Source organism: Narcine bancroftii, chromosome 12 (genome assembly GCF_036971445.1).
Source record: "Narcine bancroftii isolate sNarBan1 chromosome 12, sNarBan1.hap1, whole genome shotgun sequence".
Lineage (NCBI taxonomy): Eukaryota > Metazoa > Chordata > Chondrichthyes > Torpediniformes > Narcinidae > Narcine > Narcine bancroftii.
Genome location: NC_091480.1, coordinates 13,032,974 through 13,105,062, shown reverse-complemented (window position 1 = coordinate 13,105,062; position 72,089 = coordinate 13,032,974).

Sequence of the window (72,089 nt, the reverse complement as noted above, 5' to 3'; positions counted from 1 at the left end):
TGGGTGGGGGGGAGTTGCGATCACTGCAAAATCAGTTGACACTTGCGAGTGAATTCGCAAACCCAAATGGAGAGGGGAGATGTGGTAGTCCGACAAGGGATAAAGGACAACTCAGGAGGGGAAGGGGAGATTGGGGCTAAAGAAGTTATAAATAGGAGAATAAGGAAAATGTTTGATGTTTTAGGAATGTTGTCTTATAAAGGGTTTAAAATAAGAAAACAGAAATGGAAAAGGAGGAAAGGTAATGATGGAAAAACGGAAAGGGAAGATGAACAAAGTATAAAATGGCTACGTTGAACTATATGACTTTAAATATTAATGGAATACATGACCAAATTAAAAGGAAGAAACTGCTAAATTTACTGAAAAAAGAAAAAATTGATATAGCATATGTCCAAGAAACACACTTAACTGAATTGGAGCACAAGAAATTAAAGAGAGATTGGGTAGGACATGTAACAGCAGCATCGTATAATTCAAAAGCAAGAGGAGTGGCTATATTAATTAGTAAAAATGTGCCATTTAAAATAGAAGAGGAAATATGTAATATGCAGGGAGATATGTAATGATAAAATGTCAGATATATTCGGAGTTTTGGAATCTACTCAATGTATGTTCACCTAACGAAGAAGATCAAAAGTTTATGCAAGATATCTTTTTGAAGGTAGCTAATACGCAAGGGAACATACTAATAGGAGGGGATTTCAACCTGAATTTGGATTCAAATATGGATAAAACTGGGAAAAAAATTAACAGAAAGAACAAAGTAACCAAATTTATAATTAAATCAATGCAAGAAATGCAACTTTTGGATATATGGAGGAAACAAAACCCAAAAGAAAAGGAATATTCATATTACTCGGCTAGACATAAAACATACTCAAGAATAGACCTATTTTTGTTATCAGCTAGTATGCAAGATAGAGTAAGAAAAACAGAATATAAAGCTAGAATACTATCGGACCATTCACCCTTAATATTGACAGTAAAGCTAGAGGACATCCCTCCAAGAATGTATAGATGGAGATTAAACCCCATGCTACTTAAAAGGCAGGATTTTAGAGAATTTATTGAAAAACAATTAAAAATGTATTTTGAAATAAATACGGAATCAGTGGAAGATAAGTTTATACTATGGGATGCAATGAAAGCATTCATTAGAGGGCAAATAATAAGTTATGTAACCAAGATGAAGGACTATAATCAGGAAACAGAGCAGTTGGAAAGGGAAATAGTAAATATAGAAAAAAAATTAGCAATGAAGGAAGATACAACTAAAAGAAGAGAATTGGCGGATAAAAAAATAAAATATGAAACATTACAAACATATAAGGTAGAGAAGAATATAATGAAGACAAAACAGAAATATTATGAACTGGGTGAAAAAACGCACAAAATCCTAGCATGGCAGAACAAGCTAAGAAAATGGTATTGGCATCAAGGAAAAAAGACAAACAAATTACATATAATCCAAAAGAAATTAAGGAAAACTTTAGAGAATTCTATGAACAATTATACCGAACTGAAAACGAAGGGAAAGAAGGGAAAATAGATGAATTTTTGACTAAAATTGAACTACCAAAACTGCAAATAGAGGAACAAAATAAATTAACAGAACCATTTGGAACAGTAGAAATACAAGAGATAATAAAAAAAATTACCAAATAATAAGACACCAGGAGAGGATGGATTTCCAATAGAATTCTACAAAACATTTAAAGACTTATTAATTCCGCCCCTCCTGGATGTAATCAACCAGATTGATGAAACACAAAGCTTACCAGATTCATGTAAAACAGCAATAATTACAGTAATACTAAAACAAGGGAAAGATCCACTCTCACCAGCGTCATATAGACCAATATCTTTACTAAACACAGATTATAAGATAATAGCTAAACTATTAGCAAACAGATTAGCAGAGCAGGTACCGAAAATGGTAAATTTAGACCAAACTGGATTTATCAAAAAAAGACGCACAACAGACAATATTTGTAAATTTATTAACTTAATTCATGCAGTAGAAGGAAATAAAGCACCTGCAGTAGCAGTTGCTTTAGACGCAGAGAAGGCCTTCGACAGAGTAGAATGGAATTATTTGTTCAAAGTATTGCAAAAATTCAGTTTACTGGAGAAGTATATTAATTGGATTAAAGCACTATATAAGGGACCGTTAGCGAAAGTGACAGTAAATGGACATGTAACAAAGCAATTTAACTTAAGCAGGTCAACGCGGCAGGGATGCCCACTATCACCTTTATTGTTTGCGTTAGCTTTAGAACCACTAGCAGAATTGATAAGAATAGATAATAATATAAAAGGAATAAAAATAAAAGACAGGGAATATAAAATCAGTCTATTTGCGAACCAGAACTATCAATAAAATAATTATATAAGAAATTGAAGCAATATGGAGAAGTGTCGGGTTACAAGATTAACGTAAATAAAAGTGAACCAATGCCTATGAATAATGCGGATTTCTCAAAATTTAAGAAGGAATCTTCATTTAGATGGCAAATGCAGGCAATAAGATACCTAGGTGTACAAATAAACAAAAATCTCGGCCAATTATATAAACTCAATTATTATCCACTAATGAAAAAATTACAGGACGATTTAGAGCATTGGAAAGATTTACCACTAACACTAATAGGAAGGATAAACTGTATTAAAATGAACATTTTTCCAAGGATATTATAATTATTTCAGGCATTGCCAATACAACTGACAGAAAAATTCTTCAAAGAGTTAAAGAAAATAATAAGGAAATTTTTATGGAGAGGGGGGGAAACCGAGGATAGCACTAGATAAATTAACAGAATGGTATAAACAAGGAGGCTTACAATTGCCAAACTTTAAAAATTATTATAGAGCCGCACAATTAAGATACCTATCAGATTTTTATCAAACAAGGGGAAAAACCAGACTGGACGAGATTAGAATGAGATAAAATAGGGGAAAAGATACCTGAACACATTATATAAATGGGATGAAAAATTGGTACAACATAGAACTTCTCCAGTATTACATCATCTCCTCAATATTTGGAAGAAGATTCATGTAGAAAGAAATAAAACAAATTATTAATTACCAAAACTAATATTGACGCAAAATAAGTTACTCCCTTTTACAATAGATAACCTTTCCTTTAGAGAATGGGGGAAAAAAAAGGGATTAAAAGAATAGAAAATTGTTTTTCAGGAAGTAGATTCTTATCCTTTGAACAAATGAGAGATAAGTTCAATATAACTGGAGATACAGCACTGGCATATTACCAATTGAGATCCTACTTGAAGGATAAATTAGGAAGCAGTTTGAGTTTGCCAGAGGGAAGTAACCTTGAATATGTGATTACAGATACAATGTTAATCAAAAGATTTATAACAAATATGTATATTAAACTGCAAGAAAAGGAGAATGAGGAAACAAATGGTAAAACTAAACAAAAATGGGAACAAGATTTAAATATAAAGATAAAAAAGGAAACATGGGAGAAGTTATGTTCTGGAACGATGAGAAATACAATAAATACGAGGCTACGTATGATACAATATAACTGGTTACACAGACTATACATTACACCTCAAAAGTTAAATAAATGGGACCCAACAGTATCTGATAGATGTTTTCGATGTAAAAAAGAAATGGGAACAACAATTCATGCAATCTGGACATGTGAGAAAGTAGAAAAATTTTGGGAAGATCTCAATCAGATATTAAATAAAATAACCGAAAACAATATACCAAAGAATCCAGAGATCTTTCTCCTAAGTAACATAAAAAACAAAGAATTTGGAATTGATTTGGAGGATGCACAAAAAAGATTTGTTAAGATAGCTCTAGCCGTAGCAAAAAAATGTATTATGTCAACCTGGAAATTGGAAGATAATCTGAAAATACAACAATGGTATATAGAAATGAATAAATGTATTCCATTAGAAAAAATTACATATAGTTTAAGAAATAATATTGAAATATTCGAACAAATATGGGAGCCTTACATTAAATACAATAGCGAAAACCTACCGGGGACAATCATTGCCTATGTTGATGGAAGGAGAAGGAAAGAAAAGAATGGACTCAGTTGAATTTCTGGTGTATTTTTGTTGAATGACAACATTGTCTGACTGGTTTAATGTAACCTAGATTGTATACCTAAAATGGATGGGAGGGGGGTGGCTTGGGAGGAGGGAGGGGGGGGAGAAAAAGTCACTGTATATGTGTGAAAAAGAAAAAGTGTGTATCATGGCTAATGTGATTTATGGTGTGAAAAATAAAAAATTTAAAAAATTTAAAAAAAAAATAGAGGATGAGCAAATGTAGGTTCTTGGGAGTCACTATCTCGGAAGATCTTTCCTGGAACCAACACACCAATGGCATCATGAAGAAAGCCTCTACTTCCTCGGGAGTTTGCGGAGGAGCTAGTGGAGTTGTTCAAGTGAACCGGTACGGACTTGAAGGGCCGACATGGCCTGTTTCCGTGCTGTAAATGGTTATATGTTTTGAGTAATCGGTAAACTGGCCACTAGGGGCTCAGATTGTAAACTTTTGTATTTTTACCTATTTATTTTCTGCGTTTTATTTTTGCCGGTTGCTTGGGGTGGCCAATTACTTGAATTCTGGATAACGGAGATTTTACTCAGTTGAAAGCATCTTTCTTTTCTTATTGAAATAGATGCCTGCACAAACAAATCAGAGATTGCTATCTGTCCTGATTGCCTTTGTGAGGAACTGGTCACTGCATTATGGGATGTCCTTGCTTGCCTGAGGAGAAATGGGTTGCCAGGTGGATGGGATGCCATCAACTGCTGATACTTGGGTCCTGGTTTCAGAGAAATGGCGAAATGTTTAGATGGAGGCACCAACAGTTGTCACATGCAATGGGACTCTGTTTGTACAGTCACTACTTCTAAATGCTGGAATTTGTCTCTGAAATGTGCATGTCCACTTCCTGAGAGCATTTCTGCCGGGCATCAATGGGTATCCACTTGATATGAAAAATGCCATGCTGTCAAGCATCCAGAATTATCATGGAACTTCAAGCAATGGAAAAAATAGTCTCCAGATATTATTGTAAGAAACCCAGGAGAACATCAGCTAGAACATTAAAATATTATACATTTGTAACAATTCCTGTTCTGTTGAATGTATTAAACAACTGAAATCCAGGAAGAGGGTTCAACATGTATGTTGCTATAATCATGTACTTAGAGCAAATTGCAGAAAAGGACTGCAATCCCAACTTATAATATTGTTTTTCTCTTTAAATCTTTGCAATTACTATGTGCAAAAGTGGAGAGCATGTTCCAGGATGGATCAGAATCAAGGAATGCCACAGTTCAATGGAGTGGTTTGATGTATGAGGTTACACAATGAAACCAGAGGCACTAACTCTATATGTATGTGATTCAAGTTTGCGAACCTGAATCTGACCAGAATAAGGATCTGAGCCAATTTATTTCGACTTTGAATTTTGTTAAATGGTAGAGAGAAGAGAGCCTACAAAAGTTAAGCTGAAGCAATGATGAGAAGCATGATCCTTTAAGAATAAATGAGGGCTTGCACTAAACCAGATCGAAAAAATGTGAGCTGAACATTTTGCAGTCAATATTTGGCCCATCCACAATGATTGTTCTTTAACTGTGGATCTGCGGTTCATATGTTCAAAGCTTGGGTATCAAAACAAAGCAAATTTCCTTCCTCTGCTGTTATTCGAATTGGTTAATTGATTATTTAAGTTATTAACTGCTCCACGTCACAAAGACAAATCAGCAATGTTGTAATTCTCGGAGATTACATCTGTGGTGTCTGAATGGAAAGTTTCACATATCCACAGTTCAACATGAAAAAAAAAATCCCTTCCCCTCCCATTTCCGTTTATGGGTTAATGACTCAATTCAAATAGTTATAAAATGAACATTTGAAGAGGTCTTGACCAAAAAAGGGTGTGGAATAATTGCATAAGGGACATTTTCCCAAACAAACTTGACTCTTTAAAATGAAATTTTTGACCCCTTGCTTGGCACTGAGTCAGCTTGCATTCCACAGAGGAACTTTAAAAGAATCCAGATTTCCTTGTTGTTGAACAGGCTATGTGCCAAAATAATTCTTGCAGCTATTACAATGTCAGTAATGCAGAAAACTGCTGAGGTATAATTGGACTGCTGCCTTCTTGGAGACATCTTGTTTTGTGTTCATGTGGCGTTTAGTGATGTTCTTAAATTTTCTGGCAATTGGGCATTACAAAACAAGTTGCAATTTTTGACGTCTCTTTATTTGTCTTTATATTCACTATAGAATCGCAAGTCATTTTAGTTTCTAAAATGCTGGATATATTTAAGATATATTTCAGCTTTGTATTGTTTTTCTATTATCAAGTCTCTTGTCGGAGTGCAACTGTACTCAGTACTATCTGTCATGTGGTTGAGAGGTCCGTGACTAAACTGACTCCCCCTCCAGGCTTGCCTGGTGAGGAGGGTGACTAGATACCCTGCGGGATGAAGAACAAGACCCATCAAAGAATGGATGAACCCTCTCGTTGGGTCAACAGCCATCTAGCAAACAAGTGCCGTGAAGCACGGAAAGGGCATCAAAGCTGGGTCTGGCCATTCACTGCAATAGAACTTCCCCCCCCCCCCCACCCCCCAGCCATTTGAACCTCACCGTGCCACTGGATCCAGGAGGAGATGTCAAGAGGGTGGGTTTGGACCTGTGCAACCCCGACTCACCTAAATCCATTTACACACTCGCTGTTCCTTTCTGAGGAATGGGGTATCCACCTATCAAGACCCCACAAACTGATTGGGATGAGTAGCTAGAAGAAGATTGCTTCTCTAAGAACAGCGAAGTGGAGTACAGGAGAGCGATTGGGAATTTGTGGCTTGGTGTCAGGACTCCTCCCTTGGTGTCAGCAAGATCAAAGAGTTGGTTATCTACTTCTGGAGGAGGGGAGAGGCCCACTCCACTTTGCTGAGGCAGGGATAGTAGACAGCTTTAAGTTCCTTTGAGTGTACATCTCCAGTAACCTGCCCTGCTCCACCCACGTCAATGCAATGGCTAAGAATTGGTGTTACCGAAGGGGTGCTCTTTTGGTTCACTTTCTCTTATTATTGACTTTCAACATCATTATTCCCTCAGAACTGGTCAACAAGCTTCAGTCCCTGGATCTCCGCACCCACCTCTGCAACTAGATCCTTGACTTACTCATTGGAAGACTAGTCGGTATGAATTGGAAACAACATCTCCTTCTCAATGACAAGCAATACAGGCACACCTCGAGGATGTGCGCTGAGCCCACTGTTCTACTCACTATTCACCCGTGACTGTGTGGTTTGACACCATTCCAATGCTATCTGCAAATATTCTGATGACACCGCAGCTGTAGGCAAAATCACAAAGAACGATGAGGGGAGAGTACAGGAGGGAGATGGATCAGCTTGTTGAGTTGTCGCACCAACAACCTTATACTCAATGTTAGCAAAAGAAAGGAGATGTTTATGCGCTTCAGGAGGAACGTAACCCAGTCCTCACTGAGGCCTCAGCAGTGGAGAGGATCAAGAACTTTAAATTCCTGGTTGTCAATATCTCCGAGGATTTGTCCTGGAGCCTTCGTGTCGATGCAGTCACAAAGAAGGTTTGCCTGCAACTATACTTTGTAAGGAGTTTGAGATTCAGTATGTTACCAAAGACTCTACAAATGTCCCACGGAGAGCATTCTGCCTGGTATGGAGGCGCCAACACTCAGGAGAAGAAAAATTTCCAGAGGATCGTTAACTCGGCCTGCAACATCACGGGCCTGCAACATCGAGGACATCAACAAGAGGCGATGTCTTAAACAAGCTTTCTCCATCCTCAAGGACCTCCTTACTTCCCTCCCCCCCACCGCCACCCAGGCTGTGCCCTCTTCACTCTGCTACCATTGGGGGAAAAAGGTACAGGACCCTGAAGATGAGCACCCAGCGGCACAAGGACAGCTTCTTCCCCACTGCCATCAGATTCCTGAATGATCAATGAGCCACACACACTGTCTTGGCTCGACTATTTCTTAACATTTATTTGGTTATGTGGTTTATATAAACAGTTGAACTGTGACGCTACTGCCAAACAATGAATTTTATGACAATAAATTCTGATTTTGGTGCCGTGCAATGTTTGTGGTACCTCTTTGTGTGCTTTTAAGGCAGGCAAAAGTTGTCAATTTTGTGTATTAGTACATGACAATAAAGGCGTCTTGAACGATGAAGAAAGCCACCAGTGCCTCTTTCCTCAGAAGGAAATTTGGCCTGACACCTGCATCCCTTAAAAACTTCTACAGGTACACATAATTGAAAGCATTCCTATCAGGGTGCATCACTGCGTGGGATGGGAACTGCTCCATCTAAGAGCGAAAGAAATTGCAGAGGCTTGTGAACGTGAGCATATTGATTGTGGCTCAAGCCATCGCATACGCCCTCCCTCCTCTCCATCGATCATCCCACCCGGGCTGTACGTTCTTCACTCCCCTCCCACCAAGATTCATGAGTGCGAGATCATACACCATCAGATTCAAGGTCAGTTTCAGACTCTTGAAGAAAAACCTCAAAATAGTAAAATTATGTTTCGTTTGCTGCATACCAAATGATCACTCTGTAGATCTGTGTCTTGTTATAGTATGCATCTTGGAGAATCTTTCCTAAGCCCAACACACTAAAGGCATCGTGAAGAAAGCCAGTCAGTGGCTTTACTTCCTAAGGAGTTTGCAGAGGTTTGGTATGACATCTGAAACCTTGGCAAATTTCTACAAATGTGTGGTGCTGACCGGCTGCATCATGGTCTGATATGGGGACACCAATACCCCCGAGCGTAAGGCCCTGCAAAATTTGGTGGGCACAGCCCAGGACATTACAGGCAAAACCTTCCCCAACATCGAGAACATCTACAGGGAACGCTGCCGTCAGAGAGCAGCAGCAATCGTGGAGAATCCACACCACTTAGCACAAGCCGTTCTCTCTGCCACCATCAGGAAAGAGGTATCTGTGCCACAAGACTCGCACCACCAGTTCAGAAACAGCTGCGACCCCCTCCACCATCAGACTCCTTAATGACAAACTCAATCAGGAGCTTATTTAAAGACTCTTAAATTTGCACTTTATTGAGTTTTTTTTCTCGCTGTATTACACAGTCAGTTTGTTTACATTTCTTCCTCACTCACCACAGTCCAGAGCCCCAACAGGCCTTTCAAGTGAATCAATACTGCACTTGTGCATCTGCAGGATTGATTTACTGCATCCCGTGCTCCCTTTGTGGCCTGCTCTACATCGGAGAGACTGGATGCAGATTGGGAGATTGCTTCGCTGAGCACTTTCACTCTGTCCGTATCAGTGATAGACCCCTCCTAGTAGCCAACCATTTCAGTCTTTGTCACATTCCCATCCTCACATGTCTGTCCATGCCTTAAGTACTATCCCACCAAGACCACCTGCAAATTGGAGGAACAACACCTGATTTCCTGTCTGGGCACTCTCCAACCAGATGGCATTCATGTTTAATTTTCTGCTAGCCTTCTCTCCTCTTTCCCCCACTTTCCCTTTCCCTCTCCAGTTCTCCTCCCTCCTTCCCCCTCTATTCGCTGAGCCATCCCTCCTCCCCTTGATCAGTTCTGTCTCCTCCCTCCCTCCCTTCTTCACCTATCACCTCCTGTCTTTGCAACCGCACACCTTTTACCCCCCCCACCACCCCACCGACTCTTTTGTTCGGACGCTTGCCAACATTTTTCCATACAGAGATGAAGGCTCCATCCCGAAACATCGGTTGTGTATCTTTACCTTTGCTATATAAAGAACACTGTTTGACCTGCTGAGTTCCTCCAGAATTGTGTTTTTACTGTTTATATTTCTTTATTTGTTTACATGTGCACGTTAAGTACAATTATTTTTTGCCCTGCCAATTTTGCCTAGCCCGCAGGAATAAAATTTCAGGGTTGTATGTGATGTCTTGACGATAAATCTGAAATCTACTGATTGGCTTGTGGAAAAAACCTCCATCACTGCACCTTGGTTCATGTGACAATAAACGTGAATTTGAAATGATAGGTTGGCCTTTGCATTGTTCTGTGAAACTTCACATGTGATGGGAGGAACAATAAACAAGTGTGGTGGTGCCTGCTGCATTTTCCCTAATTTCCGTGGCCTTAGTTTTAGCCATGGTGAGGTTGCCAGCAACAGTTTGTTCTGCAGGCCCGTCTTCCATAACCCATGAGTGAGCTTGTTGTTATTTCAACCTGCTTGTCATGGGTCCCTGACAAAATGCAAAGGATTTGAATGGATGTGGGCTGATGGTTCCTCCGCTCTGGGGCCCGGGCTGGGGCCAGCTTTCCAGTCTCTGAGACAGAAGGTTTGAGCAGGAAATCTAATGCAACACTGAGATGGTGCTGCACTACCAGAAGTTCCATAATTTGGCTGGAAGATTGAGGACGATGACCAGAGCAGCGATCCAGTGAGGGGGTGCCAGCAGCTGAGGGACCCACCGTCTGCAGCTGACTTGTGGGCTGCTGGAGACTGGCTTGTGGGAACCAGGCATCAGAACTGGGATTCAAGAAGGGCCTAGGCCATTGAAGGCTTCCTCATCATGTCGGAGGTTTGGACCTATAGCTCAGGATGCTGATGGATCAAATGGGTCAATGTGGTTGCAGAGGCTGCAAGAGAGCTGGAGGCAAATCCACAGACACTCAGTGCCTCTAAAGGGACTCTCTTACTTCATCCTATTATGAGGGGCGCCGGGCAATTCTCACGGTGATTCTTTGTTTGTCTTTTGGCAGACAAAAGTTCAAGCATATTACCTATGTCACATTTTTAATTTATTATTGCGAGACAATAAAAGGAACCTTGAATCTACGAGCCCCCATGCCAGACACACAGATTGTTGCTACATCGAGGGAGTGCAGGCCTGGGTGTGCCAACTTCTGGATGATGTCAGAAATGTTAAAATAAGGCCCTATCTGGACACAAAGTGGACATAAAGTTTGCACGGTTTGATTATTAACCTTCAATGGACATTACCAGTTAAAGATCATTTGGTGATTGTTTTAAAACAGTGGTTTTCATCCTTTCTCACATACCACTTTAAGTATTCCCTTTGCCACTGGTGCTCAGTGATCAGTAAGGGATTGCTCGAGGTGGTATGTGAGTGGAAAGAAAAAGGTTTGAACACCCCTGTTTTAATTGTCCCTAATTGGCTTGTTATGTGGCAAGGGAAATGGACCAATGACCATTTTTCTCAAGCAAAATATTTCAGTAACAATTGGGTCTAGAGCAGTGGTTATCAACCTTTTCTCCCCACTCACAAGCTTCTATGGAGTGAAGTCTGGTGCCTGTGATGTTGCAGGCCAAGCTAACAACCCTCTGGGGTTAATTTTTGTCCTGAGAGTTGGCATCTCCCTACCAGGGAGTGATGCAACCAGCCAGAATGCTGGTTCAGCTGTAGAAGCCTCTTCTAATGATCCAGTTACATTCATATTGTCCATGTTGTGACTTAGGTTGTTACTCTCCCTCATCCTGTCATGAGATTTTCCAACTCTTCTCTGTAAAGCAACTCATCATTGTTGCTGATGAGGCCGACTATTGTGTCATCTGAAATTTGATTCGGGAGGATCAGAGCCAGCACCACCAGGCTGAGGAACAGCTTCTTCCCCCGGGCAGTGCGAATGCTGAATCACCAAAGGAACTGCTCACACTGACCCCCTCCCAGACTCTGATAGTCGTTAAACAAAGTTCATTTATTTCTTTGTTTTGATGAATACTTGTCCTGCATATGTTTTGTTTGTTTGTATGTGTGTTATATCTGGTTGTGTGTCTGCATGTTTTGCACCGAGGAACAGAGAACATTGTTTCGTTGGGTTGTACTTGACTAAATACATAGATACAGATGATATCCTTATTTTCTTTGGTTAATTCCTTTTTAAGACCTTAACCGTTGTATTAAGTTAGTCGTTAGCACTCATTCGAAACAATCCTTCTAATGATAATATCCTGTGAATCACATGGATAAGCTCCTTAGAGGAGCTAATAAAATGTTAGGCTTAGACAATAAGGGCTTTCTGCAGTTTTGGACAGACCACACCGAGAACAGTGTTGAAACAACCAAATGAACCATAAGCGCTGTAGAACATCCAGGATGAAGCAACAAATCTGATTCCAAGAATGAGGGGCATGAACTAAGAGGAATATAAACTAGCAGACGTTAACTGTTTATTTCTTCTGAACAAATATTTGTTTACAATGTTTAAAAACTGTTTCCAGCAGAAACAGTCCTTTTGACTTAACTTTAATATATAAACATCATGTGATAGTACAGATTCTTATCACTACTGATTGTAGTGTAGGATGACTGTGATTGACTGAGAGTGTAGCCACGCCTACTGGCAGGCCTTAAAAGATTGCTCCTCGCCAGACCAGGTCATTCTGAACTGGTCGACTTGCATGTGATACGCTCCAGTCTTCTAGTCAATAAAAGCCTTGGTTTGGATCAACAAGTCTTTGGATCTTTCGACGCACTCTCCACATTGCAAAAGGAGAGGGCTTTTAGCTTCTTTGGAATGTCCATCATTCTTTGATACAGGCTTTTGCCGTAGCAACATAATACCATTGGTATCTCAGTGCGACAAATTCTCTTCAAACAATTTAAGGTTCCTTTTACTGTCTTGTAATAATACATTAAAAATGTCACTTTAACTTTTTTTTCTGCCGTAAACCAAACAAAAAGTCACCATGAGTATTGCCTGGCATCCCAGAAGCAAAACAGAGTTCCTTCTGAGTCAATTCAATGGTTTCTCATGGTTCTTGTGGTTCAGGCAGAGTATGTTGTCTAAATCCACATGTATTCTAAACAAAAATAACAATAATTGCCAAGGTTAAATAATGAAAAAATTCAGCCAGATTTTCTGGCTTCTGTCGTGTCCAGGAGCCTGATCTACTCATCCCTTCCACGAAAGTCTGAAACTTTCCCCTTTGAACTCACGTCACAGACTATGTACAATCATGAGATTTCTGGCCAGATCTCTCTGCTTCAATGTGATAGTTCCCAAGGTCTTTTAAAAGAAAGAGAAGATATCCTGGCCTACACAATGTGCTTTCTGATCTATTAGGTTTTGAGGGCCTACAGAGAGTCCCCAAGTAACTTGCCCCTAAAGAGAATTTCAATGTTAGGCTGTCATGTCGTTGTTTATGCTCATATAGTCATGGAGTTTTATAATCTCGAAACTGTGCTTTTTACATGGGAGGTGTTCAGGCTTCCCTTGTTCACATTTTGCTTTGTGAGACCTTCTTTTGTTCCCTTGAATTTATTAAATGAACAACAAGAAACCAACAATTTTTAAATGCTGCCCTTTATCCTTTTGAAATATGATATTCCCTAGGATTCCAGATACTGCCATTCAGATCCAATTGCACCAGACGTCCACAAAATTAAATACAACCTCACTGCCAAGCTGTTGTGTGAGGACCCCTCCCAGCCATGTGTTGGTATTTGTGAAGAGTCCTTGGGTCTGTGCAGTGAGATTTGAATGGCTGCATATTTGCCTTGTAGACAATGACATCCGTCGGCTTTGCTCCATTAAAGATCAGTAAGCCCAACTTGCGACTGGATTCTTTTCATTTTCTCTCTTTCCCTCCTTCTCACTAACCTGATTGCAGTTACCTATCCATAATCAGAATGGCTTAATTATGATTTCATCTAATTTACCCTGTGTAATTTCACTAATGAAACTCTGGGTAACAGGTGCATAAATTCAATCAGTAAAACTCAAAGGGAGAAGTGCATGATCATGAAGTAAGTATAACAAGAAATACTGCTTTATTAATTTGGGTTCCCTTTTACATTTAATGCAGTCTGAGTGTCTTCAGTTTGCAAACAGAAGTAGATGAACAAATCAGGGCAGAGGTGCTCTTCTAAATGATTTTATTTAGTATTCTTGTGGCAGCAGTCTGAGAGCTTGACCACTTGCAATTCACAAGATATAGGAGCAGAAGTAGGTCATTGGCCCATCGAGTCTGCATCGCCATTCTAATCATGAGCTGATCCATCCTCCCACTCAGCCCCACTCCTCGGCTTTCTCCCCATAACCCTTGATGCCCTGACTAATTAAATACCTTAAATACATCAATGACCTCACTTTCACAGCTGCCTGTGACAACAAGTTCCACAGAGTCATGACCCTCTGACTAAAGAAATGTTTCCATATCTCTCTTTTAAATTGACACCCTTTTACTCCCTCTTGTCCAAGAATCCCCTCCCATGGGAAACATCCTCGCCACATTTACTGTATCCAGGTCTTTCAGCATTTAAAATGCCTCTATGAGCCCCCCCCCAACCCACCACCCCCATCCTTCTGTACTCCAACGAGTATAGTCCAAGACCGATAATTGTTCCTTATATGCTCACCCTTTCATTTCTGGTATCATTCTCGTAAATCTTCTCTGAACTATCTCCAACACCAGCACGTCTTATCTCAAATTATTCCTTTGCATCATGAGTTGCGGGTGTAACTGGCTGGTATCAAATGCTTTCTCCTATGTTGTACTGAGACTGGCTGAATTGCCAGATTGTATCAGAAGGCAACTGCTTTGCTGTGAATCGAGAGTCATGCTGAAGGAACGGAAACAGCATTTTCTTCCCAAAAAGAAATGAATGAAACAGTTAAGTTTCCCAATTATTCCATTCAGTCACTATCGTGAATACCAGAGTTTTAATTCTTGATTTCAATTAAATTGTTCCCAGCTGTCCTGGTGGAATTTCAGCTTGTATTTCTGAATTATGCAGTTCATTATTTCAACCACCATATTAATGCAGCCAAATTATGATTGCCTGATGTGTTTTCAGAAATTTTAAAAAGGAAATGAGAGTCATGGAGTTTGGTTTTAAATTTATAAATGGCAGGGCTCTGAAAGAAGTGGATTTGACCCTTGTAAATAAGCCCCTGGATGGTTAGTAACTAAGCGCACAGACCAGAAGTGAACAGGCTCGACGTCAGGAACAAATGGCCAAAATCAGGTGGTGCCTTACCTCCCCTCAACCACCAGGAAAGGTCTAAAACCAGTAGTTCTCAACCCTTTTTTCTCCCACTCACAAATGACAAGGCATAGTAGTTAGCGCAATGCCTTTACAGCGCCAGAGATTGGGACCAGACAGGTGTTCGAATCCCGTGCTGTCTATAAGTTAGAGGTTAGGGGTGTACGGCAGGAAAGGTTGAGCTTGTTGAGTAGGTTTCTATCAGTCAGCAGAACATTGCAGAACCTGTAGGGTGCTGTCATGTTCTATGTTAATATTATGCGTTGGCCAAACATTCTTGTGGCAAGGGACTCGTAACAGGAATACCAAAGGTTTGTGAAACAACACTTCACCCTTTGACAAGTGGAACTGCAGCCTTCTGTCCTTAATTTTCCCTCTTGACCTCTGCACCACCTTTTTTCTGATAGAATTTGCTGCTGACAATTTCCCTCGACACTTCCTGCAGATCTTCATTGCTGCTTTTCTCTTTATTGTTCCATGTTTCATTCCTCCTGCCCTCCACGTGATTGCAGACTTCCTTTGTAGTTTTTCTCCTTGACTCCAGCTCCCCTAACTTGCCCAATCTTTACCCTTCCAGTCATGGTTAAAACCTCTTGCATCTCCTGTTTCCAATTCCGACGAGGGGCCGTGCACGTGAAGAATTAACCCCTGTCCCTCTCTTCAGAGGTGTTGCTGAACGCTTCTATCATTTTCTGCTCTTGTTTGACAATTGCTGGAGAAACTTTCTCCTGGAAGGAATCAATTGCTCAGTTACGTTTGTAATTTTGGCATCTATCACAGCCAGAAAATGCACAGTGATATTTCAGCCCCTGCTTATTGAAGTAAATTTGAACTTCGCAGCAATATGTTGAACTGGAGTAATATAGAAATGTAGTTCATAATCTGCTCGTTCGACATTGATTTCAAATCTGAATTCGAACCACATCTGATATGATTGAATAACAGGAGAATGTGCAAAAATCTATGTATTGCCCATGGAATTAATGAGGCTCTCATGGTTGCCACAGGAGTACTTACCGCGTGGTTTGACAGATTTTTGTCTCTGCCACCTTTTTGTTGTTGACTTTTAGCAATTTGCCAAACGTTTCTCCAGTGACTCAGACCATCTGCAAAGAACATATTAAGATGCCTCGGGGATTAATAAATAACTCTGATATTCCTGATGCAAACTGTTGTTCACAAGCAGTCTACGCATGACGTAGGGCCAGAGTTGAATGATTAGCTGCTACCTTTATGTGGTTGCAGTTCCTCTGGTTTATCTAAAATATTGTTGATGTGGTTGTTGGGTTCCTAGATTAGTGGTTTATGGTTTTGATATTTACATCATTGTTCTCAATGCCCTTTGTGATCTCGTCACCTCCACACGTCTCCACTACTCTTAAATACGTCAGTCTTTCACACATTCTGATTTCAAATGCATCCGCAGTTTTTATTAGTCCTGTTGATGAGGTCCAAAGCTCCAAAATGTCTTCCCTTAACTTATCCACCTTCTACCATTCCCCATTCCATGATCCTCCTTAAAGCCTACCTTTTGGATCAAGTTGCACAATGCAGCTCAGTGATGCCTCTCAATGATCTTCCTTTTACTTTTTACTTGTGTTGACTTGGGAGATCATTTGGCGCACTGATTACGCCACACTACCTTGGAAACAATCCCATTAGTCCCATTGCCATCTCCTTACTTCACTGAACCGTTGCATCATCTGCTCTCTCACGCCTGACCATCACCTTGCTTTTGATTTTTTTTTTTTTGCAGTGATTTGCACTTGGTGATCATTTCTAGTAGTCAATTTACCTACCAAAAGATCTTTGAGATATGGGCAGTAACCAGAGCACTTCCTCCTTCAACTCTCCCTCCTTCAATTATTAAGAAATCAAGCGAAAGGAAGATTATTTTTGTTCCCTGGCTGTTTAAGTGTGCAGTTTGACTACAAACCAAACAAAAACTACAATTATCTGGGTAAGTTACAAAAAAAACGAGTGCAATTATGCCCATTATGAGAGACTATCATAAAAGCACGCTCCAACTGGATCTCTTTTTCCTCAAGCATTGATGGAACGTGTGCTCTGTATTGCATCTGTTGATAAAAGGACTGAGTGTGAAGTGATAAAAGTATTCAATTTTAATAAGGGAGAGATGTTCTCCTAAAATGCCAGATTCTGGTGGAGAAATGAATAGGAACTGTCACTGAGCCTGTTCAACCTTGACGTATCCAAAAGTGGCTTGCAGTCTTGGCTTGTGGCGTCGTGGCAGACTAAATGCTGCTGGTGTTTAAGTTGATACACTGAGTGATCTATTTATTGACCGTGGAGGAGGCAAGTCTGATCCTGACATCTACATGCATTGATGGGTTTCTAAGCTTTCAGCCACGGTTCCTGAGTTTATTTGCCAATCCAAAGACTGCCACAAGCCTTCATTTCTCCTCTCACTTTGGTCCAACTAACCCAAGATAGGCTAAAGCTAAAGCCTTTCTGAAGAGGTTGTTGGTATTTGAAGACGACCAGAGTTGACCTGAACCATTCCACTCCTCATACAAGCATCTTGCATTTGTTTCTTTACTTGATTCCCACATTTCATCTTTTTATGCTGCCTTGATTTATTAAGTATGCACTGCTCAGTCTATTAATGTTGAAATACACCAATGCCTTATCTTTTATTGGCTTTAATAAATTCTCTCCAGACACATTTCAAAGTAGCTGTAAATCACTAATGAATAAATTAAGACAAGTTAATGAGTGGTGCGAGATCAAGACTGGACTTGTAAACATTATTCTTAAAGCAATGCTCTGAAAAACTCGAGCATTGTTCACAATACCTCACATGTTTAATCATATTATGCATGGTGATGTATTCCTTTTTTTAGTTACTGTATCAGTGTCTAATTTGCTAATTATTTTTGATGTTCGAAACTGCATGGTATTAATGTGGGGCATAACTGTCAGCTACCACCCAGCATGGGTTTCTAAAGGACTGCAATTGTTCAAAACAAGGAACTGTGTGGGGGGGGGGGGAGGGAAAGAAGTGTCTGGTGTGGATGGTCACTTTGCCTCCTCCTTTGTCCAGGTCCAGGGTGGTGCTCCGCCCTTCACCAAATGCACCATAAGGAATGGAGGGCTTGGACACTTTAGTATTCTGGTCCTCCTTTATTACACCCAAGCTTGGCAGGAGGTCCGTCACCCCTGTAGGGGATGCAGGAGCTCTCTGAACATATGCTTACATTGGTTTGCAAACCCCACCACAGTCTGACTTGACCAATCCAAAAAACAGTCTTCTCCCATGTGACAAGCATCAGCCTATCCGCATTAAAGCTACACACCCTTAACCTGCAAATTGCATCATTATGTGAACCAATCACGTCACCAGGTTCGCCTTTCTTCAGGTATCATTTTTGCATGTCACCTGAATGGGGAAACTCCAGGGTGGTGGAAAGTTACCAGCTGGGCAGGGGTTGTCCAGCAACAGACGTCAAACTATTATCACATTGCTCAGATTACATTACATCCTACACTGGATAGAGTAGAGGACACTCTATGGGAAAATAAGGACTCTTGCAGTATTGCTGACATTGTCCAAGTGTGGAAAGGTGATGGCAAACTTTTCAAAGTGTTCCTTCCAACAGTGTTGGTTGCCTCAGTGCCTGCACCTGGCTCTCAATAGGATGGTGCCGTGGCTCTTTGGACTTCACAGTGTTTCCTCCTGTGGTCTCTCCATTCACTTTCTGTCCTCTGGGGCTATGGCTTTCCCTTGGGCCTCTGCCTTCAGGAGCCTGGGGAAAAGTCACCCTTCCAATAAAGGAACACGTTACACCTGCAATTAATTATTGCCTCCCACCTTCTATCATTTTCAATGGGATGGTTCTGGCATTGCTTGGTGGAGAAAGGTTACTCCCCACAGATGCCAATTATATTGGTTGTCAGGGCAACCCCTAAGCTACTCAAACTTTCCCTCTCTTGTGGGCTGAGAGCTGCCAAGCTGTTGGTGAAGAAGTGTCTGAGAAGATCCAGCTTTGAAAGCTTGTCTTGACGCTGATGTGAGGTTGATGGAGATGAAGTCAGATTTTCAGATTTCAAATTTATTGTCAGTGTACATACATGACATCACATACAACCCTGAGATTTTATTTCCCGCCAGCGAGGCAGAATTACCACTTACTGGTTGTACACGTTAACAAATAATGGCACAAATCAGAGAGGAAATATCAGTAAAGTGCATAGGTAAGAGTCCTTAAATGAGTCCCTGATTGAGTTTATTGTTGAGAAGTCTGATGGTGGAGGGGGAGCAGCTGTTCCTGAACTTGGTGGTGCGGGACTTATGGCACCTCTACCTCTTTCCTGATCATAACAGCAAGAACAAGGCGTGCACTGGGTGCTGTGGATCCTTAATGATTGCATCCGGCCAACACACTTTCTACCACACTGTGGTGATACAACCACCAGACTGTTTGTGACGGCCTGCGCCTGTCTGCATTCCTACCTGCCTCCTGCAAGGGGAAACCCACTGTACCTGCAGGGATATAACCTGGGAAGCTGGCTGGACATGGAATGTATGCAGCCTTGAATGACCAAAAGTGAAGCATGATCTTTCAGCGAGCATGTTAATAATAATCTTCAGGAGAAAAAAATGCTGAGAATGTAACAATGAAGCAACATGTTTGAAAATGAAGGATTGCTTTACAGCTCTCAATAATTTCCATTTGCCACTCCCTGCCTTGGGCTACCAGAGAGACAACCTCAGATCTTGGAGAGGTTCTAAATCTTGGACTGATTTGAACTTTGTAAAATATTAGGACTTCAGAATCAGGATTTATTATCATGAACAAGTTACGAAATTTGGTGTTTGCTGCAGCGTCATAGAGCAAACATTGATATTATGAACCATCTTACAATAATAATATAAAAAATAAAAATAGTGCACAAGATGTAAGGCAGTGTCTTTGGTTCATTGATTATTCAGGAATCTGATGGCAGTGGGGAAGAAGCTGTCCTTGTGCTCTGAGTGCTTGTCTTTAGGCTCTTGTACTTTTGTCTGATGGTAGTAGAGTGAAGAGGGCCTGGGAGGCTGATCTTTCAAGATGTCCTTGATGAAGTGAAGTCTGGTGCCTGTGATGTTGCAGGCCGTCTTAACAACACTCTGGAGTTTATTCTTGTCCTGAGATTTGGCGCTTCTATACGAGACAGTGACGTAACCGGCCAGAATGCTCTCCTGTAGAAGTTTACGAGAGTCTTTGGTGACCTACCAAATCTCCTCAAGCACTCCACAAAGTGTAGCCACTGGCGAGCCTTCTTTGTGATTGCACCAATGTGGAGGCTCCAGAGCAGATCCTCGGAGATGTTGATACCCAGGAATTTGAAGTTCTTGACCCTCTCCACTACTGAGCCCTCGATGAGGATTGGGTTGTTTCCCTGACTCCCTCCTGAAGTCCACAATCATCTCCTTGGTTTTGCTAACGTTGAGCCCAAAGTTGATGTGTGACAGCACTCAAAGAGTTGCTCTATCTCCCTCCTGTACACTTCCACATTGCCGTTTGTGATTCTGCCGACAACTGTGGTGTCATCGGCAAAGTTGTAGATGGCATTGAAATTGTACCTGCACAATCTGTCATGGATGTATAATGAGTAGAGTAGCGGGCTATGTATGCATCCTGTCTCTGTGTTGATGATCATTGAGGAGACATTACTTCTAATTCGTACTGACTGTGGATTTCTGAGGAGAAAGTCGAGGATCCTGTTGCAGAATGGGGTATGGAGACCTAGAGTTTGTAGCTTCTTGACTAGCACTGAGGGATAATTGATATTGAAGAATGAACGAGCTGTAGTCAATGAAGAGTAGCCGTATGTATGAGTTGTTATTTTCGAGGTGTTTTAGAGCTGAGTGAAGTTCAATGGAAACTGAGATGGAAATAAACAGATTGGAAGTTAATTACCGTATATACTCATGTTATCGTTGAATTTTTTGGACCAATATTTTGGGTCATTCAAGGTGTTGGGAGCTCGGATGGCTGGGACTGGATGGTGAGTACGCATTTGGTGCTTAGATGGGTGGGCAGCCGGAGCGAAGGGCATCGAGAGCTCCAGTGGGTGGGCGGCCGGGGCAAGGATCTATGTATGCTCAGGGTGATGGGAGCTCAGATGAGTGGGTGGTTTGGGCATGGGGAGCACGGATGGACGATCAGTCAGAGCGTCAGCAGCTCTGGTGGGTGGGCGGCCGGGGAGAGGATCCACAGTCGGTGTGTCGGGATCTCGGATGGGCTTTCAGGTTTTCCTTCCTTATAATGATGAATCTGCTTCTGAAATAAAGGAGTCATTGGAAATATTCCTCCTCCTGCCCTTTTGTAATGCAAGATTTAAACTGTGTTTTTTACTTCTGCAGCTGCAAGGCTGAGAACCTGCTTGTTTTTTAGAATCAGCAGACATAATCTAATTTACTCCATGACACACCTAAATTCCACCATGGGGCCCAGGATGGTTGAATCAGAAGACATTATCTAATTTACACTATGGGGCCCAGGGATGCATATGAATCAGTAGACATTATCCAACTTCCACCATGAGGCCCAGAGATGCAGTTTTCTTTTGTTGGTCGCAGACTGTCAGGAGACCTTGAAGATAATTAAATCATTTGTTCAAAGAGATAAGATCTGAAGTAAACAACTTTTGGGTAATATAAGCCATGGTCCCACTGCTGAAGTTTGAGACTCTCCAAGAGGTGGCAACATCTCTCAGCAAGAAGAAGAACTTCATGAGTCCAGCTAACGTCCCGGTCGAGGGAGGTGGAGAAGCTGCTACCGGTGCCCCAACAACCTACTACAGATGTGCAGTCGTTGCCTTGCTTCGGCAATTGGGACCAGTCCAAGCGTTGATAAGTATAATTGGGAAGGGCTTGCATATTGTAGTGTGAATTCAGCTTTAGATTTAGTAATAAAGACTTGTATAAACTGAACTGCTCTCGGTGTGTGTGTGTGTCTATTTTCTTTCGGTAGTTCAAACACTGTGACCAATCTAAAACGAACAAAATGAGAGGTATAAGTTTACCCAAGACACCTTTGCTCTCTTCTTTCCTTCCCCCCACCTTTTTATTCAGGTACCTTTTTGCTTGTACCCTAATGAAGGGCTGTGGCCCGAAACGTTGGTGACCTATTACTTATAGATGTCGTGTGACCTGTTGAGTTTCTCCAGCACACTTGTGTATCGTGTATTACATTGAAAATGTATGTCTTCCAGAGAGTGACCGATCATTCCTGAGCTCTACCCTGGTACCTGTCTGCCTGAGTCTGGTGGACACTAGCTCGTTAAGAATACCGTATTTCCACTTAAAAGTGGAAATGCCCCGTTACCTTGCTGCGATGATAATGAAAGCAGTCGCTGTATAATGAAATGAGTGATTGTTTTACACCGTATGCTGGAGAAACTCAGCAGGTCTCGCAGCAGCCATAGGAAGTAGTTATGTAACCGACATTTTGGGCCTGAGCCCTTCTTCATGGTATGAGTAAAAAGCAGGCAAGAGCCTGAATTCAATACTGGGGAGAGCACCAACCCAAAACGTTGGTTATATATCTTTACCTCCTATGCGAGACGGGCTGAATTCCTCCAGCGTTCTGTGCTTCCACTACAATTGTAGCATTTGCAGACTTTTGTGTTTCACTCCATTGGTTTACATTGTGCCCAGCGATGTGAGTAATTAATCAAATCAGGCCCTAACAATCACAATTTATGTTAAAGGCATCAATGGAGCTTGGCAACTGTCAGGTTAAACATTGTGTGTGTGTGACCATTTATCCACCTTATTTTTGATCGGTTGGATAAGATTTTCTGCAGCGCACTGTCTGTATGGTTGTCATTTAACCCAGCAGTTTCTAAGGAAACGATGAAGTCATCATCCAAATCCATGCAAACCTTTCGATGTTTTTTTTAAAAAGTTTATACAAATGGGTAAAAGCTCTGATTCAGTGTAGGTCTGCAGTTGTGTGCTGTTACGATGGCAACAGCTGAGTCTAACTCTAGCCCCATGCCGTTCAACGTGAATTCCAAGCTAACTGGCTGAGAAAAGTGCTTTACACATTTCAGAGCCTGGTCAGATTTAGGATCTCAGACAACACATTAGTGGAAAGCACTCTCCATACAATTGGTGGTGAAGCATTCTGCCCAATTGTCAGAGGCGATCTCCAGACAGCAGTGAAGCATAAAAGTCTGCAGATGCTGCGATTGTCATTGGATTGTCCTCCACGTTGGAGAGACGGGATGCAGACTGGGAGATCGTCTGATGTAGAAAGACCACAATATTCTCCAATGAATCTGTTGAGAGGAGAAATAAATGCGGTGGCAGAATATTTTGCTCAAACGCAGCAGCACTGAAATAAGAAAGATTTTGCATCCTAAAGATGTTTTCTAGATTTATAGAATAGGTGATTTAATAAAGGTTTTTCAAGATATTCATTAGAACTGATGGTTTCTTTCTACACACCCTATTTCTGATGAAGGATCTTTGCCCTGAAACATTAACCTCTTCCACAGGTGCTGCTTGACTTTTTGAGTGCTTCCTGTATTTTATGTTCTTGACTTTTTTTTTTCAATTTGCTATTTTGCTGTCTTGTTATTACAACTAGGTCTTAACCAGGCCTTTCTGGAGTGAAAATGTCTCTGGGTAATATTTCTACTTTCGGAAGATGATATTCTTGCAGGTAAAAATGGTTCATTTTAAATCTCAAACCTTGTCTGCCCCCCCCCCCCCCCCCCCAGTTTATGAAAGGAAATGTATTATGGGTGAAATGAAGCATAGTAAAGTCCATTGTATCCGGAATTCAAGCAACTGGCAAAGAAAAATCAAGGAAATAAATATTTTTGAAATAGATAAGCATTTAAAATTGTAAAAGTAAATGTTCTCTGAAGCAACACACAATCCCTCGGTGAAGATGGGAGCAAATATTCAGCCAGCAGAGGGCCCCGGCTGTGCTCCGCCTGCAGCAGCTGTTTGAGTAAAGCTTCAATCAAGTTGTGTTTGAATAAAATGGAGGTGCCCAGGATAAAGAGCTGGCCAATGCCACATGCCACTGGGACGACCCTATTCCTGCCTAGTAAGAGTCTTTATCTTTCTTAGTATTAGGCTTTATCTGTAAACTTGGAGGGGGGAGTTAATTATGATGGTGGCTTAGTTAGTGTAGCAGTTCATGCAACACTATTACAGCACCAGCGATCAGAGTTTGAATTTAAATTTTGTAAATTACGGGAATTATATGATCAAAGTGAACTATACATAACTCAGGACCACAATACTGCTTTTTTTTCCAAATAGCAGGTACTTTTAAACCAGTGGTTCTCAAACCTTTTTCTTTCCACTCACATACCACTTTAAGTAATCCCTATGCCATAAGTGATCTGTGATTAGTAAGGGATTACTTAAGGTGGATGTGAGTGGAAAGAAAAGGTTTGAAAACCATTGTTTTAATCGTCCCTCATTGACTCGTTATGTGCACGGTTTCAGAACTCCAAAGGAAATGGGCCAATGACAATTTTTCTCAAGCAAAAGATTTCAGTAACAATTGGGTCTCGAGCAGTGGTTCTCAACCTTCTCTTCCCACTCACATCCACCTTAAGCAATCCCTTACTAATCACAGAGCACCGATGGCATAGGAATTACTTAAAGTGGTCTGCAAGTGGAAAGAAAAAGGTTGTGAACTATTTTAAACTATTTATTATTGATGCAGGTGTATGAGTTAGGCATTACAAGAGTGAGTCTCAAGCAACCAGAAAATACTCATATCCGGCATCCACAATCCCCTTAGATGCCGGATCCTGTAGATACAAGTAAAGAGATCCACCATGATCCCTCTGAATTAGCCACTCATATTGCTATATTTATTTTTTATGGTATTTAATATTAAAAATTTTGAAGAAGAATAGAATGTTGGCCAACTCTGCCACCTGTATAGGGAAACATTTTTCTTGATGAAGTTGGTGTGAGACGGCCTGATAGACTAAGTGGGTGGAAGAGTCAGTTTCTATTCTGTAAAACTGTGTGACCAAAAGCTATTAATACCTGAACTTTTATGTAAAGTAGTACAGTTTTAGATTATTCATTAGTTTGGTATTTCTGATGTAACACATACCCCCTGCCAATGTTGTGAAAACAGGCAGATAATTTTAAAGTGGGGAAACCTGTTTCACCATTGTCAAATTACAAAAATAATTCTGCTATCCTTCGACACACTCTCTTTTTGTCATTCTATAGATGAAAAGGGCGGCGGGGGTGGGGGGTGGTGTTGTGGTGGGATATGCAATAGGTCCTCAAATACAATTTGCTCAAGATTCTCTCAATCGGCCCCTGGGTTACAAAGTCTTCGGGCCATGTGGGGAAGTCATGGCCATGGAGGCTTGCAGCACTGAAACAAGCCCTTTGACCCACTTGAGTCCTTGCGGACCCACAAGCCCCCATTCACACCATTCCAGTTCTCCTGACATCCCCCGCCCCACCCCCCCCCCCCCCCCACTCACTCCAGCTTTGGAAACTTGTCTGTAGGCTTGGAGTCTGTTGGAGCAGCCAATCTACTTGCTAATCCGACCATTCTCAACGGGAGTCCAATGGGCCCCTGCATGGGGGCTGCTACGTGTTTAGGTAAAAGACAAATTTAAATTTAGACATACAGCACGGTAACAGGCTATTTCAGCCCACGAGCCTGTGCCACCCATTAACCTAAACCCCCCCCCCAGTACATTTTGAATGGTGGGAGGGAAGAAGACGAGGGGAAAGGAAAGGAAGGGATAACGGAGAGTAAGCTGGTGGAAACTTGAGAAATCGACGTTAATCCCTTCGGTTGGAAGATCAAGTGTTGTTCCTCCAATTTACGGGTGGCCTTGGTGGGATAGTACACAAGGCCATGGACAGATTTGTAAGCAAAGGAGTGGAGCACGGAATTGAAGTGGTTGGTGATTGGGAGATCCCTGTCACTGATGTGGACCGAGTGAAGATGCTCAGCGAAGCGATCTCCCAGTCTGCATCCAGTCTCTACAATGTAGAGAAGGCACAACAGGAGCAACAGATGCAGTAGATAACTCCAGCAGATACAAAGGTTAAAATGTTGTTTCACTCGAAAGGACTCTTTGGGGCCTGAATGTTGGTGAGGGAGAAGGTGTGGGCGCAGGGTCTACATTTTCTGCGGCCACAGGAGAAGGTACCGGGGGCGATTGATGGGGAGAGATGAGTGGACAAGGGAGTCACGAAGGGAGTGGTCCCTATAGAGTGGGGAGAGGGGAGGAGAGGGAAGATGTGTTCACTAGTGGAATCCTATTCTAGGTGGCGGAAATTACGGAAGATAATGTGTTGGATGTGGGGGCTAGTGAGGCGATAGTTAAGGACAAGAGGGATCCTGCGATTGCTGCATCTTGGGGTAGACTGTTCAATCACTGTGTCTGCATGATTTTGTGTTTTACATGTTTTCTGCTCACCTCGTGTAACATAATATTTTAGATGCCTTTTTATGTTGTCGGAATGAGAGAAGTACAGAAGAAACCAAAAGTTGACTGGTTCACAGGGAAGGGGGCCCATTAATTTTGAGCAGAATCTGGAGGGGGAGGACATAGATGACAAAGTTTGAGAATGGCTGCACTAATCCATGCAGCTCTGGAGTGTGACTGGAAATGGGCAGCTAGAGTAACCTGTACAGTAATGGAGAGGATATGAAAGCCCCAGACAGAGAACACTGGAGGTCAGGATTGGAACCAGTCGCTGGATTTGAGACTGCCACTCCACTCTCTATACTGCTATGCAACACAATATATTCAGTGTTCTTCTCAAAGGCCTCCATGCTTTTCCATCAAGCAGCTTTTGATTTGTGAATTACATTTTGACAACAGAATAATCACCTTCTGAGGCAGTCCTTTGGGATTGAGGATGATTTTTTTCCCTTCTCTGGTTTTGTGGGCCCTGAGGCTAACAAGGCCGATGTGGAAATCCCAGATATTTTCCACAAATGAGGTTGGTGGTAGGCAATGAGATGTGTGGGTTGTTTGTGAGGAGACATGGCCCTTCTGCAGGGCCCTGTGTGTTCCCTGGAGCACAGGACTTCCAATGTGGAAATGGGAGAGTCAGGCAAAGTGATCCACACCGGAATCCCGGTAATCCCCATCCTAGTCCCGGTGATCCATGCTAGAGTGGCGATGATCCAGCTGGAGTCACAATGATCCACGCTGGAGTCATGATGATCCACACTGGAGTCTACTTTCTGTTTCAGTTCCAGTGATTCTCACTGGAATATCCATAATCCGTACTGGACTCTCCTTCCCTTGTCAGTGCGCTCCCAGTCCTGGTCTTCACACTTTACCCCAAAAGCCCTTCTGTTCTTTTCTCTCTCGTGATTCTTTATGCTGATTTATTTTAAATTAATCTTTAATTTTTACCATAACTGTACTGTTAGCAGACACAATCCATGTTTATACCAGTATTTTCTATTATTTCTTAGATCTGAAAATATGGCTGCTTAAATCAAGGTACATTGGGTTTATGTGTAAATTTAGGAAAATATTATTATTTTCTTCATTAAATGAAGTTCCAGTGAATTCAAAACTACCTTCAGGGGAAACTGCTGCATTCCCATTCTTAATATAACAATTCCAATAAAAACCTACTGAGATCTGCAATACCAGGTCAGCTGGTACTAACCATGTGGATAATTGAGCATCTCAAACAAGACCCCAAGGCTGAGGATCAAAAGGGAGAATGACTATAATATCTCAAAATAATTGTTTTGCCTCTTGCAACTTCAGTTTCAATGCTTCAGTGAGAATGCCAGCAGAAATAGTCACTTAGCAAACCAATCTGTTTTTAAAGTAAAAACGAAGTCCGTTTCTCTTCTACCCCAGCATATTTAAGATAAAGACCCGACAAAGGTTCATTAGCAAACAAAATTTCTTGATGGGAGATGACCCACCAGTTTGGTCAAAGGGGTCAGTTTCAAGGAGCATCTCAAAGAGAAAGAGGGAAGTGCTTCAGGTCGGGATTTGAGGAGCTTTGGGATGGGACTGCTGAAGGCAATGCTACTTACTAATGATGAGGAGATAGATTTTGGGGAGAATCAGAAAGCCAAAATTAGAGGCATTGGTTTGCAAGGCCATGTGGGAGATTTTCAGATGGCAGAAATCCCTGTTTGAAGGAATTTGCAGAGAACGGTGGGAATGTTGAAACGAAGGCATTGCCAAAACAGGGCAACGAGCACATGCAGATGGGGATCAATGGGGATGTAACGCGTCAAATGACTCAAAGACTTGTTGACTCAAACCAAGGCTTTTATTAACAACAGACTGGAGCGTATTACATTGAGGTCGACCAGTCCAGACGGACCTGGTTAGGAGCACCCCTTTATGACGTCGGCAATCATTATTACAATATGTAAGTATATACAAATATATACATTGGTGATAGTATCCTGTACTATCACAGGTGTCGTCTTCAATCTTTCCAATATGAGCTTTGCAAGTCACGGTTGATCTTTACCTCTGCACAAATTCCCTATGCTTTGATTCACTTACGGTCCAAAAATCTATCCATATATTCATTGACTATGTTTAACAGCAGAGTCTCCACAGAACCCCAGGGTAGTGAATTCCAAAGATTCACAAGCCTCTGCGTGCATTAATTTCTTTTGATGTCAGACCTGAATGGCCAGCCCCTTTATCTTGAGAGGTACAAGGACTGCCTAAAGAAATCTCTTGGTGCCTGCCCCATTGACCACCGCCAGTGGGCTGATATCGCCTCAAAGTGTGCATCTTGGCGCCTCACAGTTCGGCGGGCAGCAACCTCCTTTGAAGAAGACCGCAGAGCCCACCTCACTGACAAAAGACAAAGGAGGAAAAACCCAACCCCAACCAACCAATTTTCCCCTGCAACCGCTGCAACCGTGTCTGCCTGACCCGCATCGGAGTTGTCAGCCACAACCGAGCCTGCAGCTGACGTGGACATTTACCCCCTCCATAAATCTTCGTCCGCGAAGCCAAGCCAAAGAAGACATCTGTCATATCTAGTCAGGGTTTTGTTGTTTCCATGAGATCCTCTCTCTTCCTCAAGAGTCCAGTTATATTCAAATTCACCTCTCCCCTTATTATAGACCCTCCCCCCACCCATCCTTGCCTCCCAATCCCTTCTTCATTCTTGTTCCAGAGCAAGTACATAATTCTTTTAGATAGAGAGATGAAATCTTAACAAAGTCTAATTAAGGCCCTTTATAATTTCACTAAATCAATATTACTTTTGTTCCCCAATAACTTTCCAATAAAGATCAACCTATCATTTGTCCTACTGATTGTTCGCTTGACCTGCGTATTAATTTTCAGTGATTTGTATATAAGGATACCAAGATCCAGTAAACATTTTGCATTTTTTACCATTTAAAATAAAATCAGCCAGATTGCTATTGGAGTAAATACTTCTCTTTTTATGTTCTCTCATCGTTTTCTATCTGGTGTGTTGTCCATGTTCCCTTGAAGCCTCTCTGTGTCCTCCCCGCAACTCTCATCACCATCCAACTTGTACCATCAGTGAACCTGGATATCTCGCCATGGTTCCCCTCAGAGGTGGTGACCGGCTGGACCCTGCCACTCTTCCTTGCATGTAATCACCACTCCATATTAAAATAAATCTCACACAGGTATCTTTCACTCTGACCTGGAGTGTAGATAAATCATCGCCTAAATAGACTGCCTCAAAGAAGAAATTATGCACTGGCCAAGATAGATCGAAGATGTACTGTGTCAGTTAGATGGCTAAAATTTCCTGAGCCAAGATTTGATTTTGCTGAAGTAATGACGTTACCAAATAATCATTGAGGCTGTTTTATGTCATTTGTTTTGTCATTATTTTGTAATTTTTCCTTGAATTTGTAATGAATATCATCTGTTTCATTAGCATTTTGTGAACAGAATACTGCGATGATGTCATGTCATGACTTGCACTTGATTTGGATTAAAGTGAGGGAGAGTTGCGCAGGTCGTCAGCCTCACTCTCTCGCCCCTGGCCTATCTGGACCCAGTGGCAAGACATAGTCGCGACAGCAGGAGACAGATCAGGATGCAGTGGATGGTCAGCTGTGTTCTGTGTGTGTCTGACTGTGCCCTCTTAGGGCTCCACGACACATTGCTGAGAATCGCCTTTCTGCCCGTTGAACCAGTGATGGTTTCTTCTGCAGTCGCTGAATCCAAGTTTCACACACCAGGTAGACAAACCCTACCTACAATGATGTAGAATTTCATTAGTTACATCAGACACATCTCCTGAAACCCTCTGGGATCAGCTGAAAACGGCCATACTGCAATCCACTGAAGAGGTACTGGCATTCTCCACCAGGAAAAACGAGGACTGGTTTGACGAAAACAACCAGGAAATCCAGGAGCTGCTGGCAAAGAAGCGAGCTGCCCACCAGGCTCACCTTGAAAAGCCTTCCTGGCCAGAGAAAAAACGAGCCTTCCGTCTTGCATGCAGCCATCTTCAGCGCAAACTCCAGGAGATCCAAAATGAGTGGTGGACTAGCCTCGCCAAACGAACCCAGCTTAGCGCCGACATTGGCGACTTCAGGGGTTTTTATGAGGCTCTAAAGGCTGTGTACGGCCCCTCACCCCAAGTCCAAAGCTCGCTGCGCAGCTCAGACGGCGAAGTCCTCCTCAGCGACAAGATCTCCATCCTCAATCAATGGTCAGAACACTTCCAATCTCTTTTCAGTGCCAACCGCTCAGTCCAAGAATCTGCCCTCAACAGCCCTTGAGTCTAGAGCTGGATGAGGTCCTTACCCGGGAAGAGATATATAAGGAAATTGAACAACTGAAAAGTGGCAAAGCAGCAGGTATGGATGGAATCCCCCCAGAGCTCTGGAAGGCTGGCGACAAAACTCTGCATACCAAACTGCATGAGTTTTTCATGCTCTGCTGGGACCAAGGAAAGCTGCCTCAGGACCTTTGTGATGCCATCATCATCACCCTGTACAAAAACAAAGGCGAGAAATCAGACTGCTCAAACTACAGGGGAATCACGCTGCTCTCCATTGCAGGCAAGATCTTTGCTAGGATTCTCCTTAATAGACTAATACCTAGTGTCGCCAAAAATGTCCTCCCAGAATCACAGTGTGGCATTCACGCTAACAGAGGAACTACTGACGTGGTCTTTGCCCTCAGACGGCTTCAAGAAAAGTGCAGAGAACAAAACAAAGGACTCTACATCACCTTTGTTGACCTCACCAAAGCCTTCGACAACGTGAGCAGGAAAGCGCTTTGGCAAATACTAGAGCGCCTCGGATGCCCCCCCAAGTTCCTCAACATGGTTATCCAACTGCACGAAAACCAACAAGGTAGGGTCAGATACAGCAATGAGCTCTCCGAACCCTTCTCCATTGACAACGGCGTGAAGCAAGGCTGCGTCCTCGCACCAACCCTCTTTTCCATCTTCTTCAGCATGATGCTGAAACAAGTCATGAAAGACCTCAACAATGAAGTCGCTGTTTACATACCGGATGGCAGTCTCTTCAATCTGAGGCGCCTGCAAGCTCACACCAAGACACAAGAGCAACTTGTCCGTGAACTACTCTTTGCAGACGATGCCGCTTTAGTTGCCCATTCAGAGCCAGCTCTCCAGCGTATGACGTCCTGTTTTGCGGAAACTGCCAAAATGTTTGGCCTGGAAGTCAGTCTGAAGAAAACTGAGGTCCTCCATCAGCCAGCTCCCCACCATGACTACCAGCCCCCCCACATCTCCATCGGGCACACAGAACTCAAAACAGTCAACCAGTTTACCTACCTCGGCTGCACCATTTCATCTGATGCAAGGATCGACAAAGAGACAGACAACAGACTCGCCAAAGGAAATAGTGCCTTTGGAAGACTACACAAAAGAGTCTGGAAAAACAACCACCTGAAGAAACACACAAAGATCAGCGTGTACAGAGCCGTTGTCATACCCACGGACCTGTTCGGCTCCGAATCATGGGTCCTCTACCGGCATCACCTACGGCTCCTAGAACGCTTCCATCAGCGCTGTCTCCGCTCCATCCTCAACATTCATTGAAGTGACTTTGTCACCAACGTCGAAGTACTCGAGCTGACAGAGTCCGCAAGCATCGAATCCACGCTGCTGAAGACCCAGCTGCGCTGGGTGGGTCACGTCTCCAGAATGGAGGACCATCGCCTTCCCAAGATCGTGTTCTATGGCGAGCTCTCCACTGGCCACCAAGACAGAGGTGCACCAAAGAAGAGGTACAAGGACTGCTTAAAGAAATCTCTTGGTGCCTGCTGCATTGACCACCGCCAGTGGGCTGATATCGCCTCCAACCGTGCATCTTAGCGCCTCACAGTTCGGCGGGCAGGAACCTCCTTTGAAGAAGACCGCAGAGCCCACCTCACTGACAAAAGACAAAGGAGGAAAAACCCAACCCCAAACAACCAATTTTCCCTTGCAACTGCTGCAACTGTGCCTGCCTGTCCCGCATCGGACTTGTCAGTCACCAATAAGCCTGCAGCAGACGTGGACATACCCCTCCATAAATCTTCGTCTGTGAAGCCAAGCCAAAGAAGAAGGGAGAGACCAGGCTGGTTAATTGTTTGATAACCATCGTTGTTCTGCAATAAAATCTTCCAGTGCAACGCAGCATTTGCTGCAGTTATTGGAGACGATTGGCTTTAAGTCTGCCAATCTGTGGGATTTAAATTTCATTCATTAAATGACCCAGACTTGAAAGCAAATACCATGAGACAATTAGATTTAAGGACATAAATCTATCTTATTTTATTAAATTTTATGCATTTTAGAAAACATTTTATTCATATAATTTGCAATTGTATATTTTGGAACAGTCCTCTGAGATTATTTACTTGGGCACATCATTAGCCAGGTGAACATGACCCAGTCCTCATTGGGGGCTCAGTAGTGGAGAGGGTCAAGAACTTCAAATTTCTGGGTGTCAACATCTCCGAGGATCTGTCCTGGAGCCTCCATGTTGACGCAACCACAAAGAAGGCCCGCCAGCTGTTACAGTTTGTGAAATGTTTGAGAAGATTTGGTGCGTACCGTGGAGAGCATGCTGGTTGGTTGCACCACTGTCTGGTATGGAAGTGTAAACGCTCATGACCAGAAAAAAAAGTCCAGAAGGTTATTAACTCGGCCTGCAACATCACGGGCACTGGACCTCACTCCATCAAGGATACCTACAAGTGGTGGTGTCTTAAGAAAGCAGCCACTATCCTCAAAGACCCCCGCCCACCCATTGGGAAAAAGGTAAAGAGCCTGAAGACAATAACTAAGCGGCAACAAGGACGGCTTCTTCCCCTCTGCCACCAGATTCTTGAATGAACAATGAACCACAGCCGCTGCCTCACTTTGACTTTTTTTGGCGCTATTTTTTATTTATTTTGAAAGGTGGTTTGCACAATGATGCTCCCGCAAAACATCGAATCTTGTGACACGTACTTGACAATAAATTCTGATGCTGATAGAATACAAAAGTAATCATACTTCATTTGACCTGCAAAAAATACTGGATTGACCAGAACCACAGCATCACATCTGCTTCTGATCTTCAAGCAATAGGAAAGATGCCAAATTGCAGGAACGGTTCCAGGGGCGAGTGATTTCTGTCGCAACACAGAAGCGAATCTGTGCAAACCCCAAGCAGGCATCAAAACACATCCGACTTATCAGCACTTGGTCCCTGGCTTTCTATGCCTTTTAATAATTCAAGTGCTCATCCAGATACATTTTAATATTTAGAATACGACTTGCTTCTGGTAGTAATTCAGTCTCTGAACTAAGCAAATATCCGGTCTATTGCTCCAGGGATGCAATCAAATCCTACTATGGCAACTGCAGAAATAAAGGTAAATTAACTCATTCTGAAATTAAAAATCTAGTAACAGTCACGCTCACTGGAAAACAATGGGGTGGTCTTAAAAATATATTTGGTCTGCTAATATACGTCAGGAAGGAAAATGGGTGCTCCTTCTCCACTCTGATCTAGATGTACATATGCTAAGGATGTCATTCCTTATCAATGAACTATCTTCTCCCGATCACAGAATGTTGTTGAAGCCAGTTTGTTAGCTATATTCAAATGGAGATTGAAGGTGGCCCTACTGGGAAAAGGAGCGAAGCAGCATGGAGGGAAACAGGAAGAGGATACTGAAGGCAAGCCATGATCGGACTGAATGACAGAACCGGCTCGAAGGGCAGAATGGCTTTCTTCTGCAGCTATATTCTATTAAAATATCACGATTCTCTTGAGGCAATTAGGAATTGTTAATTAAAAAAGAACATCATTACTGAATAAACTAGGCAGGTGTGCTAACTAGACATAGCATTTACGTTCAGGAATGAGAGTCATGGATTCAAATCTCAACCTGTGATTTGTGCGCACATTCCAAGTTGATGTTCCATTGAAAACTGAGAGCGTCTCATTGTCGGGTTTCACTGCTTTCAACTAAAACTTTAACCAAATTTCCTGTCCGCTCTCTTCGGTTAACATGAAAGGTCACATATGAACAAATTTCACTCCATTGTTCTTACCAATGTTTCCCTCACACACCATCACTCAAAACAATGTAGCATCTGCAGTCTTTGTGTTTCTCTATTATCTCTTGTTTTTTGGTGCACAAACGTTAATAACCTCTCTTTCTTATGAAGCAGCATAAAGCAAATGTTTAGCTTAGTGATTCTTAACCTTTTTCTTCCCACTCTCATACCACTTTAAGTATTCCCTATGCCATAGGTGCTCTGTGATTAGTAAGGGATTGTGGGTAGAAAGAAAAAGTTTGAAAACCACTGTTTTAATTGTACCTCATTGACTTGTTATGTGCACGGTTCATAACTCTAAAGGAAATGGCCCAATGACAATTTTTCTCAAGGAAAATATTTCAGTAACAATTGGGTCTACGGCAGTGGTTCTCAACCTTCCCATCCCACCTTAAGCCATCCCTTACTAATCAAAGAGCTCCTATGGCAGGGGCATGACTTAAAGCAGGATGCGGGTGGAAAGAGAAAGGTCAAGACCCCCTGGTTTAGCTGTTCTGGTTTATAATGCCAAGAGGTTTTGAAAGGTGCCTTTCAAGTTCCTTTGGTTGCGAGTTTGAGGTATTTAGATTAAAAACTCACTGTTCAAAGTTCAGATTTATTTTCAGACTACATACTGTACATCCCAGACAATCCTGAGGTTCTTTTTCCTGTGGGCCAGGCAGAATTTCTACTTATCTCTTGGGCAAAAATAAACTGTATTCAAGAAAAGAACCATATACAAAAAAGAGAAATGTAAATAAAGAAAGAAATGTAAACAAAATGTGTAAATATTCATCATAAATAATGTGCAAATTAAGAGTCCTTAAATGAGTCTCTGAATCTGTTGAGAAGTCTGATGGTGGAGGGGTAGCAGCTCTTCCTGAATCTGGTGGTGCGAGTCTTGTGGCACCGAGACCTCTTTCCTGATGGCAGCAGCGAGAACAGAGCAAAGTTGGTGTGGATCCTTGATGATTGCTGTTGCTCTCTGACAGCAGTGTTCCATCTAAATTTTCTCGATGGTGGGGAGTTTACCTGTGAAGTATTGGTGCCCCCACTGCAGGCCATGATGCTGCGTGTCGGGCACTACCAGTAACCACAGAGACAAGCTGAGGGAACGATAGGCTTTTATACACAGCAGAACTTTGTTGGCCCAGATTCCAGGATAGGAATGACAGCAAGGGAAAGGTGACTCAACCTTTATGGCCCAGGACCATGGCTTTGAAGTAGGGTATGAGTCATCTGTGGGTGGGCCAGTTCCATATATACAACCGACAGTGATAACTATATACAGTGGAGGAAACATATCTCCACAGCCGGTCAGTACACTTTCCACTACTCATCTATAGAAGTAGGCCAATATTTCGACATCACATTGAACCTTCCCTCAATGATCACTGGATCGTACACCTCTAGTTTTCCCCTCCTGAAGTCCACAATCAGCTCCTTTGCTTTGGTGACATTGAGTGCAAAGTTGTTGTTAGTCCACCTTTCAGACAAGTTTTCAATCTCTGTCATATATGCTGACTCGTTACCCCTTTTTATACAATCCGCTACAGTGGTAGCATCAGTGAATATATAGATGGTGTTATTGTCAAACTGAGCCACAAAGTCAAACTGTTGAGGAGGGGGCTATGGATGCTGCCCAGTGGTAAAGAATGTGGAGGAGATGCTCTTACTAATCTCACTGATTGTGGTCTGGAGGTGAGGAAATCCAGGAACAAATTACACAGTGGGTTATTGAGGTCAGATATGAGGAGGTGATAGTGTTCAATGCTGAACTATATTCACTGGAGAGGATCGTGATGTATGCGTCTTTACTGTCCAGGTGTTGCAGGGTTTGTGTAAAGCCAGTAAGATGGCATCTGCCGTGGACTTGTTGCTGCAGTAGGCGAATTGGAATGGATCTATGTCACCACTCAGACAGGAGCTAATATGCTTCAACACCAGCCTCTCAAAGCACTTCATCAGTGTTGATGTGAATGCCACTGGTCAATAGTCATTTCGGCAGGTTATCACACTCTTCTTGGGCACCGGTACGATTGAGGCCTGCTTGAAACAGGTGGGTCCCATGCCTTGCCAGAGTGAGATATCTGTGAATCTGCTGACAACTTTGTCAGCACAGGTTTTCAGTATTTGGCCGGGTACCCTGTCTGGACCAGAAGCTTTCCTTGGATTAAAAACCCATCAAAATGCTTGAGGAATTCAGCCAGTCTTTCAGCAGCCATAAGAGACGGGGATGTATTGGCAACATTTCGGGCTTAAGCGCTTCTTCAGGGAATAAGCAAAATGAGCAAAAAGCGGGAACTTTCAGTGTGCAGACAGTGCCGGCTGGGTGAGAAGCCCAGATCACCAAAAGGTTTTAATTGGATATTCTAAGGGGAGAGGTGAGAATTGATTAGGTCTGGGCGAAAGGAGACGGAAAAGAGGGGAGGAACAGTCAGAGCTGGAGGAAGGGGACGGGGGAGGAAGTGGTGGGGAGGGTGGGGGGGGAGGAGTGAACGAAAGCCAGAGAAGTCTGCATTAATGCCATTAACTTGGATTCACTCTTCTGAAGGCAGCCTGCACATCATCAGGGGGTATGAGGGTATGCAGTTCTTATTCAAGTTTTGTGCAACATGTTTGGGTTGTGAACATGGACTGTTCCAGGATTACAAACGGATTCCTTAGTCTTGTTTGAAAATGGAGAAAAATTATTTTGTTCGATAACTAAATCTGTACGGTAACTGCAATAAATGAAATCGGAAGCAGAAAAAGCCAGATAAGAAAGAACAATGACTGATAGGGAAAGAGAGCAAAATGCTTCTGTTGTTTGTAGGAACACTGGAGTTTTCAAGTTAATATTACAGTAGCCCATTTTTACATGGAGTGTCAATAAGTTGTGCATTTCTAACCCAAGGATCAAATTAAGAATTTCTCAGAAGCATCTAAATATCTGTCTGTAGCAATTGTCTACTTCAAAGAGTCCAGTGCTTTGGGAATTTGGAAAAGCATTGCGATGGTATCTGAGTAATTTAATTAAAATTGCTGTTGCAAATTTGGCAGTTCTATCCTGGCCATTAATTTGTACTTGAGCTGCTCAGGGTTGATTTAGCACTGCAAATATTTGAGGGATGCTGAATTTTTAGCAGGCAGAAACATATGGAACATGTAGAGTCAGCCAGCAGCAAATGAACATCAAGTCTTTCCCAATAGTGATGGTCAGGGTTGTGGTGAGATGTAATTCCACCACTAGGTCACCAGGGGTCACCCTGGTGACCTTGTCTATCAAGCAGTCCAGAGCTACAGTCAAGCCTTCCAGGTTTGTCTTGCAGAGAGACAAGACCTCTTAGTGGACATATTAGTTTATTAAAACTGTCTTATACTCGCACTGCTGGTGTGGTTATTGTCAGTACATAATTACACCATTGGGCCACTAGGGGTCATCCCGGTGACCTTGTCTATCAAGCAGTCCAGAGCTACAGTCAAGCCTTCCAGGTTCGTCTTGCAGAGACAAGACCTCTTAGTGAACATATTAGTTTATTAAAGCTGTCTTATACTCGCACTGCTGGTGTGGTTATTATCAGTACATAATTACACCATTGGGCCACCAGGGGTCATCCCGGTGACCTTATCTATCAAGCAGTCCAGAGCTACAAGTCTAGCCTTCCAGGTTTGTCTTGCAGAGAGACAAGACCTCTTAGTGTACATATTAGTTTATTAAAGCTATCTTATACTCGCACTGCTGGTGTGGTTATTATCAGTACATAATTACACCATTGGGCCACCAGGGGTCATCCCGGTGACCTTATCTATCAAGCAGTCCAGAGCTACAGTCTAGCCTTCCAGGTTCGTCTTGCAGAGACAAGACCTCTTAGTGTTCATATTAGTTTATTAAAGCTGTCTTATACTCGCACTGCTGGTGTGGTTATTATCAGTACATAATTACACCATTGGGCCACCAGGGGTCATCCCGGTGACCTTATCTATCAAGCAGTCCAGAGCTACAAGTCTAGCCTTCCAGGTTTGTCTTGCAGAGAGACAAGACCTCTTAGTGTACATATTAGTTTATTAAAGCTATCTTATACTCGCACTGCTGGTGTGGTTATTATCAGTACATAATTACACCATTGGGCCACCAGGGGTCATCCCGGTGACCTTATCTATCAAGCAGTCCAGAGCTACAGTCTAGCCTTCCAGGTTCGTCTTGCAGAGACAAGACCTCTTAGTGTACATATTAGTTTATTAAAGCTGTCTTATACTCGCACTGCTGGTGTGGTTATTGTCAGTACATAATTACACCATTGGGCCACCAGGGGTCATCCCGGTGACCTTATCTATCAAGCAGTCCAGAGCTACAGTCAAGCCTTCCAGGTTTGTCTTGCAGAGAGACAAGACCTCTTTGTGTACATATTAGTTTATTAAAGCTGTCCTAAACTCACACTGCTGGTGTGGTTATTGTCAGTACAAGGGTATTATAATTAAAGACTTCTGTCCTTCCATCTATCACTGCTCCCAGTTTCTCTCCATCCCCCGGTGTTAGCCTCAGGTTAATTGTTAATGCTCAGGCCTCTGATTCAGAGAGGCCTAGCTTGTGTTCTATAGCAGAGCACTGCCCCTGCATGACTGAGGGAGTGTGGCAGATGGACTCTTGATCTGCCCTTTTATATGGATGTAAAACTACTCTTTTAATCGTCCCTCATTGACTCGTTATGTGCACGGTTTCATAACTCCAAAGGAAATGGACCAATGATAACCATTTTCAAGCAAAATATTTCAGTAACAATTGGGTCCGGAGCAGTGATTCTCAACCTTCCCACCCACATCCCACCTTAAGCAATCCCTTACTCATCACAGACCACTGATGGTATAGGGATTGGAGGTGGAATGTGAGTTTAGGGGAGTAGTTTGAAGACCACTGTGTTAGACAAAAGGAACGCTGAAGGGAGATTTAATTGGAGAGGCTGATACGGGACAAAAAGAAAGGGCCTATTTCCTTTGATAAACAAAGTGATAACTAACAGTCATAGATTTAAGTTAACTGGACTCGTTGAGAAAGAGTTAGGTAAATTTCTTTCACCCAGACAGTGGTAAGGGGTTTAAATAATAGCTGTTACATTTAGGTTCTCTTCAGTTTCCCTATTCATACTTGCATAAAGGGCAGTTTCCATAGCAACTCTATGCGTAAAGTTGAACATGTATACAAATACGCCTGCTGTAAATGGGTGCAGCTTTTTACGAGATTATTTAAAGGCCTGGCCTTGTTGTCTACCCTTCACCTGAACTTCACTGCACTGCTCTCCATTGCTGAAATGTTTTTCTGCATAAAAGCCCCATCTGTTCAGAATGTTGCATTCTGCAGGACTCGATGGATCCTGAGGGACGTTCTCCTGAGCAGACTGTGAAAACCATTTGGAAGAATGCCTTATAGTCACAACTCACCAACTAGCACCCAGATCTCACTTGACATAGTGAGAGGCCATTCCTGATCGATTCTTCTTGCATGGATAGAGTCTCACTCCCACTGCAAACTGCCCTTGAAATGAGGATGACGTGATGGACCACTCACTTTTCTGAAATGTCCTTTTATCAGAAAGTCTGGAAGAGAATGCAAGGCTCCTTGTTGAGATTCATGCTGGGCTGTTGTGCAGCAGAAAGTTCCCTGATCAATGGGCTGTTGCTATCTGATGTAAATATCAAGTGGTGCTGGAAGACCATCAACTCAATGACAAATGCAGTTTGGTTTGCATTTGGTCTTCCCAGTGCAACGAGATGTTTATAATATTCCAAGCTGAAGGAATGCAATGAAACTCTGTTCTGCCAACGTGAAAACTTTGAGGGGAACTACTGCAATTTAATGTCCCTAATGGGTTGGGTCCTGCATAACATCCCCACAAACACTTGGGGGTGTATTATTCAAAAAGGCTACAGGAATGACACTGTAAGTACAATGTATTGATTTGATAATACAATGTATTGACCTGCTGACATTATGAATGCAAAGAAAGATACTTCCTCACTCTTTTTCTGGATGAAATGTAAAAAGAGTTTCCCATTAAATGTGTACAACAACATTGAGTACTGATGAACAGAATAAATTCCTCACCAAGAATCTGTCCACTGAATATATCATTGTTGAGAAAGACTGTTTCATTGTTTTGGATTTGTGTGAGTCCTGTAAAATCAAAAATAATATATTTTTAAAAAGGAATCTATCCATTGACACAATATATTATCCTTTCACTGTAATCAGGAATTCAAGCAACTGGCAAAAAAAAAATCACTGTAAATAAATGGGTAAAAAATACAGAAATTTAAAACTGGCGAGCCTTGCGTTAGTTCTCCAGTCACGCAGCACACAGTCTCAAACAACCGCAAAACTCAACCCCCGAGGATTTTACTGCTTTTCGACTTCATTTCTTTTATTTTAAAGAATATTCAACGTTGGAGAAACAAGAGAAATTAATTGAGCAAGCTCCCCTTAAAAACTGGAAAGGCTGAATCAAAGCAGGACTGACATATTTTAATGACAGACTTGCCCATAAAAGTTTTGCAGCCCTGGCTACTGTCGGCATTGGACTTTTTGACTGTCCACTGAGCTCCTTCCTGAAGGCTGCTATTCATTGCAAAGTATCCTACCCATTCAATCCTTAAACCATTTGTCAAATGAAGCAGAATGATTGATCACTTGAAATTCTTCCCAACCAAACCTGTGGGCTGTCAACGTGATGTTGTCAACTACTTTGCAAGCCATTTTTTGGCTCTGTCGGTTTATAAATTAAGTATCTTGTTTCAGTAAATGTAATCTTATGAGTGCAATAGATATGGCCACATATTTGCAAACTAGTTGAATGAAACCTCAGAGTAAGATATTTAATATCATCAACAAACTTTATTCATAGAAACATATACAGGAAGTACCAAATGGTACATTTCTTCCATTAAATTCATTTGTCATCAAGTCATTGGAAAGCACAACTGCTTTCCACTCATGTGGCCTCTTTTATCAATACATACTTCCAGTGTTTAGTGCCTTTTCTTCCGACCCCATTTCATCAGTGTCTTGTGGCTGGCAGACCGTAGAATATGGTCCTTCTTAAGCCTCATCAAGCCTCAAGTATTTCCTTATCACATACTCCCAGAACAGATTCCAATTCAACACGAACATCACCGACCACCCATGTTGTCCCTGAGATGACTGCAGTGGAGTGGAAACAGTCATCCACCTCTTTGCAGATTCGCTAAGAGTGTGTGGAGAAGGAGGCCAAGATCCTTGTCATGGTTTTATCCCCAGCAACAGCGTGACAGAAGACTCCATAATCTGCGGGCTGTTCCCAGGGATGCACACAGAGTCAGACAGAGTCAAGTGCTGGAAGACCACCGAATGGGTGAAAGGCGCAATTTGGTCTGCCTGAAACCTGTTGGTCTTTCAGCACATGAAGATGTCGGTCTGAGAACGCTGCCGACTGGCACATTCCAGGCTGCAGGAGAACATGCTGAGGGATGCATGGAGGGTGCAGCCAATGGGAAGGTCAACAGTCAAGAGTCCTCTCATTAGCGGGCTTTGAGGGGTTGAGACCAAGGGGAAGTCCCTCAGATAACAGAGAGGTGAGAAGCAGCACATCGCGGTAATAGTGTAAATGGAATTGAATGTAACATGGCAGAGTGAAAGGAATATATGGGACATGAAAGTAAGGGTGGGGGACAAACTCAGAATAATTTATTGTGATCAAAGTATATTTTTGGAAAAAAATTACTCCCAGAACCTGCAATATATTACTCCCCAATATTCCCTGAGGGACATCTCATTGCACTGGAAGACAACTGAGGTTGGGCAGACCTAAATGTAGTGTATTGGGGATTTTCCAGGAACACCTGATGTTTGTCTTGGTATGATCTTTGGCCAAGTGAAACTGAATGGGATCTGGCTTCTTCAGTCAAAGCCAGTCATAGGTCTCTCGGAACTTGCAATATTAATGTTTCATTCATTGGTGTTGCTTTGTTACATTTCCCAGTGAAAGTGATTATAGTAGGTGAAGTATAAACACATTGCTGGAGAAATTCAACAGGTCAAACTGCCTACTTTATACAGAAGAGAGAAAGATGCATAACCAACATTTTGGGCCTGAGCCCTTCATCAAGGTAGACTGAGTTTCTCCAGCATTATGTTTCATTTCAATCACACTGTCTGCAAACTTCGGTGTTTTACTTCTTAGTGGGTGAAGTCAGCCATTCGCAATCAAGAATGGCCACTTAAGAATAGATGCGGATACTGGAGTTTGTCTGCCTGACACAATGAGGCCAGGAAATCTGATGGGACAATCAATGAACAGATTGACTGCTGGCCATGGGCCAAGATGTGACTTTTCCTTTGTCGAGTCATCCACCTCGTCAGAGTTGGGATAATGAGTCAGAAGGAATTTTTCTTGGCACAATTTAACAAGGAAACATTAATTATGTTGCCTCAGGCCATAATGAGAGGGATACAGAGAGATCCTTTGGAGGAAGTTGTAGTCTTCAGGGTAAAGTCACAAATCCTACACAGTGAAGTTAAACTTGTGTTTGTCAGAAACCAAGTTGTCAGAGTTAATTATGTGGTTATTCATGCACAGTAAACTTACATTTAAACTACATTCTCCTATTTGAACCTCAAAAAATGATGTTATTCATGGCTGATCTCTAAGCTTCATTTGTTTGGGGCTGAAATTTCCAGATCAACATTTATCTGATATTAACATTTCCATCATCAAATTCTTGGATTTAACTTCAACTTCCTTGTAACCAGTTCTCCTGAAATGTCCTCAAGCACTGCCAGACCAAGGACACCTGTAAATTGGAGGAGCAACACCTAATATTCCATCTGGGCTCTCTCCAACCGAATGGCATTAACATCAACTTTTTAAGTTTCTGCCAGCCCACGCCCTGTTCTCCCTCCCTTTCCCATCCCTCTGTCTCCTTTCACCCAGCTCTCCTCCCTTCTCTCTCCATTCACAGAACCATCACTCACCCCCCCATTTGCTATTGTGCCCTCCCTCCCTTATCCATCTATTACTTCTTGCCTGTAGGCCTGTGCTCCTCCCCTGCCCCTCCCCACCAATATTTTATTCAGGTGCCTGCCTACATTTTGTTCATACCTTGATGAAGGTTTCAGGCCTGAAATGCTGGTTATGTAACTTAATCTTTGCTACATAAACAGCGCTGAGTTTCTCCAGCATTTTTGTGTTACCAATAACTACAAATGCAGTGTCTGCAGATTTTCTTCTGAAATAAGTGGATCAAATATTGCAAAGTATCTAAGGGTTGGAGCCAATCGACCAGAGGGATTCATTGGGTCATAATCATATCTATAAAATGCTTTTGGAATTCGAGGTTCCCTGTACTTTTCGAAGGAATAAGAATGGATTTGGGGAGTATTGAGTGGGACATGATTTTATCAAGAAAGGATGTAAATGAAAAATGGAGAATATTCAAAAAAGAAATTTTGAGAGTACAGAGTAGATGTCCCAGTGAGGATCAAAGGAAAGGCTGGAAGTCATAGGGAGCCTTGGTTTTTGAGGAATATTAGAAATTTGGTTAGGAGAAAGAGGGAGGGGTGAACAAGAGGTATAAACAGCAGGGTGCTGAGAAATTGAAAGAGGCCTACAGGGAGTGTAGAAAAAAATCTTAAGAAAGAAATTAGAAAGGCCAAAAAGAGGCACGAAGAGGCTTTGGCTGACAGAGTAAGAATAAATCCAAAGGGATTAAAAGTAAAAGATTAGTGAGGGATAGAATTGGACCCCTTGTAGAGAGGGAGGAGAGGCTATGTGAAAAGTCAGAGGAGATGGGGGAAATTTCAAATGATTTCTTTGCCTCGGTATTCACTTGAGAAAAAAATATTGTACCAGTTGAAGTAAAGAAAATTAGTGGGGTGGTCATGAATCATATAAGGATAACTGAGAAGGTAGAGATGGCTGTGTTGAAAAAGTTAAAGGTGGATAAATCTCCGGGTCCGGACAAAATATTCAAAAGGACACTCAGGGAGACAAGTGTACAGTTAGTGGGGCCATTAACAGAGATATTTAGGATGTCACTGGTCACGGGGGTAGTGCCAGAGGATTGGAGGGTGGCTCATGTTGTTCCGCTGTTCAAGAAAGGGTCCAAATGTAAGCCTGGAAATTATAGACCTGTGAGTCTGACGTCTGTGGTGGGTAAGTTGATGGAAAGTGTTCTGAGGGATGGCATTTACAAATATTTGGAGGTACAGGGATTGATAGGGAGTAATCAGCATGGTTTGGTCAGGGGTAGATCATGCTTAACAAACCTTATAGAGTTTTGTGAGGGGGTTACAAAAAAGATTGATGAAGGGAAAGCTGTGGATGTTGTCTATTTAGACTTTAGTAAAGCTTTTGACAAAGTTCCCCACAGGAGGTTAGGAAAAAAAGGTGGAGGCATTAGGTATAAATAAGGAGGTAGTGAAATGGATTCAGCAATGATTGGATGGGAGGTGTCAGAGAGTAGTGGTAGAAAATTGTTTGTCAAATTGGAGGCCGGTGACTAGTGGAGTTCCTCAGGGTTCGGTCCTGGGTCCACTATTATTTGTTATATAGCGCGGACATTGGCGACTTCAGGGGTTTCTACGAGGCTCTAAAGGCTGTGTACGGCCCCTCACCCCAAGTCCAAAGCCCGCTGCGCAGCTCAGACGGCAAAGTCCTCCTCAGCGACAAGATCTCCATCCTCAACCGATGGTCAGAACACTTCCAATCTCTTTTCAGTACCAACCGCTCAGTCCAAGATTCCGCCCTGCTCCAGCTCCCTCAACAGCCCCTAAGGCTAGAGCTGGATGAGGTTCCCACCCTGGATGAGACATATAAGGCAATCGAACAACTGAAAAGTGGCAAAGCAGCAGGTATGGATGGAATCCCCCCAGAAGTCTGGAAGGCTGGCGGCAAAACTCTGCATGCCAAACTGCATGAGTTTTTCAAGCTTTGTTGGGACCAAGGTAAACTGCCTCAGGATCTTCGTGATGCCACCATCATCACCCTGTACAAAAACAAAGGCGAGAAATCAGACTGCTCAAACTACAGGGGAATCACGTTGCTCTCCATTGCAGGCAAAATCTTCGCTAGGATTCTACTAAATAGAATAATACCTAGTGTCGCCGAGAATATTCTCCCAGAATCACAGTGCGGCTTTCGCGCAAACAGAGGAACCACTGACATGGTCTTTGCCCTCAGACAGCTCCAAGAAAAGTGCAGAGAACAAAACAAAAGACTCTACATCACCTTTGTTGACCTCACCAAAGCCTTCGACACCGTGAGCAGGAAAGGGCTTTGGCAAATACTAGAGCGCATCGGATGTCCCCCAAAGTTCCTCAACATGATTATCCAACTGCACGAAAACCAACAAGGTCGGGTCAGATACAGCAATGAGCTCTCTGAACCCTTCTCCATTAACAATGGCGTGAAGCAAGGCTGTGTTCTCGCACCAACCCTCTTTTCAATCTTCTTCAGCATGATGCTGAACCAAGCCATGAAAGACCCCAACAATGAAGACGCTGTTTACATCCGGTACCGCACGGATGGCAGTCTCTTCAATCTGAGGCGCCTGCAAGCTCACACCAAGACACAAGAGAAACTTGTCCGTGAACTACTCTTTGCAGATGATGCCGCTTTAGTTGCCCATTCAGAGCCAGCTCTTCAGCGCTTGACGTCCTGCTTTGCGGAAACTGCCAAAATGTTTGGCCTGGAAGTCAGCCTGAAGAAAACTGAGGTCCTCCATCAGCCAGCTCCCCACCATGACTACCAGCCCCCCCACATCTCCATCGGGCACACAAAACTCAAAACGGTCAACCAGTTTACCTATCTCGGCTGCACCATTTCATCAGATGCAAGGATCGACAATGAGATAGACAACAGACTCGCCAAGGCAAATAGCGCCTTTGGAAGACTACACAAAAGAGTCTGGAAAAACAACCAACTGAAAAACCTCACAAAGATAAGCGTATACAGAGCCGTTGTCATACCCACACTCCTGTTCGGCTCCGAATCATGGGTCCTCTACCGGCACCACCTACGGCTCCTAGAACGCTTCCACCAGCGTTGTCTCCGCTCCATCCTCAACATCCATTGGAGCGCTCACACCCCTAACGTCGAGGTACTCGAGATGGCAGAGGTCGACAGCATCGAGTCCACGCTGCTGAAGATCCAGCTGCGCTGGATGGGTCACGTCTCCAGAATGGAGGACCATCGCCTTCCCAAGATCGTATTATATGGCGAGCTCTCCACTGGCCACCGTGACAGAGGTGCACCAAAGAAAAGGTACAAGGACTGCCTAAAGAAATCTCTTGGTGCCTGCCACATTGACCACCGCCAGTGGGCTGATAACGCCTCAAACCGTGCATCTTGGCGCCTCACAGTTTGGCGGGCAGCAGCCTCCTTTGAAGAAGACCGCAGAGCCCACCTCACTGACAAAAGGCAACGGAGGAAAAACCCAACACCCAACCCCAACCAACCAATTTTCCCTTGCAACCGCTGCAATCGTGTCTGCCTGTCCCGCATCGGACTGGTCAGCCACAAACGAGCCTGCAGCTGACATGGACTTTTTACCCCCTCCATAAATCTTCGTCCGCGAAGCCAAGCCAAAGAGAAGAGATTAATGATCTGGAAGAAGGGGTGGTGAATTGCTTAAGTAAGTTTGCAGATGATACAAAGATTGGTGGTATTGTGGACAGTGAGGACGATTACCGTAGCTTAAAAAGAGATATAGGAAAGCTAGAGGAGTGGGCTGAGAAATGGCTGATGGAATTTAATACGGAAGAGTGTGATTATAGTAGGTGAAGTATAAACACATTGCTGGAGAAATTCAGCAGGTCAAACTGCCTACTTTGCATTTTGGAAAGGCAAATCTAAATAGGTCACATACATTGAATGGTAGACAATTGACGAGTACAGAGCAACAAAGGGATTTAGGAGTTATGGTAAATAGTACTCTCAAAGTTGATACTCAGGTATTTATGACCTTCATAAATAGGAGTATTTAATTCAAGAGTTGGGATGTTCTGATGAAATTGTACAAAGCACTGGTGAGGCCAAATTTGGAATACTGTGTGCAGTTTTGGTCACCAAATTATAGGAAGGATATAAACAAAATAGAAAGAGTGCAGAGAAGTTTCACGAGAATGTTGACAGGATGTCAGGGTTTGAGTTACAGAGAAAGGTTGAGCAGCCTGGGGCTTTTTTCTCTGGAGCGTAGAAGACTGAGGGGGGATTTGATGGAGGTGTTCAAGATTTTAAAAGGGACAGAGAGAGTCAACTTTTTCAATAAAGAGTGGGGGATATTCAAACCAGAGGCCGTGGTTTGAGATTGAAGGGAGAAAATTATAAGGGGAACATGAGGGGAAATTTCTTCATGCAAAGGGTGGTTGGGATGTGGAATAAGCTTCTGGCAGAGGTGGTTGAAGCAGGGACATTATTTGCATTTAAGGAAAGACTGGATAATTACATGGAGGGGAGAGGATTGGAAGGGTATGGACCAGGTGCTGGTCAGTGGGATGAGGAGGGTGGGGATTTGTTCCGGCATGGACTAATAGGGCCAAATTGGCCTGTTCTGTGCTAGGAAACTGGAGCCCCCAGGGAAAATCGTTATATGGTACTTGTATTTCTGATAATATTTATCCCACTGCCAATAAAGGTATACCCAGCTTTATAAAACTAGCGTGTTCTTGTGAAACCTTTTGTAAGCTGAAATGGCGTAAAGCAAAGGCCTATTCATTACTATTGGAGACTATTTTCGTAAAAATGAAAAACCCATTCAAATCCTTTCGTGAAAGCGAACACAGGTTTCTTCGTAAAAGCGAATTTTCGTAAAACAAGTATTCGTAAAATGGGGTATACTTTGCTGTGTATATTATTATTTTGCCTTGGTTTATTAATACATTATATATGGATTATGTTAAACTCAATAAAAAATATTTTAAAAGGAAAAAGTACTGTGTACCAATAAATTGTGTCAGTTTGTTTACATTTCTCTCTTTATATATGTATCTCATATTGAGTACAGTTATTTTTGCACCACCAATAAGTAGAAATTCTGCTTGGCCCGCAGGAAAAAGAATCTCAGGGTTGTATGTGATGTCATCTATGCACTCTGACAATAAATCTGAATTAGTGCAGCGCTTCCTACGTTTCACAGCAGCCATGACTTAATTGGCCATGAAGAATAGTAGTGTGTCAATGCAAGGTTTTCCCTCCATTCCAGTAGTGAATGATGGGTGTCTCCACCCACTGCTCTTTCCATGTGCTCACCAGCGGAGTTCATTTCTCCTTGTTTCCAACCTTGTGGGCAGTTTACAGTTCATAAAGGTAAAAGATGGGCACTTGGCAGGGCCACCAGCATCATTCAAAACCAAAATATTCTCAAATGGAAGAGTGAAGAAAAAGAACCAGCTTTGTGCAGATACAGCTCCTTGCTTCACTTAGTGTTCCAGCCTGCTTTCTCACTCTTGTGTTTCCACCACAGCAGTCAGCCCTCAAGACACTTACCCATAATGCTCTTTGATCTGGCCAAATTATCCTCATTTAACCATTGGCTATGAAGAAATTTTGGTGTCTAGAGTATGACTCAAAGCCTTTAGGTGCCTCTTTAAAATGATTGCAATAAAACATCCATACTGAGCGAGGATACCCAATGCCTTTCAATTTGATTTCCAAGGCAAAAATAAAACATGGTGTTGCTGATCAATAATATTCAGGTGAAGAAAAATGAGTAGGTCTGTCACTGTTACATTTGATTTCTTTTCAAGTAGCTTAGTTACAAAAGAAAGAAAGAAAAAATTCCTGAGGGTGCATCAAATCTCAGCTTGCCCCTCTAATTGTTACCATTTCAAAGCATTTCTGAGAGAATTATCATGAAGTACAAGTGGTTGGCACCGCTGCCTGTGACACCTCGACCATCCTTCTGCGTCTCACATCACTCTCTCTAAAGCTCATGGCTTTCTCTAGAGGCAGTTGATGATGATGTGATGAGAATTCGAGGATGAGAGCTTATTGTCATATACATTTGGGCGGCATGGTGAGCGCAGCAGTTAATGCAATGCCGTTACAGCACCAGCGATTGGGACTGGAGTTCTATAAGGAGCTGTTACGTTCTCCCCGAGTCTGCATGGGTTTTCCCTGGGGGCTCTGATTTCTTCCCGCCGTAAATTGGGCGGCACAGGCTCGTGAGCCAAAATGGCCTGTTACTGTGCTGTATGTCCACACTTATAAATAAGTAGATTCAGATTCAGAATTATTGTTGGAGTACATACATGACATCATATACAACCCTGTTCTTTTTCCTGTGGTTGAGGTAGTATTACCACTTACTGGTAATATAAGAAATGTTGTACTCAATGTACACATGTAAACGAATAAAGAAATGTAAACAAACTGATTGTGCAATATAGAGAGAAATTTTTAAAAATCAATGAAGTGCAAGAGTAAGAGCTCTTAAATGAGTCCCTGATTGAGTTTGTTGTTCAGGAGTCTGATGGTGGAGGGGGAGCAGCTGTTCCTGAACCTGGTGGTGAGAGTCTTGTGGCACTGAGACCTCTTTGCTGATGGTAGCAGTGAGAACAGAGCGTGTGCTGGGTGGGGTGGATCCTTGGTGAATGTACAGTGCACAGATGCATTTAAATTTCTTATTTGCATTTGATGTCATTTCCATAGAGTGAAAGGTTTGCTTTCAAGTTTTTAATCAAAGATAAATTGAAAGTGGCATTTTTTTTTAAAAACTGACTGAAGCAAACTTAAGCCTATATTATGGATTGTATGTGTTGGTTTTTGAAAAAAACATTTCGCTCTTTGGGGCTGTTTTACCATTCATTGAAAGTTGAGTATAACTCCTTATGGGACATTGCTCAGGTTTGTGGAAGTCAATGCATCTGAGAATCCCTGTAACCATTAACTTCCCCTGAAGAACAAAATCAAGCACCCAGCATTGAGAGGTTCACCGTCTGTTGAGAGAGAAGAGAGTCCTCCTCGTCCTCGTCTCCGATTTAAATGGCTGAACCTTTTTACCTGAAACTGTAGTCAAGTTCTAATCCCTCCCTAAAATTTGCTGCCGTGGGTGGCTGTGGAGGCCAGGGGGCTTGGGTATATTTCAGGCAGCAATGGTTAGCTCTTTGAATAGTCAGGGTATGAAAGGTGATGGGGAGAAGAGCTGAGTGGGAGAATGGATCCGCTCATGATGGAATGGTGGAGTGGACTCGATGTGGTTACTTCTGCTCCTATACCTTATGGTCTTAATATTTACCCTGCAGTGTTCATCAGAATGTGAAATGTTTCAACTAAATCACCTTTCATCATCTTCAGCCTCACAGTATCAGCCCAACATGCTCGAACTCTTTCAGAACAATAGCCCAAGGGTTTACTGCAGTCAGTGGATTCCTGCTGGATTCTGGCTTGATTCCCCGATTGTACTTTGTTCTCCACTTCAATTTGTGCTGGATTTTTGGGCCCATTTCCCGTGAGTCATCCAATGTGCTGTGAGCAACGACATGTGAAAGGCAGCCAGGGCAACAGAATTGTTGTCCCCTAATGTACAACACAAACATTCTTACGCTCTGTCGCTTTCTGGCAAGGTACGCATGCTACACTACTATTTTTGTTTTGTGGCAAAATAGCACCATTAACAGTGGGATGGATTTGTGCATCTGAAGTCACATTTTAAAAAGTCCACATTCACTGAAAACATTGAACATTGCAGCAAATTTCTGCCCGTAATATTATGCCGACTTTTTTTTTATCCCCCTGAGAACATCTGTCCCCAGTTTACTCTCCCAAGTTCCATGGTAATTAGCCCTTACCCATTTAAACACTTTCCCATTTAGTCTACTCCTATCCCTGCCAATAGCTGTGATAAAGTTCGGGGAGTTGTGGTCATGGTCTCCGAAATGCTCCCGCACGGAGAGGCCTTTCACCTGGCAAAGTTCATTGCCCAGTACTAGATCCAGAAAGGCCTCTCCTCTCATCCATATATTGTGTCAGGAATCCTTCTTTCTTGGACACACCTGAACCCCATCTTTCTTTCTTGGGCACACCTTTCTTCCCCATCTGAACCTTTTGCACAAAGGAGGTACCAGTCAATATTAAGGAAGTTGAAGCCTCCCACGACAACTACCCTGTTACTTCTGCAACTTTTCCAAAATCTGCCTACTTATCTGCTTCTTGGTGTCCTGGTGCCTATTTGGCTTATATAGACCAACCATTCTATTTTAAGGGGGGGCCACGGACTGAAATCGTAAGATATTTTAAATGTTTTATTATGTAGTTGGTAGGAGATAAGTACGGAAGAAGAAAGGTAAAGGTTCCATTATTGTCACATAATACTACATTTTTAGAATGTAACATACATTAAGTTCTTTAATTTTTGTAAGGCAGGCAGAGAATCACCACTTTGTCCAGTGACCCTCATGGTCTCCCCTCCAAGTACTGACCAGCCTTGTGCCTGCTTAGCTTCCGAGATCAGACAATCCCAGGCATATTCAGCTATAGGTGACTACATTTCACAAGAAAGTGGGCCCACATGCTTTGCGCAGAGCCCTAAGGGGGCCATAGAATGGCCTGCTGCAGTCTACGCCCAATACAGTGATCATTCACTTCCCGTTTCTGACTTCCATCCACAATGACTTGGTGTGTAATCCTCCATTAAATCCTCCCTTTCTGCACCTGGTGTACTATCCCTGATTAGCAATGCCACTATCCCCCCCACCACTCCCCCAATTATTTTACCTCCCTCCCTATCCCATTTGAAACATCTAAACGCTGGATCTTGCTTCAGCCAATCCTATCCCTATGTCAGCCAAAGTCTCTGTTATGAGCACCTGAACACTTTCTGGTCAGAAATGGGGAGATAACAGGGACCCAGGAGATGCTTGCTTCATACTTGGTTAAAGTGATCAAAAAAAGAGATTTTATTTGGTCTCCCATGATATTTTGTGCTTCAGAAGGTGAGGATTTCAAATTCTGATGTGGCACTATCGACTTGTATTGACTTTTACATCAGACCAGAAAGCTGGGTCTCAAACAGAATTCATTGATGGGCTTTGGGTGATGTAGATCAGCAATCTGACATCATACAGCATTGATATATAAGAATCTTGGAACATTTTGGAGTGAAAAATAGAAATATGGTGCTTGAACATGTTCATCCACTCTATGGAGACAATGGCCATGTAGCCAAGCACCCATGGGCGGCACGGTGGCATAGCAGTTAGGGCAACTGTTACAGTGCCAGTGATCTGGACCGGAGTTTGAATCCCGCACTGGCTGTAAAGAGTTTGTACGTTCTCCTCGTGTCTGTGTGGATTTTCCCTGGGGGCTCCGGTTTCCTATCACTGTTTGAGTTGTTGGTTAATTGGGTGTAATTGGGTGGCATGGGCATGTGGGCCGAAATGGCCAATTACCATGCTGTACATCTAAATTTTTTTAATGAAAATTTTGAAAAATAATCATTCAGATTTATTGCCCATCTATAATTGACTGGAAAAGCTTACATGAAAGTCAGCAATAGTGGTGGTGTTGTTGGTGTGTGTGTGTGTGTCCCCTGTTGCATATTCCTTCCCATGTGTAAATAAAGTTTACAATTCCAAACTAACATGTGTCCAAAATTGTCTCTCTTTGAACACTTCTAACTTATTCCCTCATCACAGGTGAGGAGGAAGAGGTTTTAGAGGAAATCGGTGGAAGAATGTTGTCATTTGGAGGGGGGGTTGGGATCAAGAATGGCTGGTGGAGGCAGACACTCTCATCATGTTTAAGAAGTATATAGATCCAGTTTACATAGGCTAATTAATTTAGTAACCTTTGCATCATTGGAATGTGGGAGGAAACTGTCCTTACCAGAGGAAACCCACCCAATCCTAGGGAGTAGACAGAAACTCTGCTCGGGTAGCATCAGAGGTCAGAGTTGAACCTGGGTCGCTGATGTGTGAGGTAGTAGCCCCACAAGCATTATGCTGCCTGCCACAAAGATCACAAATCTTGCTGGAGGAGTAGCCAAGGTGAGTTACTGCTGTGGAGTTTGCAATCTTGGTGCATCAACATTTAAACTGGAGGAGAGGATCTTTTTTCTTTGGCTTGGCTTCGCGGACGAAGATTTATGGAGGGGGTAAAAGTCCACGTCAGCTGCAGGCTCGTTTGTGGCTGACAAGTCCGACACGGTTGCAGCGGCTGCAGGGGAAAATTGGTTGGTTGGGTGTTGGGTTTTTCCTCCTTTGCCTTTTGTCAGTGAGGAGGAGAGGATAGTCATGAAGTAAAAACACACCAAAATGCTGGAGGAACTTAGCCAGTCTTGCCTCATCCATAGGAGACAAAGATATCTTGCCAACGTTTCCAGAAAAACAAATCCTGTTTCTTTGCTTATTTTTTGCTTTTTTAGGCCTGAAATGTCATCTATATCTCCTATGGACGTTGCAAGACCACCTGAGTTCCTCCAGCATTTTGGTGTGTGTCTGCAGACTTTGGAGCCAACAGGTCACAGCATGGAAACAGACCCTTCAGTCCACTATGTTTATATTGACTATCAAGTACTCAATTCATTTTTAATTATTATTTTTAAAAAATTAGACATGCAGCATGGTAACAGGCCCTTCTGGCCCATGAGCCCGTGCCGCTCAATTACACCCATGCAACCAATTAACCTACTAACCCTGTACATCTTTAGAACTTGAGAGAAAATCCACACAGACATGGGGAGGACATACAAACTCCTTTATATTAATCCTATTTATTAGCATTTGGTCCATTGCTTTCCAAACTGCTCATCTTGATACTTGCATGTTATGAGAGTTCCTGCCTCCAGAACTCACCCTGTTCCAGATCCCAAACACCCCCTGGATGAACAAAATACTCCTCAGCTCTCCTCTTTACCTCTTACACCTTCTTCTAAATCTATGCCCTCTAACCCAACACACTTTCCAATAGGAAAATGTTTCCAACTATCTATAATTTACTTTGAGGCATTTTAAATAATAATGCTTGAAATCTCTAATTCTTATGGATATCCCAAAGTTGTCAGGAAAACTGAGGATATAAAACAGAACATGTAATGGTTCTCCACTGAAGCTCCAAGACTCCGTGAAGTGAATCAAGCTGATATCTTGATGGAAAATCTCTCCATTGGCAGTTTCCTGATGGATGGAGAACAGATTGTCTCACACAGTGCAGATTTTGGCTGAAAAATGCATAACTTGAAGTTAAGGAGATGGAATCAAAGTGCAGCCCTGAAGAGCATCAATATTTCCTTCATTAAGTATTGCAAGCGGCTGTACTTTGTGAGGAATTTGAGGAGATTCGATATGTCACTGAAGTCTCTCGGAAACTTTGTCAGGTGTATGGTGCAGAGCATTCTGGCTGGTTGTGTCATTGCCTGGTTTGGATGTGCCAATGCTCAAGACAGGAATAAAAACTCCAGAAGGTTGTTAACTCGGCCTGCAGCATCACGGGAGCCAGTCTTCACTCCATAGGGGACATCTACAAGAGGCAGTATTTTAAGAAAGCAGCCTTTATCGTCAAGGGCTCCCCACCACTAGGCCATGCCCTCTTTACTAGGCTACCATCAAGAAAAAGGTACAGGAGCCTGATGACAAGCACAAGGACAGCTTCTTCCCCTCCGCCATCAGTTTCCTGAATGAACAATGAACCATAAACATTCCCTCTCTTTAATTTTTTTATGCATTGATTTTAAAAAAAATTTATTTTGCAAGATCATTTATTTCAATATTTGCACTGTGTCGCTGCCGCAAAACAATGGACTTCATGACAATAGATTTTGATTCGGATCAGATTCTGATTTGAGGCAGTGGAGCAATAATACTGCTATGTTCATAGCTGGAGATTATGACGATAATGTACTTTTGAGAGATTTTGAAGCTTTGTAGATAAGTTTTATACATATTTTTACAATGAGAATTCTATGGATTTGACTTAAATTTGGTTGATCCTTTTTGGTAGCCAGCCAAATCAACTTTGTAGAGACATGTTGCATGGAAATTTCCATTGCTGGATATAATTGCTGGACAGCCATTTCATAAAAATAGGCCCCAAAATGGCTAAGCTTCTGGGCTTCAATAATTCCCACTTGTTTGGCTTGAAACTCAGCCCATTTGATTTTCATATAATCCATCATAATACCTTTAGTTCTGAAAATAAGCACAGGTCATGCCCGGGGAACAAACTGGTTCTATCCTTACAGATGGATTTCATCCATAAATCGGAAAACATGCAAATATCACATGATAGCTTCACCAAACCTCACAGAATTGTAATGAAAGGCATTAAAAGACTGATAAGAAGTGGAAACATGTGCAGTTGAGAAATTCTAGGCCAGTGGTTCTCACCCTTTTAATTTCCACTCACATACTACTTTAAGTAATTTCTTACAAACCACAGAACACCTGTGGGATGGGATGTCACAGCTGCTCTGTGGTTAGTAAGGGATTACTTAAAGGCGGTAAGTGAGTGGGAAGAAAAAGGTTGAGAACCACTGTTCTAGGTAGGTTATTAGGTCAGTACAACACTGTGGGGCGAAGGGACTATACTGCAATGTGGATTTCTATGTTCTATAAGAGAGAAGCTACTTCTGCTGTTCATGGGTACATTTGACTTCTGAATTTCCTAATGTTAAGGGAACTAATTTATATGGTAGGGGTGTCCATAACCCAGGGATAGTCTGCAGAGCTTGGGATATTCACCAAAATGTTTTGGAACTATTTGGTTCATTCATTTTGTTACCAATAGTTCATTGTGATTTGCATTCTGGTGGCACCTCTTTAAGAGATTGCTAATGTCAGTAAAATATATATTTTGTAAAAACATGAATGGGTAGAGACTACTCAGTTAACAGAGATGCTCTCTCACAGCTGAAGTGATCCAAGTTCAATACTGATCTCTGGCATTGGCCTTGTTGTGACCATGCAGATTTTTTCCCAGTGCTCTGGTTTTCTTCCACGTGCCAAAGGTAAGCTTGACGATTAATTGGCAGGGTAAATTTCTCCGAGTGTGTAGGTAAGTAGTAGAATCTGAGCTGGAGTTCATGGGATGGTTGGGAGGATAAAATGGCTTTGCTGTAGGATTACTGTGGTAGATAGTAACCATTAACTTAGTGGGCTAAAAGCTCTACTTCTGGATTGTAAAACGTGAAGAGTCTCCATGACTCAAAACTGTACTAATTTTTGTCGAAAGTTGTGATCTCTTATCCCACTCCAGGTTCTTAATCCAGGCTAACATCCAAATTCAAGTTCAAGTTTATTACCATCTGACTCTACATATACAACAAGACGCAACAGCATTTCTCCAGACCATGGTTCACACATGTACATACGCAATAGACAGTACATAGTAATCACAACTAGTAAAACCCCTGTTATCCGGAATCAAGCAACCAGAAACCTCAAGCAATAGGCAACAAAATATGGGGGGGGGAGGGGGATATAATTAATTAAGATTAATGAAAATAACTTAAAAAATTAAATAAAAGTTTACAATTGTAAAAATCAACGTTCTCTGAAGTAACGTATAAATCGTTTATGCAGATGGGAGCAAATATTCAGCCAACAGAGTGACTTGGTCATGTCTTGCTTGTAGCAGCTGTTTGAATAAAGTTGTGTTTGAATAAAATGGCATCACCCAGGGTGAAGAGCTGGTTGATGCCGCTCGCCACTGGGGTGACTCTCTTAAGGTGTCTCCTTATCTCTGCTTAGTAAGGGTCTTTATCTTTATTAATATATTATGAAGTCTATTAGTAAGACTTCATCTGTAAACTTGGGGAAGGGGGTGTTAATTATCTATAATATTATTGTTCGTCTTTTGTGCAACTCCGTGGAGGGGGAGGAACCTGCAGATGCAGTGACGGTTAAGTGTTTTTGAAGAATGTGACTGAAAATAAAGTAAAATAAGGTTTATATATTCATGCAAGTGAAGTTTGTTCACTGTAAGTACAGAATAATATTTTTGTCTCTTAAACTGTTTATGCAGTTTATGCAGGTGTATTAGTTAGGCATTGTAAGGGTGAGTCTCAAGCAACTGGAAAATATATTTATCTGGCATCTACCAATCCCCATAGGTGCCAGAAACTGTTTATCAATCTCACAGAAGCTATCTCCCAGCCTGGGAGTCCTGATTTTGATGTGCCTGCACCATCTCCTTGATGGTTGTGGGACATAGATACTGTGTCCTGAATGGGAAGATCTTCAATAATTCACGAACTGTTGCCATTGTATCACATTATGCAATATGTAAGGTTACGTGACAAAGTTATCAACCTGGTTTTTGAAATAGCAACAGTGCCCATCAGTTAAGAATGTATCATTGGTTGCAAATGATCTTGGGATGTCTTGAGGTGCAATAAAAATGCAAGTCAAATGCAAAAAAAAAGCTGAAAGGGACAGAAACTGCCATTGACCTCTCAAACCGAAGGGTAACTAATGTGAGCCCTTTGAAAATAGTTAGAAGGTCATGGCAGATGTGGTTCAATGGGATGGTTCTACTTTTTGAGATGGAGTGAAAGGGATATTAAGGTTTGGAATGGAAAGTCATGTCAAGTCAAGTTTATTGTCTTCTGATTGTACAAGTATAACCTGACGAGACAGTGTTCTCTGGTATTCCGTGCAAAACATGCAGACATAGCACACATACAGACAAACATTGCATCTGCAGGACAAGTATTTTATTAATATAAATAAATAAATTAATGTTGCTTTGTACATATGAGAGTCTTGGATAGTTAGTGTGACCAGTTCCTTTGGTCATTCAGCGTTGTCACTGCCCATGAGAAGAGGCTGTTCCTCAGCCTGGTGGGGCTGGTTCTGATACTCCTGTATCTCTTCCCTGATGGGAGCACTCTGTGATGCAGCTGGCCAGGATGTTCTTGATAGAGCTCCTATAGAAGGATGACATAATGGTGGCCTGCTTCAGTCTTCGCAGGAAGTGCAGCACTGATGTGCCTTCCTGACAAGTGAGGAGATGTGGAAAGAGAGGAAAGCCTGTGACTGCATGCAGCAAATCCTACATGTTGCACACAACATTCATACAATGCAAGAAAGAAAATAATGATCATCTCCAGCCAGTGACAGTCTAACCACCAACAGTTGACATTTGATATCAACACCGTCAAATGATTCACCATCAGTATCCTGGCTTCACCCTTGATCAGAAATTCAGCAGAATCATGAATGGTGTGGCTAAAATAACACAGAGGGGGGCAAATGGAGTATAATGTCAGGTAAATGTGAGGTCATCCACTTTAGAAGGAAAAATGGGAGATCAAACGATTATATAAATTGTGAAGTATTGTAACGAGCAGAGAAAAAAAAAACACAATGCTGGACAAACTCAGGTGGTCAAAGAATGTACTTGATGTAGCAAAGATCAAGATACACAATCAATATTGAGCTTCAGCTTTTCATCAAGGTATTAAAGTACTCTGTTTGACCAGCTGAGTTACTCCAGCATCGTGTTTTTACTTCGACCACGGTCTCTGTAGTCGTTCGTGATTTACGTCATGTGCCGAGAGATGAGGGAGTGCTTGGCCATGAATTTATAGTTTTAAGCTGAAAGGGGAAAGGTTGGGGGGGTGGGAAAACATTAGACGGAAGTTCTTCATTCAGAGTGTGGTGGGAGTGTTGAATGAGCTAGCATCTGTCATGATGAATGCAGGCTCGATCTTGTCTTTTAAAAATAAATTGGATAGGGACGTGGATGGGAGAGGTCTGGAGGGTTATGGAATGGGTGCAGGTCAGTGGGACTTGTGAGATGATGGTCAGCACAGAATGGCCTATTTTCTGTGTTTTAACGTTCTATGGAATTGCACAAACCGAGTTTGTAATCAAAAGGGAAAATGGGGTTTTGGATTTCATTGTTGGAGGGATTGAATATTAGAGCAGAGAGGTTCTGATGCAACTAACTATGCAGGGAACGGGTGAGGTGGCATCTGGAGTTCTGTGTGGATCAGCTCTGCTCTTACTGCAGAGAGGATATACTGGCTTTGGAGGGGTGCAGAGCAGGCTCAGCAGGATTCTGGAAATGAAGGGGTTAGCTTATGAGGAGAGAATGTGTAGACTGGGGGCCTGTACTCATTGGAATTTAGAAAAATTAGGGTGGATCTTAAGGAGACATAAAATTATGAACTAAATCAATAAGATAGAAGCAGGGAGGTTGTTTCCAGGCAGGACTAGCGTCAGGATTCAGGGGAGTAGATTTAAGACAGAGATATGGAAGAACTGCTTCTCCCAAAGAGCAGTGAATCTGGAATTCCCTGCCTAATGACACAGAAGAACCATCCTCAGTAACTGTATTTAATGAAAGGGTTATCATATGAGAAGTGTTTGACCGCTTCTCACCATACTCACCAGTGTTTAGAGAAAAGGAGCGGGGTGGGGGCAAGTGGGATATCACATTGAAATCGGTCCTACATTGAAAATCCTAGATAGACTGGTTGTGGAGTGGATATTTCCTATTGTGGGGGAGTCTGGGAACAGAGGGCATGGCATCAGGGAAGTAAAGTATCCCTTTAGAACAGAGATGAGTAGGAATTTCTTTACCAAACGATAGTGAATCTAAAGGTCCCCTTGCCATGGGGGGCTATGGAGGCCAAATCATTGGGTATGTTGAAGATAAAGGAAGGGAATTAAGGGTTATAGGGAGAAGGTAGGAGAATGGGGTTTAAAAGAAAATGGGATGATGGGGGCAGATGCGATGGGTAGAATGGTCTGACCCCCCTCCTATAGTCTGAGGTAGAACAGGCCTAGGGTGCCTTCTGCTCCAGTTTATTGTGGTTGTATATCATAGTTTGAACACTAGAGGGTCCCTGATGGAATACAGCATACTGCAGGAATTACACTTCAGTGTCTCCTTTTACGATGTTTGTCTTTTTTATATATGTATCAGGGAAAGCTCCAGAGAGTCTGAAATAAAAACAGCCTTTACATCATCACAGCAGCTTGAATGTTTGTTTGACAAAATAGAGAGAAAAGTTTTTGATTCAGTTTAAGTCGATCTCAATAAATCTCGGTATATTCTGTTTGTGTGTTCCAGTAGGTCTGTGCAAACTTGCACAGCTGCAAAAGTAGCCTGACAGAGGGGGAAGAAAGATCTCTGTGCCAATAAAGAAATAAAATATAATTGGAGCATCATCAAAAATTGAGATGTAAAATTATGTTGAAACTAGGATTTATAATTAAACAACCATTTTACTGTTTTAGGTCAGGTAGTCACAAACAATTCTGCTTCACTTTATCTTACATAATAGACACCACTAGGCAGAAAGAATGTGGTGTCACCAGAGACAGTGCTTAGATCTACCAGAGATGGAGAAGTTTAGGTCTGAATCACAACTGACTAAGTCTTCTATGTTGGAGAGCTGCTTGAGGGGGAATTAATTGTATTGGATAGGACTGAAGGAATGCCGCGTCTGGTACACACCCATCTGTCCTGTCAACCATCCTGTGCCTCTGTCAGCAGTTATCTTGGAGCGGCAGAACCGGAGTGGAAGCTAAACATCCAAAAAATAAAATTATCGAAACATGAAAAAAAAGTCCCTTTAGGAGACAAATCAACAACCAGGCACTTGATTTTCCATTTGGTAACAGCACCTGATTTTTCCTTCAGGGCCCTCCCCAACCAGATGGCATCAACATCGACTTCTCCGGTTTCTGCTAGCCCACTCTCCATTCTCCCTTTCTTTCCTTTCCCTCGGTCTTCTTTCCTCCAGCTCTCCATCCCCTTCCCTCACCATTCACAGAGCCATCTCTCCTCCCCCTGCTTGCTGGTGTCTCAATCCCCCACCCCCACTTATCTAAATATTACCTCCTGCCTTTGGAAACATGCTCCTCCACTTGCCCCTCCCCCCCAACATTTTGTTTGGACGCCTGGTGACATTTTGCTCAAACCTTGATGAAGGGCTCAAGCCCGAAATATTGGTTATAATCTTTATCTTTGGAATATAAAGTACACTGTTTGACCAGCTAAGTTTCTCCAGCATTGTGTTTTTACTTCAACCACGATGTCTGCAGACTCTCATGTTTTACCAGGAGGCTTAGATTTAGTGAAGTTGCTAGCATTCTAGGGGATATGTGGAGTTTTTTTCACCCAAAGGATGGTGCAAATCCATCTCGTTTATTTTGAGAGGACCAGAATATAAAAGCAAAGATGTAATGCTGGGGCTTTACAAGACCTTGTTTAGGCCATATTTGGAGTATTGTGAGCAGTTTTGGACTCCATATCTAATGAAGGATGTGCTGGCTTTGGAGATAGTCCAGAGGAGGTTCATGAGAATGATCCCAGGATCAAGAGGGTTAAGGTTTGAAGGCTCTCGGCATGTACTCACTGGAGTTTAGAAGGGTGGGTGGGGCGGGGTGGATCTCATCAAAATCTACTGAATTTTGAAAGGGCTGGATAAAGTTGGAGTGGAGAAAATGTTTCTAGTAGTGGGAAAGTCTAAGACCATAGGGCAGAGTCTAAGAAATTTCTTCAGCCGGTGGGTGGTGAATCTGTGAAATTCGTTGCCACAGACTGCTGTGGAGGCCAAGTCATTGGGTACATTTGAAACAGAGGTTGATAGGTTCTTGATTAGCAAGGGTGTCAAAGGTTATGGGGAGAAGAGAGGAGAAGGGGGTTGAAAGAAAATATACATCAGCATTGATTTGAATGATGGAGCAGACTCGATGGGCTGGGTGGCCTCATTCTGCTCCTCGGTCTGTGGGAATCTGACATTCACCCATGTCGACGCCCAGGCAATGCCCTCTTCTTACTACCACCACCAGGAAAGAGGTACAGGAACCTGAAGACAAACATCCATTGGTACAAAATCAGCTTCTTCTCTGCCACCTACAGATTTCTGAATGGACAATGAATTGCAGACACTACTCACTTTTTCTCTTTCGTGCTAATTTATTTTTTTAATAGTGTATTTACAGAAATGCAATTTATAGCAATACACAGTAATGAGGCTCTGATAGCTCAGTGAATAGAGCACTGGTCGTAAACTAGGGGTTGCAAGTTCATTCTTGGCTGGGGCCTCATTTCTATGAGGGGGCACTTGACAAAGTAGCAACTCTCTGTCTTCCTTCCGGTAGACAAAGTTTTATGTCTGTTATATTCTGAAAGTAGTGTTACACACAATAATAGAACCTTTGCCCTTGATGCTACTGCAAAACCACAAATTTCATGACAATTGATTCTGATTTTGATTCTTTTTCCCAGCAGCACCTAATTTTCTCTCCCAAAAACCAAATTCTGACTATTTAACAGCAATATTTTTGTTCACAGTTTTGTTGGAGCCATACATCACATAATGTGGTCTTCCACATTATCTGTATGCACCTCCAGTCAAAACTGTTGCACATTGACCTCCTACAATATAGGTTCATGACAAGGCCTTGGAAAAAGTGGACCTCTTCCCATATATCAGGAACCACATCTTAGCAAAGGCAATGCTGATTACATTCACCACAACCATCAACGTGTCAGCCTTTTTTTGATTGGGGAACAGGATAGATGGAGATCAAGATCTCAGATCTGTGCATAAAACTTAAGGTCAAGCAGGCACCAATGACCCCGACTGTAATATAGACTCCTGACAGCAGGATTTTCAAAGCACTGGGAAAACACCACCAACGTTACCTTTCCAATTCAACTAGAAAAGGATGCTTCCATCATTTGATTCCTTAAAAATGAAAAAAAAATGAAGAAAATGATTGATATTAATAGATGGCATAATGAGATGAAATATTGCTTAATAATGGAAAAAATCACATATGTTTCGCGTGATCATTATAGTTTTTTTATTAATAAGTGGTTGTTACATTCAGAATATTTACATTTTGATTTATATTGATTAGATCTTAATATGTATGCTTTAATTTTTCTTTATTTTTTTAATCTCTTTTTGGCTCTCCTTTGGAGAGTTGGCTGAAAGGGAGGGTTCTCCTTTTTTTCTTCTTTTTCTTTCTTTTATATATATAAAATATATCGTTCATGTTTAGTTTATTGTTATATATGTTACTTATTATCTGTATTTTGAACGAATAAATAAAGTTAAAAAAACATTTTTAATTCTTAAAAGTTCAGACCCTCTCCTTGGGCCACTGGCTGCCAAGTATACTGTTGGAACTTTGAATGAGCCACACAGAGAGTGGAGCTGTAGAAGCATTCTGCATGATGAGGAGGCATTCCCAAGGCATCTCTCATGCATCTGAAAGACTCTGACTAAACTTATCATACGGTGAGGTTTTATACTCATTAAGTGCAAAGTTATCAGTAAGTTTCAACTAGCATTTTCATTGCCTCGCATCCTGTTACTTCCTGCCCCTTCCCAGCCCTTCCCTCACCCCCTTTTATATTTGCTATCTCCCCTACCCTGAAAATTGGACCAGGCCTAAAACGTGGACTGTAGATGCTGACTCCCTCCAGCTCCTGTTTGTTACATCTGTGATGAGTACAGCTATCCAATGGAAGAATACATTGCCACAGACTTGAGTCATTATTGGGTTAGCAGAGCTCAGTCAGGATGATGATGGAGGATTACATTGTCACCACTCATCTTGGTAGAAAGAATGATTTGCATTTATGAAGCATATTCTGTGGCTAAGTGCTTCGTGGCCTATGCACTTTTAAAGCTTAGTCACTGTTGTAACGTGAGAAATATGGCAACTAATTGGCACACAACAAGCCATTCCATTTCCCGCAAGGCCCCATCTTTGATGTGGAAATATCAATCGATCAGATAAAAACGTTTTGTTTGTCTTATATTTTACTTGCAATTCATTTTGTTATTAATATAACTGGTCTAACATGACTACACATCAAACTAAAGTACAATTAACAACCAACACTGTGGATCAATGCCATATAATCATCCTGGAGTCTATTATTTTTCTTCCATCTTCACACCTCGCCCCTGTCAGTGGAAAGAGAAGTCTCCCCATTCTCACAATAAGCGATTCATCAAAGCCAGGGAGGTTGCTGTGAAGGTGATGTCTTTACTATAACCTTGAAATTAAAGAGGCTCGACAACTGAGAATTTCTGGATCACTGTCTAAAATGACCTGAAGGGTCCAACTGTGCAGACAACCTGTTAACAACATGGGGGCAGGCTGCTGAACTTGGTCACCATTCCTAAGAATATAATTCTTTTAACTATCCAAATAGGAAAATTTTAAATCAGAAACATATGTGTGAAAAAGTCCGATTTAAAGAAAGTTACAACAAGCGAGTGGACTATGATATTTCCAAGTGGTACGGTTATTATTGGTAATAGCAAAGACATTAGTGTTCATTCGATGATACTCTGCTTTCACGCATCATTTCTTTTGTGAAGAAGTATTGCTAAACTCAATGAGGGTAACTGTGTTCACTTTAATTTATCGCTTTTTTCTCAAGCCCTTTCCTTTCAATTCCGAGAGCAGATAGATGCATGTTGGGATGGTTCAATGTTCCAGGCGTAGAAGTGATGCTGTGACTTTCATTGTCCCTCTGTCTCTAAGGTAATATCATGTAGTTCTGGTGTCCCCGTTCAATGACAGGAAAATGTGGACACAGTGTGACAGATGAATTGGATATTGAGAGGTCCTGGGGTTTCAAATGTGGGGCCATCTGGTTCCCAAAGACACCACAGGACTGCAGTGCAATCTTCGCCAACGGTCATTGGACTGTAGATGCTGACTCCCTCCAGCTCCTGTTTGTTACATCTGTGATGAGTACAGCTATCCAATGGAAGAATGCATTGCCACAGACTTGAGTCATTATTGATGCAGTGCTTTATATTGCTCAGTAACTGGCAGGTGTTTTGAGCAGACATTCAATAATGATAGCTTTTGGAACATCATACACCTATTAATGTTTTCGGGTCACGGATGTTTTGAGATGGAGGTGGAAGGATGGAGTCATTTCACCTTCACGTTCCCTACCCAACCACCCTATTGACTGCACCTTATGCATGTCCCTGATGTTTTGAAACTGCAGGACTGAAGGCAAATAAGAGGGTTTCTGTTTAACCCTCCCAGGGAAATTAAGATAAAAGCTATCCTGGCTAAAAGGTGCACAGTTTAACCACAGCCGTGACATGTCAACCATTGATTCTATTGTGGGCCCACAGTTGGAAACATCTGTAACACCAAGACACCATGCCTTTCCTCAGCAGAAAAAATATTGTAGTGTGAGCTCAGGTTCAGGTCTGCAGGATTGGAGGCAAGATTGCAAAAGTGGGGGGGGGGGTGGAGAGAGAGGGGGAAGAGAGGAGGGGATGAATGGGAGAGGGGGAGAGATGGGAAGGGTAGGAGGGAGGGTGGAAGGAAGGAGAGAGTAGGAGGTAGGGGAAGATATGCATGGGGGAACATTTGGGTTGGGTGGGATGGAGAATGGGATAGTTGTTGGAGAATGGGGCATCCATTAGCATTACTACTCAGTTACAAGTCTTGGTAGCTCTGGATGAGTGAAGGCAGAATATTGGAAATGGTGTGGTGATGAAGATGGAGGATTTACGTAGAATGAAGAGTTCAAGACTCACTCCGTGGAATTTCAGTCTGACAATACTGCAAAGGCCCATTTCTCCCTTGAATTGTACCAGGATAGTGTGGTCTGGCAGCCATAAGGGATGATACTGCAGGGAGAAGTTGAGACACGAATGATGTAGAATTTTTTTCATATTGGAGCACTTAACCTCCAAGTTGAATTGATCCAGTTCCTTTTGAACAGTGACATTTTTCTCCCTTCTTTCTCCTAGCGTCTTGCAGACAGTAACAACTGAGTCGAGGGGAAAAAAAATCTCACCTTGAGATTTTTAACCATATATAAACATATAACCACTTACAGCACAGAACAGGCCAGTTCGGCCCTACTAGTCCATGCCGTAACCAATCCCCACCCTCCATTGCTGAGTTAAAATCCTCTGTTTGCAATGACTACCCTGTGGAAACAGTGACTGACTAAATGTTGTGACTTTGAATGTGCCATATGGATTCTGGAGTTGCCGCCTAACCCATGTACTAATCCAGGACAACAAAAAGACCTTTGCATGGTGACTGAACTGTTTTTCCTCTTGCTCTAACTGTAACTGTGAACATTTATTATTTTTTTGTACATTTACCATCTCTTTCTGTACTTGAATAATTTAATGTGATAGTAGTTGTTTTGGTAAGTGAGTAAGAATTTTAGTGCATCTGTACAGTACATTGTACATATGACAGTAAACCTCTTTATTATCAAAAGGCGTGAATTCAACATGACAACCAGGAACTCTGGAAGAATCTTTCGTGGAGACTCACTGAGCTCAATGTAATTTAAATGTAGACATACAACAGGGTAACAGGCCCTTTTGGCCCAAGAGCATGTGCCGCTCAATTTACACCCAATTCACCCAATAGTGCAGTACATTTTGAATGGTGGGAGGAAACTGAAGCTCCCGAAGGAATCCCATGCAGACATGGGGAGAACGTGCAAACTCCTTATAGACAGCGCTGGATTTAAACCCAGGTCACTTGTGCTGTAACAGCATCGCACTAACCTCTATGCTAACCATGCTGCTCTAAACATACCTTGAGGTTTTAATCTCCAAGCACAGGTGATTGAATATAATTTTGGGTGTGGGGAGAAGGTTGCATAGAATTACCGTACATATTTACAATGGAAACAACTCAACTGACCATAACCTGTCTTCTTATTCAAACAGCTTTGTTAGGAATTCAGACCCCCAAAACAGCCTTCATAACCAGTGTGTTGAGAAAGGTCTCTCTCTGCAAACAATGATATGTATTCATGCCGTTATCCTGGTCTCAGATTGGTTCTTGTCTGTATTAATGGTTCTTCAATCCCCACACAAAATATTCTATGAATACAGTTTCCATCACTGGTCTTCAATGCTCTGGAGGAGTGTTGTTAGGTTAATACCTTAATTATGCGAAATTACACACGGCTGGCATGACGGTTAGTGCAACACCTTTATAGAACTAGCGATCGGGACCAGTGTTTGAATCCCACGCTGTCTGCAAGGAGTTTGTATGTTCTCCCCCCCATGTTTGCGTGGGTGTTACCCAGGGGCTCTGGTTTCCTCCCACCATTCAAAACGTATCGGGGATGTAGGTTAATTGGGTGTAATTTTGGCGGCACGATCTCATGGGCCGAAATGGCCTGTTTCCGTGCTCCATGTATAAATTTTTTTTTAAGTTATCACACCACTTAGCAAAGTAATTTTTTGTACTAAAAAGAAATGATTTGAGATGTTTAAAGCTTCTATTCACTAGGGTAGACTGATTAAAGTAGGGAAGGGATAATGAGAAGTCATATAAATTATCTGCGTCAGCACAAAATGACAGCGGAAGTTTTAAATTTTTCACAAACTGTTCTCTTTGTGCTGAGTTGTCAGCTTGTGCCATGAATGCAAATTTGTACCGTGTTCCTAAATGGCCAGAGAGACATCATGGAAACTGTCCAGGAACTGCAGAGTGAGTAGGAAACAGACACAAAAATGAAGGGTGATTTAAATACAATACCCAGAACAGAAACACACTGGTGCATCAGTGGTACTGTGAGAGCTAAAAGCAGCAATATCTCGGTTTCCTCGTCAACTTCTGAGTGGATATGTCCATCCAACTCGTGTGCAGTCACTGTCAATCCAAGGAGTATTGAAGCACAAAGGCAACAGAGTGTAAGGCAAGAAAAGGCCTGATCGGATTGCAATTGTTTTCACCCAGAATTCTGCTTGAGTACACAGGTCGCCCCGTTGCCAAGGAACAAAAGAGATCTTTGAGTGCTGGTGATTGTAGACAAGAGCTGTTATGGCTAATGCAAGGGCCAGAAGATCTAAGTGGGAAGACAGGATTAAAATGAACTTTCCAATTGGGAAGAAGTCATGGGTGAGTTGACCTGAAAGAGATGCACAAGGTCATCTGGCATTTAAAGCCGGCTCAGGTCTTTCACACAGCCTTGGTAGGTAATACACGGGATGAAAATGAACCCCCCAGCCCACGTTCATTGCGTATACACAGGTAAGTGAAGCGGTTAAAAGGCGGTTAATTCCCGTCTGTGTCAATGGGGCAATCGACTCGTGCCAGCTAATTTACTCTTGTGGTCCTTTTTTTTGGGAACTTCTCACCAGCCTTAAGGAATGAATGTTACAAAGTTGCTGTCTTAGTTGCAAGTTTGAAGTCTTCCTTGACTGTACCTTAAAATTCAGAACCCTAAAATGTAAGTCAGAAGACAGGAAGCTGTCGGATCTGTGTCGAGACTCAAGCACAAAAGTCTGCACCAAAATATCACTGAAGCTCCTACTGACTTTGGTTGAGACATGAATATGAGTCTCCAATTGCCCTCTTGAATGGTTGTGAAGGATCCCAAATAACTCATTCCACAATATCCATCCCCGTTGTCTTGGACAGCATTCATCCCTCAGTCAACATCACCAAGCCAGATTACAATGGGAAATGAAGATTTTGCTTCCTGAACACCTTTAGGTTTTGGGCTGGAGATTACAAAAATCACTTCATAGTTTTCCTATCATGTCCCAGTTTGAGATGTAACCTATTTTTCTGATTTCCTGTCACATTTTAAATTTACATCGAGCATACAAAACCATAAAGCGCAACATGTCACTGAAAATTCATTTTCTGCATTTGCACTTGCACTTATTCCCTACTGATCTTGGTGCAGTCAGTGATGAACATGATGAAAGGTTTCACCCGGACATTACGACCATGGAACAAATTGTATCAGGGCAACTGGAATCCATCAATGTTGCTGACTATTGGACACTGACTCGAGAGGCATCAGATGCTGTGTACAAACGAAAATCAGCGGCAAAACATTTTTAGGTCAGTTGAACTGACGAAGTGATTAAACATGCTAAATCCAATAAAAAGTTAATTTAATGATTCTCCAACTTCCTACGTGATACAGCAAATCTGAAATTATCTTTGTGTACCATATCCCCCAATTATTTTTCAGAAAGCAAATCTTTTGAAAAAAATTGTTGTCGAGTGTTATAGGTCTGGATTGCTACTTATGAATGATTGCTGTAAGCAGACTAGTGCATATGTTTTCAAATTCCAACAAGAATGTCCAATGTCTTCTGACAACCTAGAGTCAAGCAACACTTTACAGGAACACTTTATATTCTGTTGCTTGTATATGAATGGTGTTCCTGCAATATACTGTATGTAATTCAATTAACAATTGAGCATACCAGATGTCTTAATGGTGCACATTAGGCAAAACAAAGCAAGATGGAACTGACTGGGCAATTTTGACTCAGCTGTATAACCTGCTAACGAGCAGTGCATCACTGAATCCCATTGCATTCTCACAAGAGTTGAATGATTCGTTTCATCTTCCTTCTCCCTGAGTGAGTATTGTTGTCTGCTTCCAGTCAATGTGGCAAGCGTGTAAACGTTGCTGTATCCACCACTTTAATTCCGTTATATTTACTTTATGAAAACTAAGGCAATGATGTCAGTAAGCTAACCATTTATATTACCTCAGTTCAATTCAAATTCAAATTCAGAGCACATAAGGGGATCATTTAGTCTATCGCATCCAGCTAAATATTGGCTTAGGGAATAGAAAGCCTTTCAGTCCATCGAGTTCATGTTGTATCTCAGAGAAATCCACTTATTTCCCTTGAAGTTTCTCATTGGTATGGTGGTCAAGTTCACACTGATTTTCGTATCACCCATCAATATTAGCAGTAATTTATAGTCACCAATTCATCTACAATAAAACCCTCTATGGCGATTGGTAGATGGCTGATAAATAAATTTTCCAGTTGCTTGAGATGGCTTGTTGCATGATTGGCAATGTGCGCCAATTTTAAATGTTTTTCCTATTTATTTTCCATGATTTTTTTTTTGCCGTTTGCTTGAGGCAGCTGGCTGCTTGAATTCCGGATAACAGGGATTTTACAATATGAACTTTCACGTCCCTGTGTTCAATGGGAGGAAACCAGAGTACTGGAGGAAACCCATGCAGTCACAGGAAGGGCTTACAAACTCCAAACAAAGAGCAACCTGGAGCTGAAAGGCAGAGGCACGAAATGTCGCATTACTTATTTAAGCTTGTATACAAACTCATGGTACAAACTTGGAGTCAAAAACTCATTAACTGTTCATCCAGGTCCATTTTAATTGAGGAGAGTTTATGCCCTTACTGCATTTCAGGCAAGTGCATTGTCAAATTCCACCTAACTGAGGGGAAAAAAAACTCCTTCAAAGCTCCTTTCATTCTTCATGTTGTCTGGCTATGGACTTTGTTGAAGGCTTGCACATCATATTTAGGCCCCTCGTTCCACAGATCATTTTCATGACTGATGCTGGTAATACTCTGGTCCACACGTAGCTGGGTCTTGCTGGCAACTCTGCACCCAATTACTGGCATTCCTCAGAATAATTGCCGACAGGTTTCAATACCTCAGCAGGGATGTACACGTCTCGGGCTTGTGCACCTCTTCTCTGCCTCTCAGTTAGGAGGAGAAGGATCCTGCTGAGACCGGAGACACATGGAATTCCTCCAGTAGAATGCTTTTTGACCCTGTTGAGGTTCCTTGGAAGTTCCCTGGGAGTCTGCTCTTTCGTCCATGGAAATCCTGAGCCCATGTATTTGAATGGGCATTGTATGACTGAGAAAGATAACAAGATCACACAATACTATACTGTAAAAAGAAGTTTATTAATTATTAAAATAATCCGGAAGTATCTTATTAGTTTAGGTTTATTTTTTTAATATTTTATTTCAGTTTTAAGAAAAAGCAGAATATGGGACTCAATTAATATAATTACAATAATGTATTGAATATAAAATCATAGAAAAACATGAGGTCTAAAAGAAGATAGAAAGGAAAGGAGAGTCCCTCTTCTCCCAGCACCCCCTCCCCAGATTTGAAAGCAAAGGGGACAGACGGCAGGGAATAGAGGGAGACAAAAAAGAAAAAAAATGGAAAAAAAAAGCAGCAGGGTTCGACATCTCAGAGTCACGTCATTTAAAAAGTATTACATTTCTAACAAGAGTACGCTAATTGGCAAATATCAACATAAATGATACAATCTGAGCATTTAAGTCATCTAAATTTAAGGTTGCCAAAATTTTGACAAACAATATCTATGAGTAATCTTCTCAAGAGGAATACAACTTTGCCTTTCCATGTTCCAATGATCAATGTGAAGTAGGGAATCGGATTTCCATGTTACTGCTATACATTTCCTGGCTATTGGCAACACAATTTTAATAAATTTAGATTTACTTCTGGAGAAGTTAACTTTGAAAACTGTCAAATTCCCCAGCAGAAACATTTCTGGGTCGAGAGGGAAGTTCATCCCCACAATTTTTGTCACAATTCTAACCAAAAGGGTCTTAATTACATGCATAACCAGGAGGATTATGAAAAAGTACCAACATCTATACTAAAATTCCTATCAGAAAATTCTGGTTTATTTTTACATATCTTTTGAGGTATGAGATATAATCGGTGCAGAAAATTATAATGAATCCGTCTAGAATTAATTAAAGTAGTCATATTATCTACACATAGATCTGACCAGCAGGGTGGATTGATGACAATGCCCAAA